The sequence below is a fragment of the Babylonia areolata genome, chromosome 10 (genome assembly GCF_041734735.1).
Source record: "Babylonia areolata isolate BAREFJ2019XMU chromosome 10, ASM4173473v1, whole genome shotgun sequence".
NCBI lineage: Eukaryota > Metazoa > Mollusca > Gastropoda > Neogastropoda > Buccinidae > Babylonia > Babylonia areolata.
Window position 1 is genome coordinate 23,595,592 of NC_134885.1, and position 55,000 is coordinate 23,650,591.

The following is a 55,000-nucleotide window of genomic DNA, read 5'->3' on the forward strand; positions in this document are numbered from 1 at the left end:
ATATCCTGTGCCGTGTTGTGTTGTGTTCTGCTGTGTTGTGTTTTACTGCGTCGTATACCACCTGGAGTGGAGCCCTAGTGGTAACGCAACGGTCTAAGAAGCAAGATAATCTGAGCGCACGGAATCGAACCCAACACTCACCAGTACTTTCTCCCTCTCCACTGGACACCTTTAGTGGTGGTCTGGACGCTAGATATGCGAATGAGACGAAACAACGGAGGTCCCGTGTGTAGCAAGCACTTACAGGCAGTTTAAGTATCGTCCCTCAATGGCTAAAACCAAAAGAGGGGAAAACAAATACATCTGCAAGCAGAAAAAAAAGAATAATAGATCATAATAATGGTGCTGCACTGTAATGACGCCCTCTCTCTAGGAAGACTAGCTATAGAGAAATCTGTCGTCGGTGGCAAATAGTGATAAATTCAATACAATACATAAAATACAATACAACACAACAACAGTATCCTACCAGCTACACAAAGCCACTCACCTGGGCTGTCACCTCAGGCTGTGTTTGCACCTGTCTCCTCTGTCTCTGTCCCGTGGCCTGCCACGGTGATCTTTGCCGCCTCTTGGCCAGCGCTGCCCGATAGAGACGTTCCAGTGCTGTGGACATCATAATGTGAGAGAGAGAGACATCACTGTGCTGACAGAACCGTGTTGTTTCTGTTGTAGTGTGTTGTTCTGTGTTGTATTGCTTTTTTGTTTGTTTGTTTGTTTGTTTTGGTCACATATGAAATTCGGGCCGCTTTTCCCCGTGGAGAGAGCGTTGCCACAATTATGCAGTGCATGATATATGTTTTTTTCTGTCTGCAAGCATATATATATATATATATATATATATATATATATATATATATATATATAGATATATATAGATATAGATATAGATATATATATATATATATATATATATGTGTGTGTGTGTGTGTGTGTGTGTGTGTGTGTGTGTGTGTGTGTGTGGTTGTTGTTGTTGTTGTTGTTGCTGTTGCTGTTTTTGCTTTTGTTTTTTGTTTTTGTTTTTATTATCAGAGTTGAATTTTCTACAGAACTCTGCCAAAGATAACTTTATTTTGCCGTGGGTTCTTTTACGTGCGCTAAGCACATGCTGCCAAACTGGACTTCGGTTTTCGTCTTAGTAATCCCCGGAATGACTAGTGCCCAGACCACAACTCAAGATGAAGTGGAGGGCGGAGGGAGGGGCAGGGGGGTATATTGGTGAGCATGGGAGGGGAGACGGAAGGAAGGAAGGAATGGGAGGGGAGATGGGGAGAGAACAGCACTGATTGGGGAGGGGAGGGGGCAGAACAGGATCGAGGGTAGCGAGAGGGGAGAAAGGGAAAGGCCGCCATACGACAGAAGCAGAGTGAAGGTTGCTCATTCGTGAAGAACATGGACTGACCGGCGCAGTTATCACCAATACTGACCAGCACTTCAAGAGGAGAAGAGGAAAAAAATAATCATACGACAATTAGTTAGAAAAAGAAATCTCTCTCTCTCTCTCTCTCTCTCTCTCTCTCTCTCTCTCTCTTTCTCTTTTAATTACTTCGAAATTTAGACTTCTGCCATTCTTAGGGCTCTAAATTGTCACTTCCGGTTTTCCATTTTCCAGTTCTCTAATGTGTGTAGACTGCGAGTCTGTAGCATACCGGTGCATTTGTCATGCCAGCACTTAAAATGGAGAAGAACCGGCAAAAATCATGACACAGTTTTTTACTGGAATTCTTACCGGCTCTGAATCGTCACTTGTGTAACTTGGTCTTCCGGTTTTCCACTATCAGTTGTCCAAGAGTTCTTTCATGTGTGTAGATTGTGAGTCTGTTTTGTACGATCTGAAGTCCAATATTTAAACAATAATAATAATAATAATAATAACAGCAATAATAACAGAGAGAGACACAGAGAGAGAGAGAGAGAGAGAGAGAGATGTGCGAATGCTGGCCAATGTATGTATGTATGTATGCCACTGAATAATAACATGTATGTAACAATGTATGAATAATCATATAATTATTTCTATGTACACTGACAAGCTCGTAAACATTCCAGACCGGCTGTCCCCACACCATGAATAAAACCAACTCACCAGCCTTCATCCACGCCACAAACTGGGGCGACCTGACGTTCACTTCAGGCCCGACACGGATCCTCAGACGGAGGATGGTGGTCGCCTCGGAGGAGCCGCCGGCCCTTGTGACGTCATGGAAACCACGCAGCTGTAATGACGCATTAGCTGACGTCACTATCACGGGCACCGAAGGGTGGAAAATGACGGCGCTGGCTGCGGGAGACCTTTCCGAAGAAGCTGCAGCGGAGCTGCCGTAAGGAGGAAAGGGTAGAGCTATAGAGGACGAGGAATTCAAGGCTGTTTGTGGGGGTCCGCTAGGGATGTATGGGGTGGTCTGGGTGTTTGTGGTGGGCCGCAGTGCTGATGGAAGCTCCGTAGTCTTCGATGACGAAGAAGAAGAAGAAGAAGAAAACAGGTGAGTGAAGTAGGATGGGTGAAGAAGGAGGTCAGCCCCCGGCGCCGAACTGACGGACGCCACCTGTGCGGCTGGTGGCGGGAATGCCGGGTCTTCATCATCGTGATGGCTCCTGCCGCGACCGCCGTCTGAAAATGTTCATGGTCGTCCATCAAAGTGTTCTTCGGTATCGGTTCACGCGCAGAACCGAGAACAAAAACAAAAAAACAAGAAACAACAACATTTCTTTCTTTATTTATTTACTACATTTAGAGATTTAAAGAGTGTGTTTCCTGTTGTTCTTTTTTCTTTAATTCTTTTCTTTCTTTTTTTCCATTCATATTATTCTTAGTCCTGAAAAAATGACAAAGAAGAGGAAGAAGATGAAGAAGAATGACAACAACAGATAAATAATAGGCAGAGGAAATAGTAGTAACAGTGTAACAGCAGCAGCAGCAGAAGTAGCCGCAGCAATAGTAGTAGTAGCAGTAGTAGTCGTAGTAGTAGTAGTAACAAAGAGCAGGAGTATCAATAACAATAGCAGTTGAAGAAGGAGGAGGAGCAGGAGGAGGAGGAGAAGAAGATCAGAAGAAGAAGAAGACAGAATTGACTGATTAACTCTCAGTTAAGTCGGTAAAAAATTAGGCACAATAAAGGCCTTTTCACAATTCTGCCCTGTAAACGAAACAAAACACAACAAAAATACTACCACAATATTATACACACGAAAAAGCCCAAACAAAGGAGGTGGAGAATACGAAGAAGACGAAGAAGATTATTCCCAAACAGCCGGATCGAGCCAAATCAATAGAGCCGACTGAACAGCTGCAGCTAACCGGTACAGCGACATCCCAAAGCCCCGGTTCATGAGGATGGGCCTAATTATCATAACGATCTTATAGTGATTAACTGATTTATACACCTTGTCTGCCGACTTTTGTTGTGACGACTGTCCGTTTACAGAACGGTGGGATCATATCGGCAACTGTTTGGCTTTGATGTGCACGTTGTGGTTCTTCTCCATCCTACACACTCTTCTTCTTCTTCTTCTTCTTCTCTCTCTCTCTCTCTCTCTCTCTCTCTCTCTCTCTCATTCTGCACTTGATTTAATGTGTCCGTCGTGCAAAAGTGGAAACGAAGATGAGCTGCATTTTGTTTTATGTTGTCCTGCTTTAACCAGTTTGAGAGTACGATATATCCCACCTGCTTTTTATAGATATCCCAATCAATTTCGTTTAAGTCTACTTCTAGCATCTGAAAAAGAAAGCGTTATAAGGAATTTGTCAATATACTTGTACAAGGCATTGCATTTCAGATCTGTTGCAACTTCTTCAGTGACTGTGCTTGTTTGTGTATTGTACCCCTTCATGAGGGGCAATGGCCTTTATATGAATAAAACATCCGCATCCATCCGCATCCGCCTCTCTCTCTCTCTCTCTGGCGACACGAGATACACTTCATCATAATACATTTTCCTGTTTTTAGTAAGTTAGGAGAACAGTATATTCCGTGAAAGTATCGTAAGTTTCCAAATCATTTCCAGCTCAGTTTGTTAATGGCATCTGATGAAGGAAGCACCGTAAAGAATTTGTCAGTTTACTCATACACAGCATTTAAGTTACAATCAAGTATGATACCATGACGATTGTTTCACCTTGTGCACTTGTATAAGTTTAATAATGCACCCCTTCACGAGGGGCAATGGCCTATGTGAATAAATCATCCGAATCTCACACACACACACACACACACACACACACACACACACACACACACACACACAAACACAGAGACTGACACAAACACACAATGGCATACACACATGCACGCACATGAGAGAGAGAGAGAGAGAGAGAGAGAGAGAGGTTTGGAATCTAATAATAATCTAATTATATTATATAGCACTTTTTCACTGAACTGTGAAGGGTGAGAGGTGCTCGACTGTGCTGTATATGTGAAAATCGAAGATAAAAACATGCAGTTTAACACTAAAATGACAACTCAAATGCATAACTCTGCACAACAATCCAACCAAACATTCAAACAATAATTTACGAATGACTTACAGTAATAATAAATACCACACACAAGATAAGGATAGGACGGTGGAAGAATGCTTAAGATGTTTATATCTGCCAATACAGTGTCTGCCTGATGATGCGGGTTCGATTCCCGATCTCGCATCCCCCCCCCCCCCCCTCGCCCCCCCCCCCCCCCCCCTCTCAGTCCCTCACACCAAGTTTGTCAGTGGAGTGATGGACTAGAGGTAACGTGTCCGCTTAGGAAGCGAGAGAATCTGAGCGCACTGGTTCGAATCATGGCAGAGTCGCCAATATCCCCCCCCCCCACCCCTCCACTAAACCTTGAGTGGTGGTCTGGACGCTAGCCATTCGGATGAGACGATAAACCGAAGTCCCGTGTGCAGCATGCACTTAGCGCACGTAAAAGAACCAACAGCAACAAAAGGGTTGTCCCTGGCAAACTGATTCTGTAGAAAAATCCACTTCGATAGGAAAACATAAACTACAACAGGCAGGAAAAAAAAAAGAAAAAAAAAAAAAAAGAAAAAAGAAAGGGCGGCGCTCTCAGTGTAGCGACGCGCTCTCCCTGGGGGAGAACAGCCCAAATTTCACACAGAGAAATCTGTTGTGACAAAAAGAGTAATACACAATACAATACAATACAATACAATACAAATCAAACTGAGTGTCCAGTCATTCGGATGAGACGACGAACCGTACGTGGTCCTGTGTGCAGCACGCACTTGGCACACTGCAAAAGAACCCACGGCGACAAAACCGTCTAAGGTGTTGCCCTCTGCGGGCAAAACTCTCAAGAAGAAATCCACTCTGATAGGTAGTGGGTACACAAATATACATGCAATGCGGCTCAAGGCTTGATTGGCACGTTGGGTTAGTCAGGCATCTGCCTAGCAGACTGGGTGAAACGTTATCTAGCGTGTCAGTTGTCTGAACACAGTGACGCCTCCTTGAGAAACTGAGTGAAACTGCGGTACCATACCACGATACTCACTTGTTTCGGTGTTTGTATGTTCAGCAGACACCCCAGCAGCAGCAGCAGCAGCAGCAGCAGTCAGACACAGAGTGACCAGCAGTGGACAGAGGACCGTGTGGTACGAGTCACTGACCTTACGGCCCGGGTCCACCCCCACCCTCCTCCTCCCCCCTGATGACTTCATCCTCCTTAGCTCCCTGTTGATGTCCTCCGTCGTCAGCTTCACGGGTCAGTGAGTTAATTCGGGAACGTGTTGGTCACTGGTGGTGATGGTGGTAGTGGTGGACCGTCCTCCGTTTCCTCGCGTTTGGTTACCACAAAATACCTTTTTTTTAATTACTTTTTTTCGTTAGTCAGCGGCACACCACTAGGTACTTGTAGCACTGAATCACAAGGTAGTGGTGTGTGTGTGTGTGTGTGCGTGCGTGCGTGCGTGCGTGTGTGTGTGTGTGTGTGTGTGTGTGTGTGTGTGTGTGTGTGTGTGTGTGTGTGACAGTGCTATCAGTGTTATTATTATTCCTGAATTTATAATCCAGCGGACAGGACAACCATCAGTTGTCAGTGAATCAGATAATCACCGAACTACAGAAACCGGCCACGCTTTAGGTGTAACGCTTGTGGGTGATGGTGTAACGCTTGTGGATGATTTTTCTTTGACAACACAGTTTCCGTGACGTCGGTGATGACACAGGTTTGATGTAAGGTAGCCTACTAGACTTCGGCGGCGGCCAAAACTCCTGGTTTTGCACTGTGTGTGTGTGTTGGCTCAGATAATCCCAGTAGAACTTGTAACAGTTGTATGATCTTGAACAGTCCAATCAGTTAACCCGTCGTGTCGTCAGCTGACAGGACGTCACCCGTGTGCAGGAAGGCTAAGCCGTGTGCCGCAAATGATTATTCCCATCAGTCTTGCTAAATTAACACACCGATATTTATGAGCATCATGATGGTTGAATACAAAGTACATGTCAGAGCACGTTCATTTCAAGCAAAACATCACTAGTGATTCTTTTTGGCTATCATGCAGAAGACTGAGCTCCGTCGATGGCGTTTTGTGGCAAAATCGTGTTCATTAGTAACACTGCACGGATGGAAAAGTTTGCCGTTCCGTCCGGCCATCTGCTGGAAGCTTTGAGCACCAGAAAGCTCTCAAATTAAGCAGCATCGTCAGCTTACACATTTTCTTGGCTGGAACTTAGAAGAAAAAAAAGGAAAGAAAAAAAATAAAACTTGAGAAAGAAAGAAACTGAGCTTCCGACAAAAATCACAGTATTTCAACACCAAGACGGTGTCGAGCGTGAGTCATGAAATTCTGCAGTAGTCTCATCACTGGTATATATTCGCCTCACCTCTCGTCGTACACAAGCAAAGGTAGAACTGATCGAGGATGCAAACGACACAATTATTGCACAATGGACCCTAACTTTAATATTGCCGCCTGACTCCGTGGTTATTCCGCACAGCGGTGTTACACCACCCACCCCCACCCACCCCTCCACAGCTGTGCCTGCTCTGAACCCTCTGCCACACTGGGCGGATAAAGACGGGCAGATTTTATTGATATTATATTCTTCATGATTGACCGCCACCATCGTGAATAATTATCTAGCTTGACATCAAAATTATGAACTGGGTCGATGAGCGCTACTATATACATGCTTAGTTACCTTTGGGTTTTCGTCACTTTGTAAATTGACACCATTACTTGTACTGGGACACCATAGTCTTGTATTGAGATGCTGAGCCACCACAGACCTCAGTGTAGCCTACTGTGACAATGGGACACCACAGACCTGAACTGAGGCACCACAAACACGTACTGAGACACCACACATCTGTACTGAGACACTGAGACACCACATGCCCGTACTGAGAAAGCACACATCTGTACTGAGACACTGAGACACCACATGCCCGTACTGAGAAACCACACACCTGTACTGAGACACTGAGACACCACATGCCCGTACTGAGAAACCATACACCTGTATTGAGACACTGAGACGCCACATGCCCGTACTGAGAAACCACACACCTGTACTGAGACACTGAGACACCAAATACCCGTGCTGAGAAACCATACACCTGTATTGAGACACTGAGACGCCACATGCCCGTACTGAGAAACCACACACCTGTACTGAGACACCTAATAACCGTACTGAGAAACCACACACTTGTACTGCGACACCACACACCCTGTATTAAGATACTGAGGCACCACAGACCTGTATTGAGATACTGAGATATCAGATCTGTATTGAGACACTGAGTGACTGAGACATCACAGACCTTTACTGATGCATCGCAAACATGCACTGAGATACAACACACTTGTACTGAGACATCACACAGCTGTAATGAGGCACTACACTTCACACCTGTTCTGAGACACTACACACTGTACTGAGACACCAAACACCTGTACTGAGACACTACAGACTGTACTGTGACACCATACACCTGTACTGAGACATTACAGACTTTACTGTGACACCAAAGACCTGTACTGAGACACTACAGACTGTACTGTGACACCAAACACCTATACTGAGACACTACAGACTGTACTGAGACACCAAACACCTGTACTGAGACACTACAGACTGTACGGTGACACCAAACACCTGTACTGAGACACTACAGACTGTACTGAGACACCATACACCTGTACCGAGACACCAAACACCTGTACTGAGACACTACAGACTGTACTGTGACACCAAACACCTGTACTGAGACACTACAGACTGTACTGAGACACCATACACCTGTACCGAGACACTACAGACTGTACTGAGACACCATACACCTGTACTGAGACACTACAGACTGTACTGAGACACCATACACATGTACTGAGACACTACAGACTGTACTGAGACACCATACACCTGTACCGAGACAATACAGACTGTACTGAGACACCAAACACCTGTACTGAGACACTACAGACTCTACGGACACTATACACCTGTACTGAGACACTACAGACTGTACTGTGACACCATACACCTGTACTGAGACACTACAGACTGTACTGAGACACCATACACCTGTACTGAGACACCATACACCTGTACTGAGACACTACAGACTGTACTGAGACACCATACACCTGTACTGAGACACTACAGACTGTACTGAGACACCATACACCTGTACTGAGACACTACAGACTGTACTGAGACACCATACACCTGTACTGAGACACCATACACCTGTACTGAGACACTACAGACTGTACTGAGACACCAAACACCTGTACTGAGACACTACAGACTGTACGGACACCATACACCTGTACTGAGACACTACAGACTGTACGGTGACACCAAAGACCTGTTCTGAGACATTACAGACTGTACGGTGACACCATACACCTGTACTGAGACATTACAGACTGTACTGTGACACCAAACACCTGTACTGAGACACTACAGACTGTACGGTGACACCAAAGACCTGTACTGAGACATTACAGACTTTACGGTGACACCAAACACCTGTACTGAGACATTACAGACTGTACTGTGACACCAAACATCTGTACTGAGACGCTGTAGACTGTACTGAGACACCAAACACCTGTACTGAGACACTACAGACTGTACGGTGACACCAAACACCTGTATTGAGACACTACAGACTGTACTGAGACACTACAGACAATACTGAGACACCAAACACCTGTATTGAGACACTACAGACTGTACGGACACCATACACCTGTACTGAGACACTACAGACTGTACTGTGACACCATACACCTGTACTGAGACACTACAGACTGTACTGTGACACCATACACCTGTACTGAGACACTACAGACTGTACTGAGACACCATACACCTGTACTGAGACACTACAGACTGTACTGAGACACCATACACCTGTACTGAGACACTACAGACTGTACGGACACCATACACCTGTACTGAGACACTACAGACTGTACAGACACCATACACCTGTACTGAGACACTACAGACTGTACTGAGACACCATACACCTGTACTGAGACACCAAACACCTGTACTGGGACACTACAGACTGTACTGAGACACCAAACACCTGTACTGAGACACCATACACCTGTACCGAGACACTACAGACTGTACTGAGACACCAAACACCTGTACTGAGACACTACAGACTGTACTGTGACACCAAACACCTGTGCTGAGACACTACAGACTGTACGGTGACACCAAAGACCTGTACTGAGACATTACAGACTGTACTGTGACACCAAACATCTGTACTTTGACGCTGTAGACTGTACTGAGACACCAAACACCTGTACTGAGACACTACAGACTGTACGGTGATACCAAACACCTGTATTGAGACACTACAGACTGTACTGAGACACTACAGACTGTACTGAGACACCAAACACCTGTACTGAGACACTACAGACTGTACTGTGACACCAAACACCTGTACTGAGACGCTGTAGACTGTACTGAGACACCGTAGGCTGTACTGAGACACCAAACACCTGTACTGTGACAACAAACACTGAACTGAGACACTGTAGACTGTACTGTGACACCAAACATCTGTACTTACACACCTGTACTGAGTCATTACAGACTGTACTGTGACACGAAACACCTATACTGAGACACAAGATAACACGGAGCCATCTGTAAAACGTTTGTGCCTGACATCATGCAGATCCCAGCATAGTCTAGCAGAAGACGTTTGACTCTACGAGGCTGGTTTCACGACACACACTATGAAGGTTCTTTTTCTTTCAAGATAATATATTTGAAAAGAATGTCTGAATCAGTGCATGGAGCCTGCAAAGGGCTGTCTCCTCTTTCCCGTGCTGTCGCCACGAGATGCACGTGATTTGTGACATGACCGTGAATATTCATGCGTCTTGAACACCAAGGTGAATCAGATGGCAATCAACTGGTGCATGTGTGTTGGAGGACAGAAATACTGATCAGTCTTGATTCATTGAAGGTTTTTCGACTGCTTGTGGTTGTGAATAATCCGGTTCTTTTGTTCTGCCTTCTCTTATTACATGGCTCACAAAAAGTTAAGGACCACTTCGGGAACTTGCAGTTTTCTTTTGGGGGCATGGTGAAATGATACCGAATTTTCGGCAAACTTTGGTGTATGCAGACAGTGTAATGAACATCACTCATAATAGGCAGTGCTTTCTCGCACATTAACTTTTATTTTTCAGTGAAAAACAAGACTACAGCCGTCGTTTTTAAATTACTGAATAACTGATGTTTTGGCAAAAACAGATTTTTCTAACGCACTTTCAAGCTCGCCATGGCGTACGTGTGCCTGAAAACCCGGTTTGTGAATTCAATGAGAGAGGCCAGTGATACACCATTTACAGCAATCAGGTTTGAACGATCTCTCGATTTGTGTGTGTGTTTTATTTCATACCTGCTTTTATGAGGTGATCCTGAACTTAAAATAAATAAATGAAAAAATATTTTTAAAAATTTGCCCCCTCCCCTCCTCTAACCACACACTCACCAATACTAATGTTGGCATAACATATTCATGAATGAACATCATCAGTGATAACCACAGCAGGTTTTCATTGATGAATCCGACAATGTTATGCTGTCCGCTTCATGTTACACAACCACATGGATTATTCCTGGCCTGCGCCAGTGTGTTTGGCCTCTCTTCATGGTTCCATAGGAAAATCTCATTCGTGAAAATTTCATGTCACCGACACTTTCCATATCTTCACCCATGGATTTTATTTAATGCTATAGATCTCACTTGAGATGTTCCAGGCATGTCATGGACCGTTGCCACCGACATTGATGGTTGTACGGATCTCAGGTGATATGTATCAATGTATACTGTTGCCTATGTAGATCTCGAGTCAATGTTATAATCTATCTCTAGGCCTTGAGAAAGACACCACCTTCAAGATCTCTTCATGTTTGTTAAGCTTATCTTTCACAAAAGCAGCAATGCCCAGATCGTTACAGAACCTGGAAGCAATTCAAATACCAGGTTTATTTCATCGATTAATTATACTAATTGATGTTGGTTATGCTTTCTGCATGACTTTTGTACAGACCTGCAGTCATGTGTGCTTTTCTTGTGTGCAGTGAGATATCCATACAGATGTTCACACACACAAACTGAACCTCTAGAAAATAGTTGATTGCATTGGTTCACTAATAGACTGGACTGCAACTCTGATTTTACAAAACATACTCAGTGTGATGCATCTCGTACAACATACACACAGGTCATACTTCTCACCCGAAGTAATGTAATTTGTGAAGATGACAAGATGCCGTTTTAATGCCGAGTACAAACAGATTTCATTATTGCTACGAGTATATTAAGTTGAAGTTGAGCACAAATTCTGCAGGAAGTGTTAAGAATTAAACCATACTGCTTGGAATTGACTGTCCGAAAATGCCAAATGGATGTAATATTGTTTACATGTTGTGGCAACTTGAAAGTGATGGTGGCCTCATAAGGCCATAGGTTGGGACAAATTAATAAGAGCCCTGTGGCAAGCTTGAATGCAAAATAAAACAAGAGAGGCAAGGCCTTCAAGACTCACTTGTGATACACTTTATAAAATATCCAAGCTTTTTATGTATTGAGTATAATTTCAAAATGTAATGTTTAAGATGAGAAAGATCAGTTTAAAGCAAATTAAGTCCCCTAGCATTAATTACAGAGTAATTTCCCTTTTTTACTATCTGCACCAAAACGTTTGCAAAATAAATAAAACTTCCATGCTTTGCAAAAGAAGTTCCTGTTTGAACAAAAAATGATAATAATGACTGCTCTTGTTGTTGGGTCAGAATATCAGATCAAAGTGCCAAGGTTAGAGAAAACAAAAAAATATAAACAGTAAATGCAGTTTGCATATAATTTGGCTTCATTTTTTTTTTTGTGTGCCCATCCGAGAGGTGCAATATTGTTTTAAACAAGATGACTGGAAAGAACTGAATTTTTCCTATTTTTATGCCTAACTTGGTGTCAACTGACAAAGTATTTGCAGAGAAAATGTCAATGTTAAAAGTTTACGAAGGACACACACAACTGAACACCGGGTTAAAACATACTCACTTTGTTTACACAAGTCAGTCAAAAACGGAAGTTCAAGAAAATAGAAGACAGTGATCTGGATTGTAAAGCAGAAGCCGACATCCAAGAGGGGGGCGAGTCTGACCTGTGCTGGTCAAGACGCGAGACATAACATGCTGCATGTTTGCGTTCCTTTGGCGATGTGGTTTGAAGTGAACATGCTCTGTCCATAAATATCTCTGCTAATCTGTACTGCATTTTTGTGTTGCATTTCCCTGTGCATGGGAAAGACAGACAATACCCATATATACAAAGTTATAAAATTAGGTAGATTAAAAAAAAACAAAATAAGGAAATGTGTTGGAGGATCAGAGAGAATGGATCAAAATAATTGTGCCGTGTTCTTGGAACACACAAATTAAGCATGACGCCGACTAAATTCTAGGATCCTATATTTACAATTACACTGCCGATTGTCCACCAACTTTGAATACTTCAGTTTAATAATTATTAAAGAATTCAGCAACGTTTACAATGCCTAAATGCAAAAATACACTTGTACATCTTTCCCATTTAAATGCATGACTTTCTTGCACTTTATGAAATACATAATAGTTTAGGTTCAGTTTTTTGTTCTTATTTAAAGAGCTGCAAGTTCATGTACTTTAATTTTGCAGTGGTGTATGTCTGCTGCACTGTCTTTGTCACCAATGCTTACTTTCAGGAGAGGATAAGAAAGCAAAACAGTCACTCAAATCACATTTGAGCTGTTGGTGGGTAAACCAAACACACATGCAAGCAAAGAATGCATGGGTATTGGACAATGCAGCAAAAAAAAAAAATCTTTTCACAGCTGACCATCTAACATGGAAACTATGAAAATGGTTTTAAATGAACATAATTATTTTTTTGTTTAGTTAAAAAAATTGACAAATATAGAAAGAGGGGGTCAGTCAGATACAGAGAAAGGGAGCGAGAGAGGGAGTCAGATACAGAGGAAGGAAGGAGAGACACACACAGAGTCAGATACATAGAGATAGCAACCCAGGCAAAGACCAGTCAGTCAATGAAACCACCAGGGACAGACGCTGCCGATTCACTTTTATTTACTGGTGGAATACAGTCAGTCACACCACATGAAAATGAGTGTCATCAAAATGAATTTAGGCGACCAGGGCTGAGGCTGTGCTGGACTCACTGCAACACAGAAACAAATTTTGTTTTGTGATGACCTGGGAAAAAATCAGCAATATACAGTGGAGATCACTAGAAGCTGCTGCATAAAAAGTATAAGGCATGAACTTCATGGAACTATTTTGTTCACTCCGATGATCCTTGATAAATCACTGCAAATTTACTTTGCATAGGACTGACCAGTTTTACATCACAACTCTGCTTAACTTCTCAGTGATTCATGTGTATTTACATCTACCCTTGAGCATGTGTGATGCCTTTCCTCAACTGAGAAAAGAATTTTGTCACATCTTGAACAACTGTTTCTACAGATAATGGACCATATCAACGTCCTAAATGCAAGGTCATTCCTTCTATCAAACTCTGTCACTTTTATACTGCGATGGGTGCAAGAGCCGAATGGTTAAAGCATAGGACTTTAAATCAGAGGGTCCTGGGTTCGAATCTCGGTAATGGTGCCTGGTGGGTAAAGGGTGGAGATTCTTCCGATCTCCCAGGTAAAAATATGTGCAGACCTGCTTGTGCCTGAACCCCTTTCATGTGAATATGCAAGTAGAAGATCAAATACACACATTAAATATTCCGTAATCCATGTCAGCTTTCGGTGGGTTATGGAAACAAGAATATAGCCAGCATGCACACCCCCAAAAGTAGAGTATGGCTGCTTACATGGCAGGGTAAAAACAGTCATAGACGTAAAAGCCCACTCGTGTTCATACGAGTGAACATGGGAGTTGCAGCCCACAAATGAGTAAGTATTATACTGCATCATGATGTATGACTTACTATTTCCAGACTGGAGGAAGGATCCTCTTCTTCTTGTAGTAGCGAGCCAGACGGTGGATTCTGCTCTCTACCAGAATCAGACGGAACTTGGCATCCTTGTCCTGCAACACAACGCATGCAATAGTGAGTAGCTATAACATCAAAATTATCAAAAAGATGTTGAACACAAACAGTTGGGAAGTTGTGGGCCGAAGCCCCCAGGATTTGTTGGCCCAAAGCAGCTCTTACCCAGCGGACTGTGCTTTGGGATCAAATGAAAAAAAAAAGAGGAAAAGGGGCCACACAAAGTAAACCATTTAACATTTGTTCAGGACATGACAATACAAAACAAGAGAGGCAAGGCCTTCAAGACTCACTTGTGATACACTTAAAAAAACAACAACCACCCATCTAATCGTTAAAGTGTGTTCTGTATTTGTTATTATAAAGCTGCGGGTTAAAAAAAGAAAAAAAAAAGAAGTCCTAACGACAGATTCAAACTCTGTGTGTTCGGGTGAGAAGAAACTGTCTTATCCATTACACCATCGCCGCAATCACACTGCAACATTTAGCCATTTTCTCTGGATCTAGATAGATGTACAAGTTTCAGTTAGTTACACCTGGCTGACACAGTCGATTCAATTTCTCTTTTATGTTCATTCTATAGTTTTAAAGTTGATATGAAAATTGAGTATTTTGTTAAACTAATAACACGTAGAGCCAAGTACAAGTACTACTACTAAACGTCTTATAAAGTGAAAAGGACTTCATTTTGAGAAAAGTCAAGACTGGAAATTTTTACGTTTCATCAATTCAAGGGTATTAACTCAAATGGTTTATTATTTTTAACTGTGAATTCTGACCGATTCTGTGGATATTTTTATGGCAGTTTGGGGCATAATCCAGTAAGTGATGAGGTGTTCACAAATCTTTCTCTGAATAAATATTTAACGGTCTCCTTCTCCAACTTTCCATCACATGTTATCATGTACTGTCGATTGAATATAGAATTGAACAGGCAGGTCAACAACTTGAAACAAAATGGCGTCGTTCGCGTTTGCGAAGAATATGAGCACACGCTTTGAATGTGTATAAATATGTGTACACAACTGATTTTTGCCCATGACCTTCAGGGCTCAGCCAATAGATCTATAAAGTCCACTCGTGTATTGATTTTAGTATTTTCCAAAAAAGACCACTTGGGCGAATGAACATAATGAAAGCCCTGTACATTGAGAGTAAAACACACAAGCTTTTTATGTATTGAGTATAATTTCAAAATGTAATGTTTAAGATGAGAAAGATCAGTTTAAAGCAAATTAAGTCCCCTAGCATTAATTATAGATTAATTTCCCTTTTTTACTATCTGCACCAAAACGTTTGCAAAATAATATAACTTCCATGCTTAGCAAAAGAAGTTCCTGTTTGAACAAAAAATGATAAAAATGACTGCCCTTGTTGTTGTGTCAGAATATCAGATCAAAGTGCCAAGTTCAGAGAATAAAAAATATATAAATATAACAGTAAATGCAGTTTGCATGTAATTTGGCTTCTTTTTTTAAATTTTTTTGTGCCCATCTCAGAGATGCAATATTGTAAACAAGATGACTGGAAAGAACTGAATTTTTCCTATTTTTATGCCTAATTTGGTGTCAACTGACAAATAATTTGCAGAGAAAATGGCAATGTTAAAGTTTACCACGGACACACAGACAACCGAACACTGGGTTAAAACATACTCACTTTGTTTACACAAGCGAGTCAAAAATAACCAACCACTAGCATGTCCAGCACTGATCGACATCAAGGAAACATGAAAAAGCATGAAAGAAGAAAGTAACTATTTTGTCATTCAATCCCAAATCAAGATGGATCTCCAAGTATAAAAAAACAAAGATATGTAAGTCTGGCACAGCCTGGATTTCTCCATTTTTTAAAAATTCAGTATGATCAAACCTGAAAAGCCTCATCCTGTCAAGTCACAGCCCTGCCCCCCTGACAGCACACACAATGTGACAAGCAGCACAAACCTTCCTGTTGCGCTCCAGATGTTTCCTGATGCTGACAGCCTTCTTGATCAGGCAGTACAGGTCCTCAGGCAGGTCAGGAGCAAGACCCTTGGCTTTGAGGACGCGCAGGATTTTGTTTCCAGTGACGTGACGCACCTGGGCAACGCCGTGAGAATCACGCAGGATGACACCTGAGCAGAAATATAACGGAGGGCATCACGCAGGTTATGAGAGTAAAAAATTCAAAGTTTCTTTTGCCCCTTTTGGGGCAGCAAGCAAACAATTGTGTCAGCAATCAGCAAGGCCAATAACCATGTTCACTTCAAACATTAGGCCACTGACATTTTTGCATCACCTATCAGCTAAACTGAACACAATCTGCAAACCTCCTCATAAGGTAAGTAAAATCAGAAGTTTGCTTGAGACTAGCTGAAAGAGAAAATCACATGTTCACAGACTGATGCAAAAAAGGAAATTTTCTATCTAAAATTACGTTTAAATAACATACTTACCGTGACCCAACTAGTGCAGACTCCGGCAGGGGTCTGACATTCCTGTCCTGTGCAAACTATCCGCCCATGCGGAGCAGACGAAACTACGGCCGATAACCTCCCGGAAGTAGGTAACCTCCCCTTTGTCCCGCTGGTTATTGCCCTCTTTTTCCGTTTATTGGAAATCAAGATAAATTTCCTTGCAAAGATAATAATGGTCAAGAACACTTTGTAAGATTTACAATCGCAGAACCTTGTTATATGACCAAGTACAGCAAACAAAAAATCGGGTGTTTTTTCAAACCCTCAATGTACAAGATTCCTGGCATACAGTAATTCACCCCAAAACCCACTGTCAGTAGTATTTTGTGTCTGTTAACCAACTTTCAGAGCTTAAGCTGGTCATGGCTAACCGCACAGCAGTTTTCACATAACAATATCTTCCCTAACAAGTGCAAATTTAAACTCACCGATCTGTGATGGCATCAGACCTTTCTTGGCCAACTTCACAATCTGGTCAATTACATCTTCAGAGCTGAGCTTCAGCCACTGCAAGAACAAAAAATTTATTTGTTTACTGCAGTCACTGGTGTAGTGTTAGTATGAAACTAATAACAGCTTTCCCAGTTATGTGGAAGATAGTCTTTGTCCATGAGGAAGAAAAGAAAAAGAAAAAAACGTATGATCTAATTTCTATTCCATACACAAATTAAACCATTATTTGTATCAATGTATGTGCATTCACACTTCAGCTGTATATCCAAGTTTTAAGCGTTTGACTAAACTTCTCATACAACAAAGATGTGCCACTGAAAGATGAAAAGTGGTTGAGGAAAGAAAGGATTGTCAGAGACAGGGGAGGCTTAGAAATGGGTATTAACTGAAGGGTCATAAAGAGGGAGTGAGGGATCATGGGGTTGGGTAGAAATATGTATTAATTGTAGAGTTATTGGTAGCTTTCAAGTTAACGCCACTTACTGTTGGGACAGAGCGCCTGTAAGGCAAAGCTGACTGGGAGATACCCTTTCTGCAACAGAGAAAAGGCAACATCTTACATTACACTATCTTATTTCTCTGGCAGTTGAATAATATAACATACAGCAAGCAATAAATCAAAATTCAACCAATGACCATAAAATGAAATTGACCAAGACACACACAAAAAAACCAACAAAATAACAGTAAACAGTTTAATATTCTGTTAATAGAAGAAAACAGTGGAAATATTATGGATACTCAAGTGTAAACAGTAAACATGGCATTTGCGATGTTTTGTTTACCTGTTTAAAAATAAAGTGTCCCAGGAAGAGACAGGAATTTTGAGGAAAGAATTATTCATTCATAGGTCCGACTAATCATCTGGTGATCCAAAGTCGGATTGCAAGAGAATAAATAAAGCTCACACTGGTCACAGCAAACCCACCAACCACAAAATTCTCCACTCGCAGTAATGAGTAAGAGCAGCCACAGTTCCAAGCTGTCTGACATGCTGTTTAGTAGCACTTAAATTATGTGTAAAAAAGCTGTTTACCTATTTTCCCCAGCTTTCTCACAATTCTTATATTCATTTAATTATCTGTTCTTCCACAACAAAATTTTTTGATCACCCACTGAATGCTCAAGTCACAGAAGAGAAAAAAGAAAATCAAATGGAAGTTATTAGCTCATAACAAATTTGTGAGATCTCTAATGAGAAAGAATGATGACTAGCAGCGCGAGAGAAAACTGTGAAACAAAACTAGACTCCCCATTATTGTCGTTCTGAGTCTTACAAGGTGGAGTCTTCCTGTAGTGATCACAAGAAGGCATGGATATTCACTCCGCCAGTCACATAGGATTGGAGGGGAAGAAATGTGGATATTGCCATGCAAGCTGATAAACATGACATCTTCTAAGCAGACCATTACAAAAACATTAAGAAATTTCAATGACCACACTGAACATTTACATGGTCTTTGGTCTGGACTTTGCTTTAGCTGTCACCTAGTATTCAACAAAAAAAGCAAAAACCACCAAATGTGAAACAGAGATGAGGATATGGTATCAGAGGATTCCAAAAATGGATGCAGGAATTATGTTGCTATCCAGTGAGGCCGGTTCTCGACTTTACCCCATAAATGAAATCTTATGATCGGGAGCGGGAAAAAGGTGTTATGTTCACTCCACCGCTCTAAAAAATCATGAATGGTCAAATCAAAACAAACGATTTATTATTTATTCATGATAATTCATACTGTATCATTCAAAAGACTATTCAGTTGATCGTTTCGCGATTCAACCTGACCAACATTTTCACCTCAGTAAATCAAGTCAGTGGTCTCCGACCGGCCTTGTTACCATCTCTCGAAATTCACTAAGAATTCAGCACACGACGAAACACGCTAACCCCACTTTAAATAACTGAATAACAAGTACAAATCCTCAAATACTTTCAATATCGCGTCATGTTTCGTCACTACAATATTCCACTATACTTTGTAGTAAAAAAAATGGCGACATTCTTGTATACGTGCACGTGGTATTACTTCTAACACTTCAATAATCGTACTGTATGGATTTATGCTTTTCGTTGAACCTATCTATGTTCATAGGTAAGTTAGTTGTTATACATTATACGTTGTCATGAAACAAAACGAATAACAAACGTTGAAAGAAATAAAAATAATTACCCTGGATTGTGCATACGACCCATGCTGGCTTTTCGCGTGTGACAGAGAAAGAACCCGGATGGCAAAAGAACGGAAGTAGCAAACGGTTGTGGGAAGACAGAAGCCACAGTTGCAAAAACAGACAAAACATCGCCGCTACAAATATAGCCTGTTCACGGGGAAAAAAAGAAAAAAAAAAAAAAAGAAAAAAGAAAAAGTATGACCATACTCATCCCGGGTTCGTGATGTGTGGCACGAGGTGAACAAGTTCGTTCGTTTATTTATTTATAGTCTGTTCATCTAAGATGATGATCATGATAAACTTGTGCGAGTATAATTATTTGATGTGATATATCAATTCAGTTAACAATATATTCGTTAAAAGACAACAAAAACAAAACATTTCACTATCAATTCCCAGCCACTTATATATTTGTAACCAGGCATTATTTGTTTCACTGATCTGTAAGTTGAACTGTTACTTCTATCCGGTGTTATGGTAGTAACCCCACCTTCAAAACATTCTGTGACAAAAACTTCATCCTTCCAGTCGGCTCGATCGATCAGCTTGTTTCTCGTCAGTCTTTTCTTTATAATTTCTGTCGTCCCTTTTTTGCTGAGTCATTCTATTTTTTGTTGTTGTTTTTCCTAGATAAAAAAAAAAGGGGGGTGGGGGAAGAGAGAGAGAGAGAGAGAGAGAGAGAGAGAGAGAGAGAGAGAGAGAGAGAGAGAATAATTCTTGTCTGTTTGCACTATATAAGACTTGATAGATGGATGTGGGCATCAAAAATACATGACGTTCCTGTTGTTGCCCACGACATGTGCATTGCCTGCCGGCATTTGTGGTTTTGTATCCGTGTTACTTTATATGATAAAAGATATTACGCATTATTATTACTATGTGTGGTTGATAATGTATTTTTTTTTCCATTATCAACATCATCAGTCACTGATTATTATCCGGCATTCTTATGACTGATTATTATGATTATGATGAATGATGAGTGATGATGATCGGATCAGTGATGATGATAATGATGATTGTTATTATAACCACTATTAATTACCATTGCCTTGTCGTTGTTGTTATTAGACGATATCAGTATTATAATCACTACTGTAAGTTTTTAATCTTAACCGAAGAGACTGCGGACGCCCGGAAAGATCAGTTTCACTGAGAGGCATGCCCATTGATAGAAACACACATCCCGTGTTCGTCACGTGAAGTGTAGCGCGAGGCCTAGCTGTTGAGATTGTGCATACTAGTGTTTCGGCTTCTTGTCAGAGGGTTTCAGCTGAATCCGGCAGTTGGCCTGTTCCGACGGCAGCCAAGTTGACAGTTTGCCACGGTTCGGCTCAGTCCTTGTCAAACTGAGGATTTTTTTAATATCTTTTATATCGAATCACACACACACACACACACACACACACACACACACACGTCACACTTCCCCCTGTATTATTTTACTTATTTATCAGTTTTATCTGTCAATTCATTTACTTATTTATTTTCTAAGCTCCAGTCAGTCTCTTAAGTTTAAGACTAGAAAATGCAGAGTGGTAACTCTCTCCATTCACAACTGAGGTACACAACATTAAGTCAGTGTTCCTTACGCTACCAGCTAGCACACAAGTAAATGAAAGGTACATTGGAACAAACCCAGATACACCCCTCAAAAAAGGAAGCGCCGTGCATGTCCTTATACCGATTCATTTGACATGTGCATACGGCAGCAGTGACAGATGAAATGTGCAAACATAAATTAGCTTTTAGTCAAGACTGGCATAGACTCTTCAATCCTAAACAAACCACACAGAAAACGGTGTGTTGTGATCGTTACAGCAAGACGCTAAGAAAATTGAATCCAAGGAACGAATTTAGTTTTGTTCTCAAACAGATTTATCCTCAATCAGCCACCGAAGTTTTCATCTCTTGGTTAAGCTTGGTGATCTTTGACTCATTGCATTTCCGGCATAAGACAACACAGCGTCAAATTCAAGCCAAAACAGGGTTTTCAGTCATCAGTAGTACTTTAACTTCCCCGTTGATGTAAAGATGACTGACGAAAGCCTGGTAGGCGTGGTGAGAGATCTGACATGGGACAAGCAAGGAGGTATACTGCTGGAAACGATCAACCCAGGGAGGGGAGATGAGGGGCCAAGAATTGGAGATCGCGTTTTTGTGCATTACGTGGGTATGCTGGAAGATGGCACAGTTTTCGACAGCAGCCGAAATAAAAAGGAGCCGTTTCAGTTTACGATAGGTAGAGGTGAGAATCCGGAATGTTGCCTAATCAGGGCACAGAGCTTTTACATGAATTTGAATTTCAGTTTTCGAACATAATTCGGAAAACAGCAGGAAAATTGTACTTTCACTTTCGCCTCTCTGTGTCTCTCTGTCATTGTCTCTGTGTGTATCTTTCTCTCTCTCTCTCTGTCTCTGTCTTTGTCTCTGTGTGTGTATTTCTCTGTCTCTCTCTGTCTCTGTCTGTCTGTCTGTCTCTCTGTCTTTCTCTCTGTGTCTTTCTCACATATCGCTCCCTTTCCCCTTTCTCATGTAGACATAGCCCCTCTTCTTTTGCCTCTCTATGACTCTCAGTCTGTTTCTCACTCAGATAAAACCAAAGTAGGGGAGAAACACAAATGTATGCATTTTATTTTTATCTTATTTCATTTCCCTTTATTTATCTTATATTCGATGTTATTTATTTAGTTTTCCTTAGCTGTGTTGTGCATGTATAGGAAAAAACGTATGACTATTTCACAAGACACTGGAAGCAAACCAAAGATTCAAAGAATTTACAAAAAAAGAAAAGAAAAGAAAACAAGAAACACACACGCACACACACACACACACACACACACACACACACTTTCTGATAACAAAAATACAATCAACTATCTCTAGAAGTAGAACACATTACACACACAGCTCTGTGCGTGTGCAAGTGTGTGTGTGTGTGTGTGTGTGTGTGTGAGTGTGTGTGTGAGTGTGTGTGTGTGATTGTGTGTGTGTGTGTGTGTGTGTGTGTGTGTTTCACATCCAGTACAAAAAAAGAAAAAAAGAAAAAAAAAAAGAAGCATGTCTCTCACACAAATCTAAACAAAACTTCTTCATCACTTATTCTGTTGCAGCGGAAGTGGTGATGGCCTGGGACTGTGCCATTGCTAACATGAGAAAAGGGGAGATGGCTCGCATCACCAGCAAGCCAGAGTACGCCTATGAAGCAGAGGGAGCCGCAAAACACCCTGGGGTTCCATGCAACACCACAGTCATCTTTGAAGTGGAGCTCATTGAGTGGAAAGGTGGGGTTGTGACTTGGTGCTGGGCACTACATTCTTGTGTTCACCTTTGAGAATCATGGTTGTGTGTGTGTGTATGGGTGTGTGTGTGTGTGTGTGTGTGTGTGTGTGTCTTTGAGAGGGAAAACAAGAGAGTGTGTGTATAAAGGTAGTAAATACCGGTGTGAATTTTAACCATAGACTGTGTCAGAGTGTTTGTGTGTTTGGGTGTGTGTGTGTGTGTGTGTGTGTGTGTGTGTGTGTGCACTCACGCATGCGCACAAACACACACGCACACACATGTAAGCACTGTGTGCACATAAACATTAATACTAACCTGATGGCATACTTGTCAGCTTCCCTTAAATGTGTTTGACAACTTGGAGCTTGCAATGCTTAGTGTATGTGGGTTTTTTTGCCCCCCCTTCCATCCCCCCCCCCCACACCCCCTTATTTCACTTCCACATAACTTTTTCTGTATTCCATTCTGTTTCGTGTATGATTTTTAGTATTGCAGCCATTATATTGGCAAATTTCCATTTTTTAACACAGTTATGTTTAAAACAAACTGTCAACAGGTGTGGATCTGTCCCCCGACCAGGACGGGGGGATCATCAAGAGGATGGAGAGACAGGGACAGAGGCTGGCCACTCCAGTGGATGGGGCCCTTGTGACCAGTAAGCATGTGGGAGATTCAGTTTCAGTTTTAGTTTGATTTTCTCCAGGAGCCAGTTGCATTGCTCAGATGGAAGAGCCTAGTATGGTCGTAACCCGCTACTGACTATGTGTAGTATGGAACTGACCAATGGCGTAGTTCGGTCAACGTAGGCATTTAGTCACGTGTAACTGTCAAAAAGTTAGAACCAAGCAATGCAACTGACCAACAGCAAAACTCAACATGCTAGTCAGGTCTGAGTGCATGCATATGTATGTTTGTGTACTTCTATCAGAGTGGATTTCTTCTGAAGAATTTTACCAGAGGACAACACTTATGTTGCCGTGGGTTATGGTCAGTGCACCAAGTGCATGCTGCACACAGGACCTCAGCATCTGAATGACTAGACAATCAGTTTGATTTTCTAGTCAAACTTAGGAGAAAGGGTGAGACCAGGATTCAGACACAGACCCTCATGGATATTGTATTGGCAAATAAGCATCTTTGCCATTCTGCTATCCTTGCACAGGAGAGAGAATATAAATATGAATATAGATATTAATTTCTTTATTTCAGTTTCAGGCCTTGGCCTCTAACTGAAGGGAAAAGTCATAAGCCAATCACAGTTTCAGTTTTGCAAGAAGACAGTGCTTGATATTTACGTTTAAGATAATTATTGTTATGGAGAATTGATATTGATACTATAATTTAAGTTCTAGCTGAATGCAATCTTTTTACAGTTTCCAATAATGCAGTGCATGATATTTTTGTTTAAGAGTATTATTTATAAAATTCATATTGATACTATAATCTAAGTTATAGTGGTATGCAATTATTTTAAAGCTGTAAACTTATGTCTATGTGTGGTGTGCTGTGGACAGTTAGGTATCAGGGGTGGTGTGAAGGGCAGGAGATAGAGGTGAGGCAAGTGACGTACACCCAGGGGGAGGGGGACGACGTGGGGCTGATACCTGGGGTGGAGATCGCTGCCAAGCACATGAAGAAAGGGGAGCTGGACCGCCTGACCCTGTCATCCAAGTACGCATACGGGGAGGAAGGGAGCGCGGACCTGGGCGTTCTTCCTCGCGCCACGGTTGTGTGTGATGTGGAGATGGTCCATTTTGAACTGGTGAGGTGACAGTGTGGATGGTTTTGTGTGTGTGTGTGCGTGTGTGTGTGTGTGTGTGTGTGTGTGTGTGTGTGTGTGTGTGTATGTGTGTGTGTGTGCTTGTGTGTGAGTGTGCATGTGTGTATGCATGATTAGTATGTGTATAATTCAGTGTGTTGGTTCGTTCTTCTGTTTAACATCTTTTCATTGAGTGAGAGTGAAATTATATTGTGTGCGTATGTGTGTCTTTCAATCATGAGCTTATCATGTATGAGTAAAAGGGATGTGGAAAAGAGATAGAGAGGGAGATGGAGGGAAGACTTATAACAGAGAGACAGACAGACAGACAGAGATAGGTGAAAGTACAATTTGCCTGCTATGTTTTCCTACTGAAAACTGAAAAACAAAGAATAAAGAACTCTGTGCTCTGATTAACCAACATGCCGGGTTCTCACCTCTACCTGTTGTAAACTGAAATGGTTCCTTTTTGTTCCGGCCACTGTTGAAAACTGTGCCATCTTCCAGCATACCCACGAAATGCACGAAAACGCAATCTCCAATTTTTGGCCCATCTTCCCTCCCTGGGTTGATCGTTTCCAGCAGTATGCCTCCTTGCTTGTCCCAAAGTCCCACCGATGACTGAAAACTCGGTTTTGGCTTGAATTTGATGCTGAGTGGTCTGATTCCGGAAACACAATGAGTCAAAGATCTCCAAGCTCAACAAAGAGATGAAAGGTTGGTGGCTGGTTGGGAACAGGTCTGTTTGAGAACAGTACAGAATAGTCGTGGTCGCCCCTTTACGTCCTTGTGAAAGTCTTTAATTTTAGGCAATAAATTTACAGCAAGATGGTTTTTTTTTTTGTTGGTTTTTCTTTTAACTGTTGCTTTTCCCCTTTCTTTGGAAAATGGTGTACATGATGGTTTGCGTTGGTTCTGTGAGTTTGAGACTCACTGCATGTATTTCACTGAGTTTTGTAAGATAAAATCCGACGTCTTGGATTATCCACTTGGCTGATAGAAGTAAGCTGGATCTGGAGAGAGATTTTCAAGATAAAATCTGATTCTATGGACTCTCCAGTTCAGCGATAGAAGTGAGCTGGTTCAAAAGAGAGATTTTCAAAATAAAATCTGATGGTTTGGATTATCCAATTCGGCGATAGAAGTAAGCTGGTTCAAAAGAGACATTTTCAAGATAAAATCCAAAACTATGGATTATCCAGTTGGCTGACAGAAGTGAGCTGGTACTGTGTGTGACAGCCCTTGGATCCCATGGACATGGATGTGGAGGAGAAACTGGAGGAGTCCTTACACTTCAAAGCAAAGGGCACCACCTACTTTAAGGTGCAAAATGTGTTCACAAGTGTTTGAAGTGCGTGTGTGTGTGTGTGTGTGTGTGTGTGCGTGTGGGTGTGGGTGTGGGTGTTTGGGTGCATCTGTCTGTCTGCGCTTTTCTGTGTGTATCATTCTGTGTCACTGTGTGTGTGTATGTGTGTGTGTGTGTAGTAGTAGTAGTAGTAGTAGTAGTAGTAGTCTTCAGTTTAACGTCTTCCACTTTAAGTGATATTGGACAAAAAAAAAAAAAAGGGCTGGGGGGTGGAGGGCGGGGCGTGGTGGTGGGAAGAATATTGGGCAGAGGGTGAAGAATGGTATGTGTGTATGTATGTGTGTGTGTGCGTGTGTGCGCATGTGTGTGTGTGGTGGGGAAAGATACAGAGCATTGGAACAAATAAAACATTAAAAGGGGAGACATAGGCATATAGAAGGAAACGCTAACATCAAACAACTGTAACAAATGTTCTATTGGACTATGCAGTAAACCTTCTGCAATAGCAGGTAACATCTTGAAATTGTCAAAAATACATTCACAAGAATTTTCCGAGGAGTTTGGTAAAAACGATTTCTGGCTCTGACATTCAAAGAGTATGTGTTTGCTAGAAATAGATTCTCCACATGTACATTTAACATCTTTGATGAACTTTGTTATAAAAGTGTGTGTGTGTGCGTGTGTGTGTGTGTGTGTGTGTGTGTGTGTGTGATTGATGTTTGTCTGTGTGGATGGGTGGGTGGGGGTCTTGTATGTGTATGTGTTAGACTGAAGTTTGTCTGTGTCTCTGTGTGTGATGTGTTTGTTTGCTTGATCATTTAACCTGTTAAAAAATGTATCAGTCAACAATAAAGGCACGTTAAGAAATATCAGAAACACATGTTTTTCCCTTCCATCATGCAGCACATATTAATATAATTTTGCTTAATATACCTCAAAACAACAGCATAATCTTCTCATAAAGAAATACAACAAAATAACTGAATAAAGTGCAGATTCCAAGACTGTACAATTGTATTTGAAAAAAAAAAAAAAAAAAAAAAAATTCACAGTAATTTTGACAAGAAGCAAAGCAGGTTGGATAAAATAGTGGATTTTATCAAATATTTATTTGTGCTTGTCATCTCTCTCTCTCTTTGCATTCATTCTCACTCTCACACAAGTCAGGCTCTAGGCATTATCTTGCTCCTTTTTCTCCAACCTGCATTCTTTAAAAAAAAAAAAAAAAGAAAAAAAAAAGAGAGAGTGAGAGAAAGAAGATAAACCACACTCATTTGAGTGCTGATTGAATGACACAGAAGCATTAGATTGTTAACCCTTTCACCGCCAGTCAATTTAGAGTACAAAATTCCCTTGTGGTATAAACACAGAAAAGACAGTGGCTAAGAATAGCCGGGGATTCCCCCTTTGATGTATAGAAACTATGGCCTATCCTCCCACCGAACATTAAGAGCAGTAGGTTCATGGATGACAGACCAATGAATGGTCACCTTTCAGTGATATGGGTTCTCTACCACACCTGTGAATAAATGCAAGCTTGGTGGTGAAAGGGTTAAAGTCAGTTCAAGAAGTAAGATGATGATGTGTGTGAGTTTCCGTGGTCCCCAGAAAGGGAAGTACGAGCGCGCCATCAGCTACTACAGGAAGATGGTGACCTACCTGGAGCCGGTGACCTCTGACCTGCAGGGGGACCAGGGGCTGGACCGGCATCACCTGCTGCTGGCCGCGCACCTCAACCTGGCCTTGTGTCACCTGAAGCTGAACCACCTGTCTCAGGTAAGGCCGCGCACCTCAACCTGGCCCTGTGTCACCTGGAGCTGAACCACCTGTCTCAGGTATCACTTTGGATGCAGTGCTGAGTGACAGCGTATTTCTAGTATGGCAGTCACTTTTTTTTTTTTTTTTTTAATTTTTTTTATTGCTGTCCCTTCAACTGCCCCATTTCAATGGCATTACCCCCATGCAACTCAATACCCCATAGACAACCTCACCTGGGCTCATCTGTTGAAGCCTTTGCATCAGTAGTCCAGAGGGAACTACCAGTGTTAGGTCACCAGGAGGCCACACACCAGAGGAGACCCTGCACTTTGGTGATGTTCAGTAGTACCTAGCTGTGTGGGACCATCTGTGCGCAGCAACAGCCAGTCTTGTTCTGGAAGAGTGCTCACATCAGTGGTCCACAGACAGGTGCGGTGGCCAAATGGTCAGAGCGCTGGATTCTTGCCCCGAGTTTCCCTGAGTTTGATCCCACCTCACCCCTGGTTTGGGCGCACATGGTCGGTTAACTCATTCAGCCCTGTGCCTGCCTGAGAGGCGTGCGCCACTGATCGTCGTTCTCCGCCTGAGTCCGCCTGACAGGCGGGCAAAGAAACCCGTTTATTTAAACCGGTTCGTCAGCTCATTATTATGCATTAAACTGCTATGTAAGGGAAGTAACTCCAGCTTAACTTCCTTCCTCACTGGTACGCGAAGTTTCGCTCCCAAAATTGAATGAATAGTGAGTTGTTTTTTTATCCAGTTTTCCGCTTCGATATGGTAAAATGTCAAAGGCTTACTGCGCAGTTTAGAGCTCAGTGAAATTATGATGGACTCTTGCAGCGAATTCAGCCCAGACAATGATGATTTGTCCTATAATTCTTTCAATAATTCATGGGAAAGTGAAGGAGATGAAATTAGCAACCAGTGTAGACAATCAAGTAGATAGCCCACGACCTTCAACATCGACAGAAGCTAACATTGTACTATTTCTGTTTTTGATTTAAAGTTACAAGTAAACTGTAGCATCCTTTGTCGTGAGACTTCAGCAATTTGTTTCAAAATTACATTCCAGTCATAACGTGAAGTTTGGCAGCTATTGGTTGAGCAGCTGCTATAAATTTGTGCCTGAAGTGAAGCACCCCTTCCCGTTGATGCAGCCAGGCCAAAACAAGCCAGGCTGGGAGGGCTGTACAGGCAGACGACCTTAAAGGGATGAAAGGGTTAAGAGTGTGGAGATTTTTCAGATCTCGCGGGTCAGCATAGGTGCAGACTTGCTGGTGGCTGAACCCCCTTCATGTGGGATGGAAGTACCGTAAAGTTCGGTCTATAAGCCGCAACGTTTTACTCCAGCTTCAACCTCTGTGGCTTATACAATGATGCGGCTTATTTGAGGATTTTAACAATCCCGGGAGTGTCACGTTCTCGTCTATTCTTAGCTGCCCTTCAACTCACCAAAATCATGATTTCTGTCCATGAATTTTTGGATGAGCTTCAGGATAGTGTGCTTTCTGTTGTTCCTGCTTGTGTTTATTTCATAACCTACAGTATTGGTAGCTTTTCTGTAGTATCAGTATGTGTTCCGGTACCGGAAATAAGTGCGGCTTATAAGCCAGTGCGGCTTATGTATGTATAAAGTTCAATTTTTTCCAAAATTTAGTTGGTGCAGCTTATATACCGGTGCGCTCAATAGACCGAACTTTACGGTACCTGGGATCACAGGACTGACTGTTAATGACCATAGCAAGGCAAATCAGTGTCAGTCATATACAGCTGATTGCTTTTGTTCTTAAACTCAACAGGATTATATTTATATTTGTATTTGTATTTCTTTTTATCACATCAGATTTCTCTGTGTGAAATTCGGGCTGCTCTCCCCAGGGAGAGCGCGTCGCTACACTACAGAGCCACCCATTTTTGTTGTATTTTTTCCTGCATGTAGTTTTATTTGTTTTTCCTATCGAAGTGGATTTTTCTACAGAATTTTGCCAGGAACAAGCCCTTTGTTGCCGTGGGTTCTTTTATGTGCGCTAAATGCATGCTGCACACAGGACCTCGGTTTATCGTCTCATCCAAATGACTAGCGTCCAGACCACCACTCAAGGTCTAGTGGAGGGGGAGAAAATATTGGCGGCTGAGCCGTGATTCAAATATACATGCTGTATGCAGGAGAGCTTTTGGTTATTCAGATTCTCCTGAAAACAGAATATATGACTGCCTACATGGCAGGGGTAAAAATGATCAAACACTTAAAATCCCACTTGTATATGATATGAGTAAACATGGGAGTTGCAGCCCACAAATAAAAACAGGAAGAAGTTATTCAGCTGTACAAACCTGGAATTCACTGCCTTTTTCAATCCATCACAGTCCTTCACTCACATCATTTTGAAACAAATTTTGAAATATTTCTTTTTTAAGCAGTCTGTACATATTTGAGTTACTCCATTCCATATATGTACTCTGTAGATCAACATCTATTTCTTCCATGCATGCATATGTGTGGGGGGGAAGAGTTTGGGGTGGTGGGGGTGGGGTTTATTTTCTGTGTGCTTTGCATGACGTGTCATTGTTCAGCTCTTTGAGAGGATTAAAAGCGCTGTATAAAATTAATATACTGTTGTTACTGTTCTTCTTTTTCTTCTATTCCTCCTTCTCCTTCTTCTCTCCCTCTTCTCCAACTTCTCCTTATTCTTCTCTTCTACTCCTCCTTCTCTTTCTTCTTGACTTCTTCTCCTCCTCATTATTTTTTATTTTATTGTTATTTATTATCATGATTGATAGCAGTAGTAGCAGTGGCGGCAGTAGTAGTTGTAGTAGTAGTAGCAGCAGTATCATTGTTACTATTATTATCATCATTTCATTATTACTATTGCTGTTTATTATTATCATCATCTTTACCATTCTTCTTCTTATTCTTCTTATTATTATCCTCTTATCATTGTGTTGTGTGTCAGGTGGAGACAGAGTGTAGCCGGGCGCTGGAGCTGGACAGTCACAGCGTGAAGGCCTTGTTTCGCCGCGGACAGGTATGTTGGTTGATTGATTTACATGGACACTTACACGGCGCCTATCCTCAACCAGAGACCATGCTCTAAGCTGTTTACAGACACAGAGTCATGTGCACACACAGGCTGCTGACCCTGTTTGTGCTGAATGAGAGCTACCTTTAGGTGCTCATCATTAGTTTCCTGTGTCATTCAGTCTGACTTCAGTTGTGCATGCTCTCTCACACACACACAGACACACACACACACACACAGCACACACACACACACAGACACACACACACACACACACACAGAGGTACACACGTATAATAGAGTGGATTTTGATACACAGTTTTGCCAGGGACAATTTTCTTGTTGCCAGGACTCTTTTACACTGCTTTTAGTGCAGGCTGCACATGGGACCTCGGTTTATTGTCTCGCCCAAATAACTAGCATCCAGACCACCACCACTCAAAATGTGGTGTGGAGGGGGAGAAAGTTCTGGCAAGTGTGGGATTTGAACCCCTATGCTCAGATTCTCTCGCTGCCTTGGCGGATGTGTTACCACGAGGCTCTACCAGTCCACCAGTATCACACCGTTCCCCTCTCTGTCCTCATGCCTTTGTACGTGCAGAGTGGTAGTCGTCATGGTAACTGACTGGGTAGGAAGGAAGAAGAGGAGTATGTATGTGACTTGGTGCTTGCTCTTTTTAATGTTCATGCGCTGCTTTCAGTATGCGGGATGATTATCGCTTCATCTGTTTTAGGATCTCTCTCTCTTTCTCTCCCTTGAATAATAAATGTTTTGAGTTCTGAGTTCTTTCTCTCTCTCTCTCTCCCTTCACTGTTTTTTTTTTTCTCTCCAGTTTTCTGTAATTAATTATAATAATAACAATGATAATAGTGATGGTAACAGTAATGATATTAATGAGAACAATGATGATGAAAAGTTCTTCGTGCGCCCATACGGTGAGGAATGTTGTGTTTCAGCGATACATTCAACAGCTTTGTAGGATCAGCACAAGCTGTCAGTGCTGCAAACAGCTTTCATTGCCGTGTTTTCCTCTTCTCTCTGGCTTCTGCTGGTATGGGATTTTACTTGTTGCTGCTAGTTTATGAACAAAAGTGGATGTTTATGTATTTGTTCAAATATCATGTTTTACTTTTAGATATTGGTCTGCTGTCTGAAGAATTTATAATGATCAGTTTGGAGTAGGTTTTTTAGTTTTGTTTTTATTCTGGAATAATGTTTCTTAAAGTACATATTAATTTAGCATTGTCTTATTTACTGCATGCAAGAATTCTGTGTTTTTAGTACTTATGATGAAAAATGTTCTAACAGTGTTGGTTAAATTCTGGAAGTGTTTCTTGAAATACATGCTATTTTAGAACGTATATCCTTTGCTGCGTGATATATGAAGCTGCTTGGTTTTATTACTTTCATATCTTTATTCAGTTTAACTTGTTTTCCTTTTTTTTCTCCTTTTTTGTTCATCCTTTGTTATGTTCACATGTGCATCAGACTCAACTGTGGGTTGAGAGATTGTTGTGTGAGTGATGAGCGATTGAATGCTCAAATAATTTGTAATTCATAAAGATGTTGCATTGTATTGTATTGTATTGTATTGTAATGTATTGTATTGTATTGTAATGTATTGTACTGTGCGGCGCAGTGCAGCACTGTGCGGTACTGTGCTGTGCTGTGTTGTGTTGTATTTTATGGCATGGTATGGTGTGATGTTGTGCTGTGCTGTGCTGTGTTATTTTGCACTGTCTTGTATTGCATTGCATTGCATTATATGCCATAAAGTGAAAGGAATCCAAAAGAAATCCTGATGCATGCAGAGCCAAGTAAGTCTGGAACAGTCTTGGGAAAATGAGAACCATTTGCAGGGCTGGAAAAGTCTTTGAAAATATGTTTTGCCCCTCTGGGTATGGATAAGTCTGAAAACATTGATAAAACCCTTGACCCAGTACCATTTAACAAAAAGTTCAGTGTGTTTAAAGAACAAACTAATGAACAAACATAATGATAAAAAGTGATGAAAATTGAACACTGATACCAGGATATCTGCTTATCATCTTCTTTCATCAGCTATGTAGCAGACAAGTTTTTGGATTTGTGTTTGCAGACATTTCAGTTTGATCTGGACAAGGTCTGGAAAAAGTATGGGACTTTGTTTGGTGACTTCTGTGAGAACTTTGAAAAATTCTTTATACGAATGGAGAAACTTGATGAAGAAAAAAACAACTTTGGGTCATAAAAGAAGACTCACTTCGATGTGTCTACCTTTAAAACTGTAAGTTCGTCTTCAGGTACTGTTTTTAGTGGAGGAAGGTTACCTTTTATCCATTTTTTTTTTTTTGTGTGTGTGTCTCTCTTACTCTGGTCATCTAAGTTTGATTTCCGATTGACACATTTCCTGAAGACGAACCTATGGTTTGAAACATAGACACTTCATGTCAAAGTGTCTTATTTTACAAATGATAGTTTTTGTTTTTGTTTTTGTTTTTTTGTTTCTTTAAAGACTCTCTCCATTTGTAAGTTTTATAGAGTCAGAGGAGGCGCCATAACAGAAGGTGTTGGACTTCCGATGCTGTGTTCACCTGCAGTCAGGGTTTGACGCCCTGTTTCATCAAGGTGTTGTGTCCTTGGGAAATGCGCTTTACTCCTGGCAAAATTCTGTAGAAGAAATCCACTTTGATAGGTTCACAAATAAATATATGCATGCCCTCAAGGCCTGACTAAGAAATGCACACTGGTAGGTTCACAAATAAATATATGCATGCCCTCAAGGCCTGACTAAGCGTGTTGGGTCATAAAACTCGTCAGGCATCCGTTTAGCAGGTGTGGTGTAGCGTGTACAGATTTGTCTCAATGCAGTGACGCCTCCTTGAGAAACCGACTGTTACGATTTCACCGTGTTATGTTACACTCGACCACAGTTTGATGCGACGCTACGCCAACGTCAGAATTGTTCTGACGAGTTCATTTACGACTAGATAGCATGGTCACATGCTTCCGGTCGTGACATTACCCAGGCGCTCTAGACCTGTTGATCACGAGGCCAGGGCAGTCACAACTAACCTTGGTCTCACTTGATGATGCTCAGCTCATCGTGTGCGTGTTTACGTTGAAACAACATTAAGTGGACCAGTCAGCTTAATCTTAGCAGTTACATTGTGTTGCAGGTTGGCCCAAGTGTTTGTATGCCTAGTAGATACAATGTATGTTTGGTGATGTGGCTCAGAGTCCGAGTGTTCTTACCAGATTCAAAATGTTCCAGCCAAATTTCCTGACTGTTCCCACAAACACTTGACAGGGGTTGGCATCTCTGAGAAACTGAAAGTGAAACTGAAATTGCTCTGTGAACGCCCCCAGGCTCGCCTGTTGCGGTGCGAGTACAGTCGAGCAGTGGAGGACTTTGGCAAAGTGCTGGAGTTCGAGCCTGGGAACAGAGCGGCCCTCACACAGCTGTCGGCCTGCAGACAGAGGCAGTGCCAGGCCTACCTGCAGGAGAAACAGCGCTGCTTCCACATGTTTGGCCCTGGGGCACAGATGGTGAGTACATTGGTGTGTGGCCCAGCGGTAACATGTCCACCTAGGAAGTGAGATCATTTGAGCACACAGGTTCAAATCCCGCGCTGGCCAGTATTTTCATTCTCCCCCTATCCCTCCACTTAACCTTTGGTGGTGGTCTGGATGCTGTAAACAATATATCGAGGTCTTGTGTGTAGCATGCACTTGTTGCAAGTACAAGAACCCATGGTAAGAAAAGTGTTATCCTTTGCAAAATTTTGTACAAAAATCCACTTTGATAGGAAAACAAATACACTCACAGGCAGAAGAAAGAAAAGAAAATGGTGGTGCTCTCACTGTAGCAATGTGCTCGCCCCGGGGAGAGCAGTCTGAATTTCACACAGAGAATCTGTTGTGACAAAAGAGTAACGCAGTGCAGTAGAACAGCACAGCAAAGCTCAGTGTAGCACAGCACAGCACAGCACAGCACGATGCTCTTCAAAGACTGATTACTGTCTTTTCTACCGTGTAGCATGGCTGCCTTTGTGGTGGGGATAAAAATGGCTATGCATGTAGAAGCTGTTTCGTACTTATACAGTTGAAAATGGGAGTTGCAGCCCGTGAATGCAGAAGAAGAAGAAGAAGAAGAAGATAAGATTGTCTTTACTTTCAAATTTATTCTCATATTGTTTTTACTTTCACATTTTATTCTCATTTCCCTTCCTCTCTTTTTCCCCCCCAAGGAAGAAGGTGGCAGAATCGTAAAGAATGCTTTTCTTGCCAGTACAGTGTCTGTCAGAGTCTGGGTTCGAATCCCAGTCTTGACCCTTCTCCCATGTTTGACTGGAAAAATTAAACAGAACATCTGGTTATTTTGATGAGACGATAAACCAAAGTCCCGTGTGCAGCACACACTTGCTGAGCTGAAAACGAACCCATTGCAACATAAGTGTTATCCGCTGGCGAAAGTCTGTTGAAGGAATCAACTGTGATAGGTATAGAAATATATATATATATATATATATATATATGCACTCAAGGCCTGTCTGGGGCAACGGGTTATGCTGCTTGTCAAGCCTCTTCCGTGCAAATGTTGTGTAGCATATGTGGATTTGTATTCCCCAAGGAATAAGTATGTGTGATTTTTATTCTTTATTATTGTCACATTCTGATTTGTGTGTATAAAATTAAAATGAAATGAAAAAAAGATCTATAAAGAGATGGTAAGTGGCAGGCAGTTTTCATTTCTTATTTCTGAAATTCATAGTGTACGATGAAAAAGAAAAAAAGAAAATTAAAAAAAGAAAAGACAACAACAACAGCTGTGCATGACTGGTTAACAGTTGTGTTTGATTAAAACAAAAAAAGTTTTTAAGCAATTGTTAGTAATTGAAATTTTTTTTTTTTTTTTTTTCCAAACTTGGAAGTTCATGACGAATGAAGTAAGCTGTAAAAAGGGCCGTTTATGACTGTGTGTGGTGAGTCATTGAAAGATGCATATAATTTTTTTTTCAGTTGTGTCACTTTCAAACATTTTGTATGATTTTGTCTGGTGATGTCATTGAAAAAAAAAACAAACCCCAAAAACCCCAGTGCATTGTGATTTCAGATCATGTCATTTTCAGACATTTATTTGACCACCACAAAACTGGATGTATTTCATGTCTTACTCTGTGTGTGTGTGTGTATGTGTGTGTATGTGCGTGCATGTGTGTGTATATGTGTACGCGCATGTGTGTGTGTGTGTGTGCATTTGTGTGTGTGTGTGTGTGTGTGTGTGTGTACATGTGTGTGTGTGTGTGCGCGCGTGTGTGTGTGCATGTGCGTGCTGGCATGCGTGTGTGTTTGTGTGTGCGTATGTGTGTGTTTGTGTATGTGTGTGTGTTTGTGTGTGCGTATGTGTGTGTATGTTTGTGTGTGTGTATGTATGTGTGTGTGTGTGCGTGTGTGTGCGCACGTGTGTGTGTGTGCATGTGCGCGTGTGCATGAGCGTGCTGGCATGCGTGTGTTTGTGTGCGCGTATGTGTGTGTGTGTGTTTGTGTGCGTGTGTGTGTGTGTGGGTATGTGTGTGTGTGTGTGTGTGTGTGTATGTGTGTATGTGTGTGTGTGTGTTCAGTCTCCAGGGGGGGGAGGAGGAGCGACATTCCCACACAGTACTGACCTCAGTCCACACAGACTGAGTGACTGTGAGGCATCACCAGGTTGGTTTTCCTTTCTCTCCCCTTTCACAGCACTTGATTTGATCTGTCCTCCAACGGGCGCAATAGCCGAGTGGTTAAAGCGTTGGACTGTCAGTCTGAGGGTCCCGGGTTCGAATCACGGTGACGGCGCTTGGTGGATAAACGGTGGAGATTTTTATGATCTCCCATGTCAACATATGTGCAGACCTGCTAGTGCCTGAACCCCCTTCGTGTGTATATGCAAGCAGAAGATTGAATACGCACGTTAAAGATCCTGTAATCCATGTCAGCGTTCAGTGGGTTATGGAAACAAGAACATACCCAGCATGCACACCCCCGAAAACGGAGTATGGCTGCCTACATGGCGGGGTAAAAATGGTCATACACGTAAAAGCCCCCTTGTGTGCATACGAGTGAACGCAGAAGAAGAAGAAGAAGATCTGTCCTCCACTCCCATGCCTGCCTGCTAGAGAACTCCAGTACTGTTTGACCATGGAACAGACTTGAATGGAAAACAACAGAACAGAGCAGAACAGAATAGAATATGTAGAATGTGTCTTCATTACCAAGTGTACTAGTGTCAGAAGAAATACTGAGAGGGGTGTGTGTGTGTGGTACATGAAAGGTACAGATATGAACGGGAAATCTTATACAATCACAAATACTGTAGGATTCTGGACACATAAGCTGCTGGGACAAGAAGAATAATAGGGATGATGTATGATAGTCAGTCGTGTCCATCTATGACCATCAGAACAGCAGAGGAGGCGTCTGTTGTCCTCGCTGTCTGGGCCTAGAATCTGATGATAGTGGAGAGTATCTAGCCCAAGTTATATCCCCTACTCTCTTGGCCAAGAGGGCTTTAGGGATGGGGATGGTCCCCAAAAGCCAACAAGCTCCAAAGGCTGCTGCACCAAGAGCCAGTGCAAACTTTCCTCATAGTTTGAGAGTCATAGTCATTCACAAAAAGGGAATGAATGCTTCCACAGTGTGACATTGTACCCTGTCAGACAACAGCAAATGGTTTTCAGCTCAGGAACACGATATTTTGTCCCGCAGAATGGTGAGGGAATCAACAACCTGGACATGGGAACTGCAGCCGGGTACCTGTCCACTGCTGTCAGGACAAGCCCACCTGTCTGGTTCTTAGTACAGGAAGCTGTCAAGAAAAAAAGACCGTCTGCTTCCATCACGGACTTTTGAAGATTCGACATTGTTTTCTGACTGAATGTGGTGTAAAAGTTAGAGGATAGCAAGCCCAAACACACACAACAACCCCCCAAGTACACATACAAACACATATATTTTAAGATAAAGATCTGGAAAGTAACACACACACAAACACACACACACACACATGTGAGATTTTGAGATTAAGATCTGGACATTACTGCTGGCAGTATGCGATTTGAGTGAATGTTAACTTTGATTTTTTTTTATCCATACACAGTGTTTTCTCTTGTGTGCAATTTTGCTTAACTCACTCAGTACGGCCAGTCCTCTCTTCTCCTCTTCACAGACCCCTCGGATGTCCAGTGGGTGTCTGAATGACCCAACCTTTAGCTTCCATCGTCAGAACTGTGGTATTCTTTGTCAACATTCACCTCTTCAGTATAAGAGCGTTCTGCTTGTAATATTTTGATGATGGTAATTGGGATGAAACGCTGTTAACGTCGTCTGTTTCGCCGTTCGAATGGAGCGAGTTAACCACAGTACATATATTTCTGTTGAAATTGATATATGTCTGGGACCAAGTCATCATTGTAATGATATAGTATGGAGGACTGTAATGCTCATTATTGTTCCTAAAATTTTGTGTACGCAATGTTACCACACTGTTTTATTTCTGCACAAATACAAAACGAAAAAAAAGACAAGTTGTAGCTCACCGTGCAGATCAGTTTGCATTCCAACACATTGAATGCTTACAGAAAGTTGCTCAGTTTTAACCGTACCATATAATCAGTTTTGCCACCCCTCTGATTTTTCAACATTTTTGCACAAATGCCCTGGGGTGTTAACCATCTGAGTTAGGTTTGAACTTGGTGTTCTGCTTCATCTGGATCAAATGTATTTGAGTGTTGTTCCCTCCCCCCACCCCCCATTAATTTCATTATATATATATATATATATATTTATTTTATCATCTTTATCCTGTTATTGAGCAGTATAGTTAGTTTTTTTTCTTATAGAAACAGAGCAGTCAAAAAAATCACCCCATTGACAAAGTTTTATTTTCTTCACCACCACTTTCCACAAACAACATGTACACACACACACACACACATGCACACACACAAAAGATGAAGAAAAGATGTGTTTTACTGGGGAAGGAACTTCATTGATCAAATTAGTAACAGTCAGCTGATAAGTTGTCATTCTTGAATGTCTTTCTGCAGTTTGGCCATGTCGGCAACCAGGCCCCCTCCATTGAAGTGCTAAAAATACCAGTTGCTTTTTTGAATATGATTATTTTTGATCTGCATGTTTTTACTCATTTAGTTAATGGATCCATGTGAAAGAGAAGGTAACATATCACAAAGCACAGCCCTAGTCAGTTGTCCAACATATTTGTATTGCTCTTAATTTTTATTGGTTGACAATTTTCTTTCGCTGATCACTTGTATTCATGGTGCTAAATATGCGTGTTGTTAATATATTGAGGTATCTACTTGTGCTGAATATGCATGTCAATAGATTGTGAGTAATACTCTATGTTATAAATGTATTCACAAATCAGCCCTTCCTATCTCTGTGGCTGCCTTCACCTCTACACTCCATCTCGCTCACTACGATCAGCTTCGGATCCACTCTGTTTACGCATACCCAGATTCAAGCTCTTGACTGTTGGCCGCCGTTCTTTCTCTGTCTCTGGACCTTGCAACTGGAATGAACTTCCTCTTTCGCTTCGTCAAGTCTCCACACTCAGCTCTTTCAAGTGTGGCCTTAAAACCCACCTCTTCCCAAAATAGCCTCCCTTCCCTGCCTCTTCCTTGTCTTCAGTTTCTCCAGTTTTAGAGTTATGCATGCGTGTGAATGGCTGGTGCGAAAGTGCTTTGATTTGTCTCTGCACAAGATTCAGCGCTATATAATTACCATTATTATTATTATTAATAATACTGACTGCCATTATGTCACTGTCTTTGTAATGATAAACAATATTAACAATCTGTATCATCTCAGCTGATGCATGTTGTATAGAGAGAAGAAGGTTGTAATTTGTTGACCATTTACTATTGTCCTTTTTTATGTTGGGTTAAAAAAAAAAAAAAATCTGCTGCCAATGTGATGCAGTTGCAAATGTTACGTGTGGTGATTTTTGGAACTTATGTTGTCTGATTTTAAAAAAAAAAAATTTTTTTTAAATTTATTTTCTTCTGTTTTTTTTTATGTATTACTAAACATTTTTAGGATAGAAAAAACTTAAGAATTATATTTTTATCATTAATTACTCTTTTGTTTTTGTGTTGTTGTTTTTTTCACTATGCTATAATGTATGTTTTATTTTTTTTATGCTTTTCTCAGTCATGTGACAGTTGAAATGTTAGATCTTTTTCACAAAATGATTAAGTAAAAAATTGTTTTTGTTTACTTTAACCATACTGTATTGTGTTGTATTGCATTGCATTGTATTGAATTTCTTTGTTTTTGTTTTTTTGTGTTTTTTTTGCTCATTCATTTTTTCAGAAAACATTAACAATTCCCCTTTGAATCTTTATTGCTGATTTTAATAAGCACCACATCTGACTTCGGTTGTAAAAATCTCACAAGTGCAATACTAATTGTCTTTTACGCTGCAGTTTGTTGTTTTACATTCCTGGCAATAATATTTGTAACCTTTGTCACTTGAACAGAACATGAAGGTGAAATTGTTTGTTTATTTTGAAGATACGTTTGTTTGTTTGAAAAGATTGTTTATATATCCCAAGTATATGTAGAGTATACAAAAATGAATTAAACGCAAGTGATGGAATATCCTTCTTGAAATTATGTTTGTGAGTGAGTTGATCTCTTACTTCATGATCAGTCATACTTTGTGTTGAGTCAGTCTCTGTTCAGCAGCTCAATCATGCTTTATGCTGAGTCAGTCTCTGTTCAGCAGCTCAATCATGCTCTGTGTTGAGTCAGTCTCTGTTCAGTGCTCAATCATGCTTTGTGTTGAGTCAGTCTCTGTTCAGTGCTCAATCATGCTCTGTGTTGAGTCAGTCTCTGTTCAGTGCTCAATCATGCTTTGCGTTGGGTCAGTCTCTGTTCAGCGCTCAATCATGCTCTGTGCTGAGTCAGTCTCTGTTCAGTGCTCAATCATGCTTTGTGTTGGGTCAGTCTCTGTTCAGTGTTCAATCATGCTTTGTGTTGGGTCAGTCTCTGTTCAGCGCTCAACCATGCTCTGTGTTGAGTCCGTCTCTGTTCAGTGCTCAATCATGCTTTCTCTCTTTCTGTTTTGCTCTTCCCATCACTTCAGTCCATATCATAACCCACCTACACGTACATATCAAATTTTTGTCTCAGACACACATGTAGAGTGATGGTTTGAATCATGGCTCAGCTGCCAATATTTTCTCCCCCTCCACTAGACATTGAGTGGTGGTCTGGACACTAGTTATTCGGATGAGACGCAGTTTATCGTCTCATCCGAATAACTAGTGTCCAGACCACCACTCAATGCACGTAAAAGAACCCACGGCAACAAAAGGGTTGTTCCTGGCAAAATTCAGTAGAAAAATCCACTACGATAGGAAAAACAAATAAAACTGCATGCAGGAAAAAATACAAAAAAAAGGGTGTTGCTGTAGTGTAGTAACACGCTCTCCCTGGGGAGAGCAGCCTGAATTTCACATAAAAAATCTGTTGTGATAAAAAGAAATACAAATACAAATACGCTTATTGAACAAGGACGGTGTCAGAACTGTGGCTGTGTATGGGGGACTCTGAATGAGCGGGGTAGTACATAACAAGGTACGAACATAAATCGAAAATCATAAACACAGATACAGCAGAAATTAGGATACAATACAACTGCATATCAATATAAAAACGCGTGCATACTCACTCATGCACGCACTGCACACACACACACACACACAAACACACACAGACACACACACACGTTTGAACAGAAGCTGCATATTACATGTGGATGGGGCTGATGACTAGATCTTCAGGCAGATGGTTGTTGATTGCGCAATTCTATTTATCATACTGAATTTGTTCGTTCGAGAGACAGAGTATTGACTGCTTTGGGGAAAATGCTATTGGCGAAGCGATTGGTTTTCGTCTTTCTGTACTGTCGACCAGAGGGGAGCATCTCGAAAATCCCAAAAGCTGGCTGTGATTCGTCCTAGCTGATTGATTTTGCTTTTTTGAGTAGCCGCTTATATGTCTTCTAGAGAAGGTAGATCAGCCCCGGTGATCTTGGTGGCAGTTTTTACGATTCTGTTAAAGGCTGCAACTTCTGCCTTGGAAATGTTTCCGTACCAAACAGTAATAGAAGAAAAAAAAGAAAGATTCCTCCACTTCCCGCCCCTCTTCTTACCCCCCCCACCCCCACCCCCCAATTCTCCCACCTTTGTTTCTTCCATACATGGAATGTGAATGCATAATCTTGATTCCATGTCTCAAAGAATTAAAAGAAAAAAATAAGAGAGACAGACAGAGAGAGAGAAATTAAAGGCAGAACACAATCTGAAAGCAGACACAAAACATTGTTTCTTCACAGTCAATGTCAACGAGACATCATAACCTTCACATGAAACCAACAACAACTACACACACACACACGCACACACACACACACACACACACACACAACAGGACACGAACATTTGGAAGGCACTCACTTTATTGTCAAGACCAGAATAAATGAAATTGATCTTGTACAACTGAAAATAGCAGGCAGGCTGGTGTATCACCGTAGTCAGAATTAATGAGAAGATGATCTTTTCTTTTTTCTTTTTTATACAAATGGGGGGCAGGGAATCATGAAGGAGGGGGGTTTTTAAAAAAAAGAGAAGTTGTACAAGGTAACGGAGTTCAGAATTAATGAGAAGATGATCTTTTTTAAATTTTTTATATACATATACAAATGGAAAGCAGATATAAGGTAGTATATATACATTGTGCAGCCTTGTGGGCTAGTTGGCCTTTGGGAACCATCCCAACGCCGACTGTTCTAAAACCCTCTTGGCCGAGAGAGTGGGAATGTACTTGGGCAAGTCACTCTCCACTATAATCAAATTCTAGCGCAAATAGTCGGAACAGCAGTTGCCTCCTCTGCCGTTCTGATGGTCATAGTCGGACACGACTGACTATCATATATACATTGGGAAAAAAAAGCAAAAAAAGCTAACAAAAAAAAAAAGAAAGCATTCAGACAAGATAATTCAGCACTACTTGCAAAACACAGGGACAAAGGGAGTGGGGATGGGGTGGGTGGAGGAGGGTGGCGGGTGTATGGGGGGGGGGGGGGGGGAGAGGGAGGGGCCTGGGAGGTTGGGGGGGGGGGGGGGGGCAGGGAACGAGGAAGGAGGGGTTTAAAAAAAAAAAAAAAAGTTGCACAGGGCAACGGAGTTCATGGTGATCAAAATAGGAACACATAACATTATGAAGAGAAGCGTGTTCCACACACACACACACACACAAATTCACCACGGTGCACACACACGAAATCAGACGCTTATATTCCTTTCCACACAACACTGTCTCACACACGTGCAAAACCAACTCAGATTAAAGCACTGAATAATTTCAGTTTTGATCGCTTAAAAAAAAAAAAAGAGAAGAAGTATAAAACTGGTAAAGCATCATCAGTCCTGTTGGGGTTGGAGCACACACTTAAAAATAGTTTGGATGACAAAAGGTTCGAAAAAAAAAACAACCTGGCATGGCAACAGTAGTGCAAACCATCGTCAGGCTATCAGGGATAGGACAAACACATAAACCTGTTTTAAAAGACACACCCCCAACCCCCGCCCCACAAAAAAGGGGGTGGGGGGCGTGGGGGGGTTAAAGTTTAATGGTTTCATTGACTTTAACGGTCATCAGGGCAGTGAATTCATATCCACAATGACCACTGTGTCTAGGGCTCGGCATAGGAAGGCGGGGCCCAATCCTCTCCTTCCGCCGCTTTTAATCAACCTCCCCCCCCCCCCCCCCCCAGCCCCCACCAAAGTCAGGTACCCATTCACACCTGGGTGGAGTGAGGAAAATTGGAGCAAAGTGCCTTTCCCCAAACGACACAGCAACACCATGTTGAAACGGGGCCTCGAACCCTGATCACTGGTGATCACTGGATCTGAAGACCAACGACTCTTACCACGGCGGCGCCCATTGGGAATGGTAAAGAGAAACACCAAACTCGCTGTATCGGCTTAATGAAAAAGACGATCACAGTCTGCAATGAACCGGGTTAAAATGATCTATCAATGAACTGGGTTATGATGATCGACCAAAGAACTGGGTTATGATGATCGAAGTTATCATCTGGGTTTATCGCAAAAGTCTGTTTTAACAGACAAGCAATTATATTAGTGATTACTAGTTCAACGAAGGTCGTTAACGGATGACCACTGAGTCACATTATCACCTAGAGCAATGAAGTCCATATGACCATTCGCAATAACTAGTTCAATGAAGTCCGTTTTAACAAAATTAATTAATGACCAATCACAATTTTATCACCTAAACAAATGAAGTCCTTTATAACAGATGACCAGTCACATAATCAACTTGTGCAATGAAGTCCGTTTTTATATGATTGACTGACGACGTTATCACTTGGTCCAATGAAGACCCTTTTTTTCTTTTTTTCTTTTCTTTTCTTTTTTTTTCAATTTTGATCGAACATATTATCACCTGGGTTTGATAAGTCCGTTTTAACAGATGATAAAACATATTATTACCAAGTTCAATGAAATCAGTTTTCACAGATGACCAATCACATAATCACCTAGTTCAATGAATTCCCGTGTGACAGATGACCAAATACAATTTTATCACTTGGCTGAATGAAGTCCGTTATAACAAATGACCAATCACATTATCACCTTGTGCAACGGATGAAGTGCGTTTTTATAATTATGATCGAACATATCACCTGGGTTCAATAAGTCAGTTTGAACAGATGACCGATCATATTATCACCTGGTTCAATAAAATCCGGTTTAACAGATGGCCTTATCACATAACCACCAAACACAATGCAGTCAGTCAAGTTTTGGCAGAAATAGAAATCCACGGCTGAAAAAAATACAAGACTTCAGCAATTTAAAACAGACTTATCTTTAAAACACACACACACACACACACACACACCTATCATCAACAGGCAGCCACTATAGGCAATAACATTTACAAATCACTGGCACCAACAATAACACTTCTGGTATCACCAGCAGCGACTAAGAAAAATAATAAAGCAAAAGACACATCGATCAGCGAACAGGCATAGCGATGGTTGATCACAATCCTTTTCTGTTTTACTTACAGGACATACATGTGATAATGTACACGTAGAATGTTATACGGAACTTTTATACTCCTTGCACAGGTTAGTACGATATGTTGCTGATTGTAAAAAGTAAGAAGCTTTACTATGTATTCTATCAATTTTCCTCCATGTGTGTGTGTGTGTGTGTGTGTGTGTGTGTGAGAGAGAGAGAGAAAGAGAGAGTGAGAGAGAGAGACAGAGAGAGAGAGAGACAGAGAGAGAGAGAGAGAGAAATGCAACTTTGTTTTTCATTATCACGCTATGTCTGTATATAATTGTATGCATTTTGTGTGTGTTTCTTTTTATTGTTATCTTCTTATAGATGGCTTGATGTAAAACAACAACAACAAAATCCCAACACCAACAGACAAGTGTTGTTATTCAATTTACCATCTTGAAAAAAAAAATCGACACAAAAATTGACACACACACACACACACACACACACACGCACGCACGGCACACAGCGCATCCAAAACATCACCTTCACCTTCACCTCTCCCGTAGTCTGGGTTCAGACCGTTGGGGCACCGCTGCTGACCTGGCCACCACTCCTCTCCACTCTTCACGGTTTTCTGATTTCCTCAGGGCGTCACCGAGCGTCAAGCCTGTCCACCCCCGGATGTTGTCTTCCCATCTCTTCTTCTGCCGTCCTCTCCTTCTGCCTCCTTGTACGGTGCCTTGCAGGAACGTTTTGGCAAGACCAGATGATCGGGAGATGTGTCCATACCATCTAAGTTTGCGTTTTTTCACTATGGACAGAAGGTCTTCGTAGGGTCCAATACTTTGCTGGATTCTGTTCTTCACTTCCGTGTTAGTGATGTGGTCTCTGTAGGAGATGCCAAGTAGTCTACGAAAGCATCTCATCTCGACAGCTTGGATTCTTCTCTCGATGTCTGCAGTCAGGGTCCAAGTCTCGCAGGCGTAGAGCAATATTGATATAACCAGGGAACGCATCAGTCTGATTTTTGAGCTGAGAGCGATGTTTTTGTTGTTCCAGATGGTGTTCAGCTTGTTGAGTGCCGTTGTTGTTTGGGCAATTCTCGAGAGTACTTCTGGTTTAGATCCTTCATCTGACACGATTGCTCCCAGATATTTGAAGCTGTGGACTGTTTTAAGCTTTTCGTCGTTGACTTTGATGTCAATGCTGATGCCGTTGGTGTTGTTAGTCATCAGTTTGGTTTTCTCCGCACTGATTTGCATTCCATACGATGTGGAGGCTTTGTCTAGATGTTTGACCAGGCTTGCCAGTTCTTCTTCTTTTCCAGCCAGTCCATCAATGTCGTCGGCAAAACGTAGGTTTGTGATTGTTCTGCCGCCTATGCTGACTGTTCCTACATGCTCTTCCAGTGCGTCAGTCATTATTCTTTCTAAGAAGATGTTGAAGAGTGTTGGGGAGAGTAGGCAGCCTTGTCTCACTCCGACTGTGGTTCTGAACCAGTCCCCGATGCTATTGTTGAGGTAGACGGCGCTGGTGGCTTTGTCATAGAGGTGCTGTATCAGTCTAATCAGGTTGGCGTTGATGTTGTACAGATTCATGGTAGCCCACAAAGCTGCATGCCAGACCCTGTCAAATGCCTTCTTAAAATCAATGAAGACATGGTAGAGGTCTTGTTGGTGTTGATGGTACCTCTCACATAGCAACCTCAAGTTGAAGATTTGTTCAGTTGTGCTCCTTCCTGGTCTGAAACCTGCCTGTTCTTCAGCAATGATGTTTTCTGCTTGTGGTTTCAGTCTGTTAAGCAGGATTTTCAACATGACTTTGCTGGGATGACTAATCAGGCTGATGGTGCGGTAGTTTTGACACTGCTGGAGATTGCCCTTTTTGGGAAGGGTGATGATCAGTGATTGTGTCCACGGTGTGGGCCATTCCCCTGTTTGCCAGATCTTGTTGCAGATTTTCAGTAGCACATCTATCATAACTTCACCCCCTGCTTGGACCAGTTCTGATGGGATGTTGTCCACTCCTGCCGATTTCCCTTTTTTCAGCGATGCTATTGCTGCCTCTATTTCTTCACGGAGTATGGGGTGATTACTGTTATCAGTGGCTGGTGGGACATTCAGTATTGCTGGATCACCTGTGGTCTGTATGTTGTATAGCTCTGAGCAGTATTCTGTCCATCGCTTTAGGATGTCTTGTTCTTCTGTTAGACATTTTCCATCCTATCCAAAACATACAAACAGACAAAGCAAACAGCAAGCACTCAAAAGACTACGAGTACAGAAAATAAGGTTGAATATTATGCAACAGGATACTGCATATCGTTCCACTTTTTTACATAGTGCAATTATTCAAACTGTACGGGAAAAATGTGAATGTAGAGGAGTAATAAAACAATGATATGTTATGCTGTAAACAGTATCTGATACGACTGATAATAATATTTTCGTTTGTTTATGTCTTCACGTGTAAGGCTTCACTCATAGCGAAAATGCGCTGACATTCAAAGAGGAAAGGTCAAACAGAAGATCAGAAAAACAAACAACAAAAAACCGAACACATGTGAGCGAACTACAGCGCATACGTTCGTGGGTGTATGAGGGTGGGAGGGGTTTGGACAGGTGGGGTAGATGGTCGGGGAGTTGGGTGGGGGAAGGGAGGTGTTCAGTGCAGGACGAGGGACATCACTAGTGCAGGGTCCGTCTCCTCCGGTGTGTGGCGGCGGCCTCCTGGCGACCTAACATCGATAGTTCCCTGTGGATTACCGACACGGATAACTCAGACTGCCGGACAGACGAACCCAAGTGTGGTTGTGTATGGGGGATTCGAGATGAGCGGTGTGGGAACAGTGCCACTGGAACGGTGCAGACGATGGGACAGAAAAACACATAATGACTACCAAGTTAAACCCATCTCTCAGTTCAAAGAAGGCTACTCACTTGCGCAGCTTTCGTCAGTCGTCAATCCGGCCGGCCGGCATCTTGAGCACAACTGCTGGGTAGAGAACTAGCAGCTGTGCGCATCGCCATGAGCGAGAAAAACACAGTAAGCTTAAAAGAAAGAGAAAGAAAAGAGTTGATGAGGGACATACACAAGTTCATGCTCATTGCGGGGCTGGCCGCAGAGTTGAGTTTAACGATCTATTGACTGAAGCCCAAAAGACCAAAACGTTCAGGACTTGGGTCTTGGTTCGGTGCCGTGAAGCTGCGGTGTTCCAAGGGTCAGTGAGTCCTCATTGCGGATGGAACAACAGAAGTCCGAAGAGGGATAAAACAACAACAACAACAACAACAGCAACAAAACACACACACACACACACACACAAACACACACACACGCGCACACACACACACACACACACACACACAAAACAAAAACAAACAACAACCACCGTGTGGGAAAAACACACATCAACATGCAGAAGATGAGGGATCACAAACAAATCACCGATGCGTTGGGTCACCAAGTAAATTGCTTCCTTTGAATCATAATGGTGAGGATGAAGTTGAGGGGAGGGGCGGGGGTGAGGGGAGGGGGTTCGGAGGGGGGGTGGGGGAGAGGGGGGGGGGGGCAATAATGGATAGTCCAGAACGACCTCCCTGGGGGTCAGAAAATAAATGTGAAGCTCGAGCGAGTTGGGGGTCACACCTGTGTACATCAGCGAAGTGCTATAGCTGCAAGTTGCTATGTTTAATAGGGGGGGGGGGGGGGGGGGGGGGGGGGGGGGGGGGGGGGGGGGGGGGGGGGGGGGGGGGGGGGGGGGGGGGGGGGGGGGGGGGGGGGGGGGGGGGGGGGGGGGGGGGGGGGGGGGGGGGGGGGGGGGGGGGGGATCGGAGAGGTAACTAAGTTTAATTAAGGCTGTGACACTGAGGGTGAGAAATAGCGAAGTAGATTCTATGAAGTGCTTGGGTGCCGGGGTGATTGTGGGGCGGATGGGTGGGCGGGTGAGCAGGTGTGGAGGGAGGGGTGGGGGGAGGGGAGGGAGGGGTGGACAGAACTAGCGAAGTTCCGGAACACTGCACGCGGGAGGGGAGGGCGAGGGGAGGGCGGGTGGGGGCATGGGGAGGGGGGGGGGGGAAGAGTGGGGGCTTCAGTTGATCACACGGCAGTGGAACGATGAAAATCCTGGGGTGACCGATCAGTACCGTGTCGGGAGGAATCACACCGATGACCAGAACAAGGAGCATCGTCCATGGAGGACTTGACCGAAGCATGCTGTGGCCTGCACACACACACACACACACACACACACACACAGAGAAATATGCACTCGCGTGTGCGTGCACACCCACATACACATAGACGCGCGCGTGTGTGCGCGTGAGCGCACACGCACACGCACACACACACACACACGCGCGAGCGCGCGCGCACACATAAAAAAGCGCACACGCACAAATACACCCCCCTCCCCCACAAACATACATAAAAAAGCACACACGCACACATACACACACACATACACGCGCGTGCGCACACACACGCACGCACACACGCACGCACACTAGCACTCTTCTGATATCACATCGTGCAAAAATGAAATGATTACAACCGTACATACAAATTTTCTCTCTCTGTCTCTGTCTGTCTCTCGATCACGTACATACACATTGTCACGCACACAGACACACTGATATAGACACTCGCACATAAGCACATAAACACACGCGCGTACACACGCAAGCGCATACACACACACACACACCCATACTTGCTTATTCTCATATACACCCTGTCCTCATCACACGCATACGCATACACATGCAAACTCCTTGCACACACACACACACACACACACACACACACACACACACACACACACACACACACAAAAACACGCACGCACGCACGCACGCACACACACACACACGCACACACACACACACACACACGTTACCATGATTGCCCTTTGATGGCCGCACCGTAACCCCACCGTCCGGTCCTGCAGAAAAGCCATTGAAGTCATCGTCATTATCACTTGTCATCAGTGTGTGTGTGTGTGTGTGTGTGTGTGTGTGTGTGTGTGTTTACTGAGCTTAAAAACGTGACGACTGGTTATTATGAATGTGCAATATGTAGGATGAATAATGTGCAATATGCAGGATGAATGTACAATGGAATATGCCTACTGCTAACGTTCATATTCTAAATATAGGCTATTTCTGTTAATAATTACGATGTAATAATTAATTGCAATGTTTTAAAAGCGAATATATGAAATGCTTTTATTTCAGAACATATGTTTATTACTCCTGTTTAATCAAGTAATCCGCGTGTGTGGGGTGGGTGGGGGATGGGTGGGTGCGGGTTTGTGCTGACTTATCTGGTTGTGGTTTTCCGCAATTTATCTTTATTCTTATTTTATCTGTCTATTATAATCGATATGCAATATAGTAGGCTATGCTTATAATTATATTCAGAATAATGTTTCTTAATTCTTTCTGTTTTTACATTAAGAATACTAGTTATTACCTGCAGTGTGTGGATGTATGCATGAAACGATGTATGTGATATTGTTTCCATTCGTTATATTCGTAAAAGCTGTTGTTGACTTTTACAGTTATGGTCCCCATGTTGTTTACTTGTCTATGTTGTGATAATGCACCTGACCAAATTTCTCCAGTTGGAGATAATAAAGTTATTCTTATCTTATCTTATCTTCTCATCAATACGTCATTTATCTTCACCCTTTAGACATCAGTCGTTTTGGACAATCAGTTCGAACTCCCCCAAGCGAAAGAAACAAACAAACAAAACAAACGCAAAAAAAGAAAAAAAAAGAAATTTTTTTTCCCTACCTGATTGACTGATCTGTACATATTTTGAAAACCTTGAATAATTATAATGACAATATTGAAACATACGCATTTAACAAGACATTAAAACATCCATTGTAGCCTACATGTGAAACAACAAGATCACCAGCAAATACTGAACAGAAATCCTTCTTTTTGTAAACAAGAACCCGAACATTGTTCTGTCGGTTTACCATTCAGTCTACAACCAAACGGATGTAACTTGTATTATTTTGTAATAAAAATAATTCTTCCTGAAATGTCATTTACAAAAAGCAAGTAAATTGTCAGGGGACGAAACTGCAGCCATCTTGAGCATAATACGTGGTTCTCTCCCTTAGACTGTATTCAAATAGCTCCTGGACAGCCCCTCCACGCTTTCTCTCCCTTTCGCCTTTTCATTTTTTTATTATTGTTTGTGGGTTTATATATTCTCTTATCTATATTTGTCAATTATAATTGGTAAAGTCGTTTTATCACAGAAGAGTTCTTTATCTGTCTTGATTGTGTTGTGTGTGAGTGCGCGCGCAAATGAGTGAGTGAGTGAGTGTGTGTGTGTGTGTGTGTGTGTGTGTGTGTGTGTAAAATACAGGGACTGCTTCGACACTAAGCACTTTGTGCCTTTTTTCTGGAATCGACAACTGCAGTTCAAGTCTCAGTAACCAATGACCGACCATAGACTGGCCCCAAAACGGACCAAGAGTGGCCGTTCTTCGTTGCTGCCCTGCATGGCAGAAGTATACTGGGCAGTAGGTAAGTAAGTAATTGAGTTGCCAGTGTCACTGGATACGTAACAACCGATATTTAAAGAGCAGTGTTGGATAGTGTCGCTGGTTATAGAATAGAAACCTAAGGAGCAGTGTTAAAAAAAAACAAAAAAACAAAACAAAAAAAAAACATTCACCACCAATGTCGCATTTCAGCACCAACTAGGCAGAGAGCACCCATGCCACTGAAATACGACCAGGTCACGGGTCTGTTATCCATGAACCGACTGCTCTTAGTTTTCGGTGGTGGGATAGGCCACTGTAGTTTTTCAGTTACACATCACAGGGGAACCCCCAGCTATTCTTAAAACCGTTCTTTCTCTCTCTGTGTGTGTGTGTGTGTGTGTGTGTTTTTTTGTGTGTTTTTTTTTAATACAGATTATATATATATATTTTTAAAAAATTTAATGTCCACACTAGAAACATTACAGGATGGTATTACATACACAAGTACATTTGGAAAACGACAACAAAACAACAACTGAAAACAGCTTTTATTTATTTATTTATTTATTTATTTAAGTTGTTATTGTCTCTCTCTCTCTCTTTTATTAAAAAAAAAAGTTTTGTTATTTTATTTTATTTTATTTTATTATTATTATTTTTTTCTCAAGGCCTGACTAAGCGCGTTGGGTTAAGCTGTTGGTCAGGCATCTGCTAGGCAGACTGATGTGGTGTAGCGTATATGGATTTGACCGAACGCAGTGACGCCTCCTTGAGCTACTGATACTGATACTGAAAACAGTATAGTAAATGAGAGGGAAGTAATGAGAGAGAGAGAGAGAGAGAGAGAGAGAGAGAGAGACCTATCATTTAAATTAATTTTCCCTTCTTTACCTTTTTTCTTCTTCTGTGTTTATAGCAGAAGGGAATTTCGCACTCTAAATTGACTGGCGGTGAAAGGGATTTTTTAAGTAGCGGCAGAGGACGAACAACAAAAGAGAGATCAGAGGTGCTCTTGCTGGTGTCGCTGAACAGACAACATCAGACTGGCCTTCACCTTCACGAGGAACAGTGATACCAGTGCCATTGCCCCGGGATGCAGAACAACTACAGGGAAAATAAGGTACGGTGTTGCCTGTTGCCAGTATCTAGTCATTCGGATGAGACGATAAACCGTGGTCCCGTGTGCGGCATGCACTTAGCGCACGTAAAAGAACCCACGGCAACGAAAGGGTTGTTCCTGGCAAAATTCTGTAGAAAAACACACTTCGATAGGGAAAACAAAATAAAACTGCACGCAGGAAAACATGAAAAAAAAAAAAAAAAAAAAAGAAAAGAAAAAAAGGTGGCGCTGTAGTGTAGCGACGCGCTCTCCCTGGGGAGAGCAGCCCGATTTTCACACAGAGAAATCTGTCGTGACAATAAGAAATACAAATACAAATATCGCTGCATGTCATGACAACAGTGAAAATGTAATAAACATCTAAGGAGCAATGTTGCGCGCGTTAGTACATGTATACAAAAGAACAGAGAAATAAGGAGCTGTGGATTGATAACAGCAGAGAGACACAACGGAGCTATGTCGGCAGTGTGAATGGAAAGATAAGGAACAGATAGATAAAGAGCTATGACGTCAGCGTGAATGGATAGATAAGGAACAGATAGATAAAGAGCTATGACGTCAGCGTGAATGGATAGATAAGAACAGATAGATAAGGAGCTATGACGTCAGTGCGGGTGACTTGATACAACAGAGAAATAAGGAGCTATGACGTCAGTGTGAATGGATAGATGAGGAACAGATAGATAAAGAGCTATGACGTCAGCGTGAATGGAAAGATAAGGAACAGATAGATAAAGAGCTATGACGTCAGCGTGAATGGATAGATAAGGAACAGATAGATAAAGAGCTATGACGTCAGCGTGAATGGAAAGATAAGAACAGATAGATAAAGAGCTATGACGTCAGCGTGAATAGAAAGATAAGGAACAGATAGATAAAGAGCTATGACGTCAGCGTGAATGGATAGATAAGAACAGATAGATAAGGAGCTATGACGTCAGTGCGGGTGACTTGATACAACAGAGAAATAAGGAGCTATGACGTCAGTGTGGGTGGATGGTTAAGCACCCGAGAAATAAAAGGCTATGATGCTAGTGTGATGTAAGTGTGAATACAATAGTTAACAACAGAGAAAAAGGAGCTGCGATGTTAGTGTGAATAGACTGGCAACAACAGAGCTGTGACGTCAGTGTCAAGTGACTGATAACATCAGGAAAACAAAGAGCTGTGACGTCAGTGCGAAACGATGGATAAGAGCAGAAAAACAAAGGACTGATAACAACACAGAAAATTGATAAGAAGCCGTGATGTCAGTGTGAACAGACTGATAACAACAGGGAAATAAAAAGCTTTGCTGTCAGTGTGAACTGATTAATAAAAACGGAGACACGAGGAACTATGATGTTAGCGTGATGTCAGTGTGAATGGACGGATAACAACAGAGATACAAGAAGCTGTGATGTCAGTGTCAATAGACTGATAACAGCACAGAACAGAAGAGCGGTGTGAAGGGAGAAGCAGACTTTCGCTCACTACCAGTTCTTCTTTTCGGACCAGCTGTTGTGGTCAGTGAAGGGTCAGTCCGCGCCGCTGGAAATGCATCAGGTGACGAATGTAACTACACGTACCGACACAGGTGACGAACGTACTTACACGTACTGACATAGGTGACGAAGGTACTTACACGTACTGACATAGGTGACGAATGTAACTGCACGTACTGACATAGGTGACGAACGTACTTACACGTACCGACACAGGTGACGAACCTAACTACACGTACTGACACAGGTTACGAATACGTACTGACACAGGTATCGAATGTAACTACACGTACTGACACAGGTGATCAATGTAACTACACATACTGACACAGGCATCGAATGTAACTAAACGTACTGACACAGGTGATCAATGTAACTACACGTACTGACACAGGTGACGAATACATACTGACACAGGCATCGAATGTAACTACACGTACTGACACAGGTGAGCAATGTAACTACACGTACTGACACAGGTGACGAATGTAACTACACGGACCGACACAGGTGACGAACATACTTACACGTACTGACACAGGTGACGAGCCTAACTACGCGTACTGACACAGGTGACGAATACATGCTGACACAGGCATGGAATGTAACTACACGCACTGACACAGGTGATCAATGTAACTACACGTACTGACACAGGTGACGAACGTAACTACACGTACTGACACAGGTGACGAACGTAACTACACGTAACGACACAGGTGACGAACGTACTTACACGTACCGACACAGTTGACGAACCTAACTACACGTACTGACACAGGTGACGAATACATACTGACACAGGCATCGGATGTAACTACACGTACTGACACAGGTGAGCAATGTAACTACACGTACTGACAAAGGTGACGAATGTAACTACACGTACTGACACAGGTGACGAACGTAACTACACATAACGACACAGGTGACAAACGTACTTACACGTACCGACACAGCTGACGAACCTAACTACACGTACTGACACAGGTATCGAATGTAACTACACGTACTGACACAGG

At 42.1% G+C, this 55,000-nt stretch overlaps 4 protein-coding genes across 6 annotated transcripts in view; 1 reads left to right on the top strand and 3 right to left on the bottom strand.

The window, feature by feature from the left end:
• Nucleotides 1-6,027, bottom strand: part of LOC143286900 (uncharacterized) — a 19,575-nt gene extending 13,548 nt beyond the window's left edge. The window contains exons 1-3 of the mRNA XM_076594829.1: nucleotides 5,496-6,027; nucleotides 2,087-2,611; nucleotides 491-606 (exon numbers count right to left, since the gene is read on the bottom strand). Coding sequence (XP_076450944.1) covers nucleotides 491-606; nucleotides 2,087-2,611; nucleotides 5,496-5,661 — 807 coding nt within the window. The 5' untranslated portion in view covers nucleotides 5,662-6,027. The remainder of the gene's footprint in view (nucleotides 1-490; nucleotides 607-2,086; nucleotides 2,612-5,495) is intronic.
• Nucleotides 6,028-13,602: 7,575 nt separating this feature from the next.
• Nucleotides 13,603-19,753, bottom strand: LOC143286508 (small ribosomal subunit protein uS15). The gene is made up of 6 exons (XM_076594088.1): nucleotides 19,647-19,753; nucleotides 17,956-18,004; nucleotides 17,448-17,526; nucleotides 16,508-16,677; nucleotides 14,499-14,599; nucleotides 13,603-13,715 (listed from the first exon to the last, which is right to left on the bottom strand). The coding sequence occupies exons 1-6, from the start codon at nucleotides 19,667-19,669 to the stop codon at nucleotides 13,682-13,684; spliced, it is 456 nt and encodes a 151-aa protein (XP_076450203.1). The 5' UTR covers nucleotides 19,670-19,753; the 3' UTR covers nucleotides 13,603-13,681.
• Nucleotides 19,754-21,582: 1,829 nt separating this feature from the next.
• Nucleotides 21,583-40,394, top strand: LOC143286509 (peptidyl-prolyl cis-trans isomerase FKBP4-like). 2 transcript variants are annotated; one of them, XM_076594089.1, is made up of 10 exons: nucleotides 21,583-21,895; nucleotides 22,761-22,931; nucleotides 23,486-23,584; nucleotides 24,444-24,691; nucleotides 25,928-26,011; nucleotides 27,603-27,770; nucleotides 30,707-30,778; nucleotides 34,122-34,301; nucleotides 36,377-36,461; nucleotides 37,500-40,394. In XM_076594089.1, the coding sequence occupies exons 1-10, from the start codon at nucleotides 21,682-21,684 to the stop codon at nucleotides 37,505-37,507; spliced, it is 1,329 nt and encodes a 442-aa protein (XP_076450204.1). In that variant the 5' UTR covers nucleotides 21,583-21,681; the 3' UTR covers nucleotides 37,508-40,394. The 2 variants fall into 2 exon arrangements, with proteins under 2 accessions (XP_076450204.1, XP_076450205.1); XM_076594090.1 differs by having other exon boundaries at nucleotides 36,384-36,461.
• Nucleotides 40,395-48,697: 8,303 nt separating this feature from the next.
• Nucleotides 48,698-55,000, bottom strand: part of LOC143286510 (uncharacterized) — a 96,217-nt gene continuing 89,914 nt past the window's right edge. Inside the window, exons 15-17 of one of the 2 annotated variants that reach the window (XM_076594091.1) lie at nucleotides 53,971-54,024; nucleotides 49,764-49,808; nucleotides 48,698-49,088 (exon numbers count right to left, since the gene is read on the bottom strand). In XM_076594091.1, the coding sequence (XP_076450206.1) occupies nucleotides 48,715-49,088; nucleotides 49,764-49,808; nucleotides 53,971-54,024 (473 nt within the window). In that variant the 3' untranslated portion in view covers nucleotides 48,698-48,714. The remainder of the gene's footprint in view (nucleotides 49,089-49,763; nucleotides 49,809-53,970; nucleotides 54,025-55,000) is intronic. The other variant, XM_076594092.1, reaches the window with a different exon arrangement.

What these genes read in the sequence shown, in the direction of transcription:
- LOC143286508 (XM_076594088.1), bottom strand. Translation starts at nt 19,669, where the DNA reads ATGGGTCGTATGCACAATCCAGG. An exon ending in ATCTGGAGCGCAACAGGAAG is followed by an intron (nt 14,600 to 16,507) that starts GTTTGTGCTGCT and finishes GTTGTGTTGCAG; the next exon opens with GACAAGGATGCCAAGTTCCG. An exon ending in CTTCCTCCAGTCTGGAAATA is followed by an intron (nt 13,716 to 14,498) that starts GTAAGTCATACA and finishes TCTGTGTTGCAG; the next exon opens with TGAGTCCAGCACAGCCTCAG.
- LOC143286509 (XM_076594089.1), top strand. Translation starts at nt 21,682, where the DNA reads ATGACTGACGAAAGCCTGGTAGGCGTGGTGAGAGATCTGACATGGGAC. An exon ending in GGATGGGGCCCTTGTGACCA is followed by an intron (nt 23,585 to 24,443) that starts GTAAGCATGTGG and finishes TGCTGTGGACAG; the next exon opens with TTAGGTATCAGGGGTGGTGT. An exon ending in CCTTGTTTCGCCGCGGACAG is followed by an intron (nt 30,779 to 34,121) that starts GTATGTTGGTTG and finishes GAACGCCCCCAG; the next exon opens with GCTCGCCTGTTGCGGTGCGA.